Genomic DNA, 72089 nt, shown 5'->3' with positions numbered 1-72089 from the left:
TATTTTTTGATAAAATGTATTGCGACTGACCGTCATAGCCTTTCTTTTTTGTAAAGGTCTTTCTAACATTAAGTATGTGATGTACACTAACACAAAACAATGATGAATCAGAACATAAAGAGGCCTAGACTCTACATTGACCAGTCTACATACATTCCTAGGCTTACATATACACAGACCTACTAACTTTACCTGATATGGCCTTGCTAGCCATTAAATCAATTTTTTGCACCACTCGATGACTAAACATATTGATATCAGTGAGAAATTGTTTGCTACCGAAGAGTTTGGCCAGGTATTCCATCCACTATAGGGATTTCCCATATTACTTAAATAGGTTTCACGCGCGTAAAACATTCCCCATAGACTTGTGTGTTACAATGGCGCTTTTGAAAAATTCCTAAAAAAAATGTGAAATTAGAGGATGGAATGTTTACTACCATTGGATAGGATATATATCTGGCATTCCATATCTGACCAGGAAAGGGTACCGTAGCCATAACTATGAATGGATCAAATTCATCAGCTGAAACAGTAAAATAGCCCTAATTGGTCCGCCAGTCAAAAAATAGTTTCAAGTCACTTATTTATCTTCCCAATTCGGGCAAAGGAAGTTCAATAATTACCATTTCTAGAATCAGTGTTAGATTTTGAATCATATTCATACATTTTTGTCAATCAGCAACATCAAATTGAAAAAAACTCAAATGGGTTGGGTCGAACGAATATCTTTAGCCCTCCTGATGTAATTAGGCTCATGGCACCCATTGTGAATTTAAAGGGGAAAATAATACCTTAGATAGACAGAGGGCGCCCTGATATAAATAAATGTAAATAACATGTTCTTCATCTGTGGGTACTGCATTTTTTCCATGGGAAACTGATTCTTTGCTTAAAATCTACATTTACACCAATACCTCAACACATAAAGAAAAATTTGTATCTTTGGCCTGAAATAGGCATTTTCAATTTGATGTGAATAATTGAGAAATAAAATAATATGGATCGACTTATAAAAAAAATGTTAATGCTTAATATCTTGTGCATAATTTAGGTTTTTGCCTAAATTTGCTTTTCAGAAAGCAATTAAGAAACTTGGATGTGTCATGTAAAAAAAGTGGCTTACTGACTACTTTTCAGAAAAAAAAATGTCAGATGCTGCGTTTTTCCATAGGAATGCAGTGTAAATATGGATGAATGTACCTGCTGGATAGTTAGAAACAATATTTTCTCTCCAATCGATCATCCATCTCTAATATCATCATCATAAAAAATGTATGATGCTTCAAAGATCTGAAGGATGTATCCACTTTGGGGAAGTACAGCTTACTAGAAAGCAGGATATTGCCGTTTCCATCAGTTTTCTAATAATGAATTATCTGCCCAACATCAAAATGCATAAAACAGATACCTATTCATGAGCATAAATGTTTAATGTTTCATTTGTCAACTGATGAGATTAATTTCTTTTCACGTGTTTGCATACTGTAACTTAAGATTGGAAGAAATCATTATTATTTGTGTTAGGTCCATGATTGTATGAACAGTTAACCATGTTGAACATGTTATTTTTTAAATTCTTTTTATTTTTTGATAAAATGTATTGCGACTGACCGTCATAGCCTTTCTTTTTTGTAAAGGTCTTTCTAACATTAAGTATGTGATGTACACTAACACAAAACAATGATGAATCAGAACATAAAGAGGCCTAGACTCTACATTGACCAGTCTACATACATTCCTAGGCTTACATATACACAGACCTACTAACTTTACCTGATATGGCCTTGCTAGCCATTAAATCAATTTTTTGCACCACTCGATGACTAAACATATTGATATCAGTGAGAAATTGTTTGCTACCGAAGAGTTTGGCCAGGTATTCCATCCACTATAGGGATTTCCCATATTACTTAAATAGGTTTCACGCGCGTAAAACATTCCCCATAGACTTGTGTGTTACAATGGCGCTTTTGAAAAATTCCTAAAAAAAATGTGAAATTAGAGGATGGAATGTTTACTACCATTGGATAGGATATATATCTGGCATTCCATATCTGACCAGGAAAGGGTACCGTAGCCATAACTATGAATGGATCAAATTCATCAGCTGAAACAGTAAAATAGCCCTAATTGGTCCGCCAGTCAAAAAATAGTTTCAAGTCACTTATTTATCTTCCCAATTCGGGCAAAGGAAGTTCAATAATTACCATTTCTAGAATCAGTGTTAGATTTTGAATCATATTCATACATTTTTGTCAATCAGCAACATCAAATTGAAAAAAACTCAAATGGGTTGGGTCGAACGAATATCTTTAGCCCTCCTGATGTAATTAGGCTCATGGCACCCATTGTGAATTTAAAGGGGAAAATAATACCTTAGATAGACAGAGGGCGCCCTGATATAAATAAATGTAAATAACATGTTCTTCATCTGTGGGTACTGCATTTTTTCCATGGGAAACTGATTCTTTGCTTAAAATCTACATTTACACCAATACCTCAACACATAAAGAAAAATTTGTATCTTTGGCCTGAAATAGGCATTTTCAATTTGATGTGAATAATTGAGAAATAAAATAATATGGATCGACTTATAAAAAAAATGTTAATGCTTAATATCTTGTGCATAATTTAGGTTTTTGCCTAAATTTGCTTTTCAGAAAGCAATTAAGAAACTTGGATGTGTCATGTAAAAAAAGTGGCTTACTGACTACTTTTCAGAAAAAAAAATGTCAGATGCTGCGTTTTTCCATAGGAATGCAGTGTAAATATGGATGAATGTACCTGCTGGATAGTTAGAAACAATATTTTCTCTCCAATCGATCATCCATCTCTAATATCATCATCATAAAAAATGTATGATGCTTCAAAGATCTGAAGGATGTATCCACTTTGGGGAAGTACAGCTTACTAGAAAGCAGGATATTGCCGTTTCCATCAGTTTTCTAATAATGAATTATCTGCCCAACATCAAAATGCATAAAACAGATACCTATTCATGAGCATAAATGTTTAATGTTTCATTTGTCAACTGATGAGATTAATTTCTTTTCACGTGTTTGCATACTGTAACTTAAGATTGGAAGAAATCATTATTATTTGTGTTAGGTCCATGATTGTATGAACAGTTAACCATGTTGAACATGTTATTTTTTAAATTCTTTTTATTTTTTGATAAAATGTATTGCGACTGACCGTCATAGCCTTTCTTTTTTGTAAAGGTCTTTCTAACATTAAGTATGTGATGTACACTAACACAAAACAATGATGAATCAGAACATAAAGAGGCCTAGACTCTACATTGACCAGTCTACATACATTCCTAGGCTTACATATACACAGACCTACTAACTTTACCTGATATGGCCTTGCTAGCCATTAAATCAATTTTTTGCACCACTCGATGACTAAACATATTGATATCAGTGAGAAATTGTTTGCTACCGAAGAGTTTGGCCAGGTATTCCATCCACTATAGGGATTTCCCATATTACTTAAATAGGTTTCACGCGCGTAAAACATTCCCCATAGACTTGTGTGTTACAATGGCGCTTTTGAAAAATTCCTAAAAAAAATGTGAAATTAGAGGATGGAATGTTTACTACCATTGGATAGGATATATATCTGGCATTCCATATCTGACCAGGAAAGGGTACCGTAGCCATAACTATGAATGGATCAAATTCATCAGCTGAAACAGTAAAATAGCCCTAATTGGTCCGCCAGTCAAAAAATAGTTTCAAGTCACTTATTTATCTTCCCAATTCGGGCAAAGGAAGTTCAATAATTACCATTTCTAGAATCAGTGTTAGATTTTGAATCATATTCATACATTTTTGTCAATCAGCAACATCAAATTGAAAAAAACTCAAATGGGTTGGGTCGAACGAATATCTTTAGCCCTCCTGATGTAATTAGGCTCATGGCACCCATTGTGAATTTAAAGGGGAAAATAATACCTTAGATAGACAGAGGGCGCCCTGATATAAATAAATGTAAATAACATGTTCTTCATCTGTGGGTACTGCATTTTTTCCATGGGAAACTGATTCTTTGCTTAAAATCTACATTTACACCAATACCTCAACACATAAAGAAAAATTTGTATCTTTGGCCTGAAATAGGCATTTTCAATTTGATGTGAATAATTGAGAAATAAAATAATATGGATCGACTTATAAAAAAAATGTTAATGCTTAATATCTTGTGCATAATTTAGGTTTTTGCCTAAATTTGCTTTTCAGAAAGCAATTAAGAAACTTGGATGTGTCATGTAAAAAAAGTGGCTTACTGACTACTTTTCAGAAAAAAAAATGTCAGATGCTGCGTTTTTCCATAGGAATGCAGTGTAAATATGGATGAATGTACCTGCTGGATAGTTAGAAACAATATTTTCTCTCCAATCGATCATCCATCTCTAATATCATCATCATAAAAAATGTATGATGCTTCAAAGATCTGAAGGATGTATCCACTTTGGGGAAGTACAGCTTACTAGAAAGCAGGATATTGCCGTTTCCATCAGTTTTCTAATAATGAATTATCTGCCCAACATCAAAATGCATAAAACAGATACCTATTCATGAGCATAAATGTTTAATGTTTCATTTGTCAACTGATGAGATTAATTTCTTTTCACGTGTTTGCATACTGTAACTTAAGATTGGAAGAAATCATTATTATTTGTGTTAGGTCCATGATTGTATGAACAGTTAACCATGTTGAACATGTTATTTTTTAAATTCTTTTTATTTTTTGATAAAATGTATTGCGACTGACCGTCATAGCCTTTCTTTTTTGTAAAGGTCTTTCTAACATTAAGTATGTGATGTACACTAACACAAAACAATGATGAATCAGAACATAAAGAGGCCTAGACTCTACATTGACCAGTCTACATACATTCCTAGGCTTACATATACACAGACCTACTAACTTTACCTGATATGGCCTTGCTAGCCATTAAATCAATTTTTTGCACCACTCGATGACTAAACATATTGATATCAGTGAGAAATTGTTTGCTACCGAAGAGTTTGGCCAGGTATTCCATCCACTATAGGGATTTCCCATATTACTTAAATAGGTTTCACGCGCGTAAAACATTCCCCATAGACTTGTGTGTTACAATGGCGCTTTTGAAAAATTCCTAAAAAAAATGTGAAATTAGAGGATGGAATGTTTACTACCATTGGATAGGATATATATCTGGCATTCCATATCTGACCAGGAAAGGGTACCGTAGCCATAACTATGAATGGATCAAATTCATCAGCTGAAACAGTAAAATAGCCCTAATTGGTCCGCCAGTCAAAAAATAGTTTCAAGTCACTTATTTATCTTCCCAATTCGGGCAAAGGAAGTTCAATAATTACCATTTCTAGAATCAGTGTTAGATTTTGAATCATATTCATACATTTTTGTCAATCAGCAACATCAAATTGAAAAAAACTCAAATGGGTTGGGTCGAACGAATATCTTTAGCCCTCCTGATGTAATTAGGCTCATGGCACCCATTGTGAATTTAAAGGGGAAAATAATACCTTAGATAGACAGAGGGCGCCCTGATATAAATAAATGTAAATAACATGTTCTTCATCTGTGGGTACTGCATTTTTTCCATGGGAAACTGATTCTTTGCTTAAAATCTACATTTACACCAATACCTCAACACATAAAGAAAAATTTGTATCTTTGGCCTGAAATAGGCATTTTCAATTTGATGTGAATAATTGAGAAATAAAATAATATGGATCGACTTATAAAAAAAATGTTAATGCTTAATATCTTGTGCATAATTTAGGTTTTTGCCTAAATTTGCTTTTCAGAAAGCAATTAAGAAACTTGGATGTGTCATGTAAAAAAAGTGGCTTACTGACTACTTTTCAGAAAAAAAAATGTCAGATGCTGCGTTTTTCCATAGGAATGCAGTGTAAATATGGATGAATGTACCTGCTGGATAGTTAGAAACAATATTTTCTCTCCAATCGATCATCCATCTCTAATATCATCATCATAAAAAATGTATGATGCTTCAAAGATCTGAAGGATGTATCCACTTTGGGGAAGTACAGCTTACTAGAAAGCAGGATATTGCCGTTTCCATCAGTTTTCTAATAATGAATTATCTGCCCAACATCAAAATGCATAAAACAGATACCTATTCATGAGCATAAATGTTTAATGTTTCATTTGTCAACTGATGAGATTAATTTCTTTTCACGTGTTTGCATACTGTAACTTAAGATTGGAAGAAATCATTATTATTTGTGTTAGGTCCATGATTGTATGAACAGTTAACCATGTTGAACATGTTATTTTTTAAATTCTTTTTATTTTTTGATAAAATGTATTGCGACTGACCGTCATAGCCTTTCTTTTTTGTAAAGGTCTTTCTAACATTAAGTATGTGATGTACACTAACACAAAACAATGATGAATCAGAACATAAAGAGGCCTAGACTCTACATTGACCAGTCTACATACATTCCTAGGCTTACATATACACAGACCTACTAACTTTACCTGATATGGCCTTGCTAGCCATTAAATCAATTTTTTGCACCACTCGATGACTAAACATATTGATATCAGTGAGAAATTGTTTGCTACCGAAGAGTTTGGCCAGGTATTCCATCCACTATAGGGATTTCCCATATTACTTAAATAGGTTTCACGCGCGTAAAACATTCCCCATAGACTTGTGTGTTACAATGGCGCTTTTGAAAAATTCCTAAAAAAAATGTGAAATTAGAGGATGGAATGTTTACTACCATTGGATAGGATATATATCTGGCATTCCATATCTGACCAGGAAAGGGTACCGTAGCCATAACTATGAATGGATCAAATTCATCAGCTGAAACAGTAAAATAGCCCTAATTGGTCCGCCAGTCAAAAAATAGTTTCAAGTCACTTATTTATCTTCCCAATTCGGGCAAAGGAAGTTCAATAATTACCATTTCTAGAATCAGTGTTAGATTTTGAATCATATTCATACATTTTTGTCAATCAGCAACATCAAATTGAAAAAAACTCAAATGGGTTGGGTCGAACGAATATCTTTAGCCCTCCTGATGTAATTAGGCTCATGGCACCCATTGTGAATTTAAAGGGGAAAATAATACCTTAGATAGACAGAGGGCGCCCTGATATAAATAAATGTAAATAACATGTTCTTCATCTGTGGGTACTGCATTTTTTCCATGGGAAACTGATTCTTTGCTTAAAATCTACATTTACACCAATACCTCAACACATAAAGAAAAATTTGTATCTTTGGCCTGAAATAGGCATTTTCAATTTGATGTGAATAATTGAGAAATAAAATAATATGGATCGACTTATAAAAAAAATGTTAATGCTTAATATCTTGTGCATAATTTAGGTTTTTGCCTAAATTTGCTTTTCAGAAAGCAATTAAGAAACTTGGATGTGTCATGTAAAAAAAGTGGCTTACTGACTACTTTTCAGAAAAAAAAATGTCAGATGCTGCGTTTTTCCATAGGAATGCAGTGTAAATATGGATGAATGTACCTGCTGGATAGTTAGAAACAATATTTTCTCTCCAATCGATCATCCATCTCTAATATCATCATCATAAAAAATGTATGATGCTTCAAAGATCTGAAGGATGTATCCACTTTGGGGAAGTACAGCTTACTAGAAAGCAGGATATTGCCGTTTCCATCAGTTTTCTAATAATGAATTATCTGCCCAACATCAAAATGCATAAAACAGATACCTATTCATGAGCATAAATGTTTAATGTTTCATTTGTCAACTGATGAGATTAATTTCTTTTCACGTGTTTGCATACTGTAACTTAAGATTGGAAGAAATCATTATTATTTGTGTTAGGTCCATGATTGTATGAACAGTTAACCATGTTGAACATGTTATTTTTTAAATTCTTTTTATTTTTTGATAAAATGTATTGCGACTGACCGTCATAGCCTTTCTTTTTTGTAAAGGTCTTTCTAACATTAAGTATGTGATGTACACTAACACAAAACAATGATGAATCAGAACATAAAGAGGCCTAGACTCTACATTGACCAGTCTACATACATTCCTAGGCTTACATATACACAGACCTACTAACTTTACCTGATATGGCCTTGCTAGCCATTAAATCAATTTTTTGCACCACTCGATGACTAAACATATTGATATCAGTGAGAAATTGTTTGCTACCGAAGAGTTTGGCCAGGTATTCCATCCACTATAGGGATTTCCCATATTACTTAAATAGGTTTCACGCGCGTAAAACATTCCCCATAGACTTGTGTGTTACAATGGCGCTTTTGAAAAATTCCTAAAAAAAATGTGAAATTAGAGGATGGAATGTTTACTACCATTGGATAGGATATATATCTGGCATTCCATATCTGACCAGGAAAGGGTACCGTAGCCATAACTATGAATGGATCAAATTCATCAGCTGAAACAGTAAAATAGCCCTAATTGGTCCGCCAGTCAAAAAATAGTTTCAAGTCACTTATTTATCTTCCCAATTCGGGCAAAGGAAGTTCAATAATTACCATTTCTAGAATCAGTGTTAGATTTTGAATCATATTCATACATTTTTGTCAATCAGCAACATCAAATTGAAAAAAACTCAAATGGGTTGGGTCGAACGAATATCTTTAGCCCTCCTGATGTAATTAGGCTCATGGCACCCATTGTGAATTTAAAGGGGAAAATAATACCTTAGATAGACAGAGGGCGCCCTGATATAAATAAATGTAAATAACATGTTCTTCATCTGTGGGTACTGCATTTTTTCCATGGGAAACTGATTCTTTGCTTAAAATCTACATTTACACCAATACCTCAACACATAAAGAAAAATTTGTATCTTTGGCCTGAAATAGGCATTTTCAATTTGATGTGAATAATTGAGAAATAAAATAATATGGATCGACTTATAAAAAAAATGTTAATGCTTAATATCTTGTGCATAATTTAGGTTTTTGCCTAAATTTGCTTTTCAGAAAGCAATTAAGAAACTTGGATGTGTCATGTAAAAAAAGTGGCTTACTGACTACTTTTCAGAAAAAAAAATGTCAGATGCTGCGTTTTTCCATAGGAATGCAGTGTAAATATGGATGAATGTACCTGCTGGATAGTTAGAAACAATATTTTCTCTCCAATCGATCATCCATCTCTAATATCATCATCATAAAAAATGTATGATGCTTCAAAGATCTGAAGGATGTATCCACTTTGGGGAAGTACAGCTTACTAGAAAGCAGGATATTGCCGTTTCCATCAGTTTTCTAATAATGAATTATCTGCCCAACATCAAAATGCATAAAACAGATACCTATTCATGAGCATAAATGTTTAATGTTTCATTTGTCAACTGATGAGATTAATTTCTTTTCACGTGTTTGCATACTGTAACTTAAGATTGGAAGAAATCATTATTATTTGTGTTAGGTCCATGATTGTATGAACAGTTAACCATGTTGAACATGTTATTTTTTAAATTCTTTTTATTTTTTGATAAAATGTATTGCGACTGACCGTCATAGCCTTTCTTTTTTGTAAAGGTCTTTCTAACATTAAGTATGTGATGTACACTAACACAAAACAATGATGAATCAGAACATAAAGAGGCCTAGACTCTACATTGACCAGTCTACATACATTCCTAGGCTTACATATACACAGACCTACTAACTTTACCTGATATGGCCTTGCTAGCCATTAAATCAATTTTTTGCACCACTCGATGACTAAACATATTGATATCAGTGAGAAATTGTTTGCTACCGAAGAGTTTGGCCAGGTATTCCATCCACTATAGGGATTTCCCATATTACTTAAATAGGTTTCACGCGCGTAAAACATTCCCCATAGACTTGTGTGTTACAATGGCGCTTTTGAAAAATTCCTAAAAAAAATGTGAAATTAGAGGATGGAATGTTTACTACCATTGGATAGGATATATATCTGGCATTCCATATCTGACCAGGAAAGGGTACCGTAGCCATAACTATGAATGGATCAAATTCATCAGCTGAAACAGTAAAATAGCCCTAATTGGTCCGCCAGTCAAAAAATAGTTTCAAGTCACTTATTTATCTTCCCAATTCGGGCAAAGGAAGTTCAATAATTACCATTTCTAGAATCAGTGTTAGATTTTGAATCATATTCATACATTTTTGTCAATCAGCAACATCAAATTGAAAAAAACTCAAATGGGTTGGGTCGAACGAATATCTTTAGCCCTCCTGATGTAATTAGGCTCATGGCACCCATTGTGAATTTAAAGGGGAAAATAATACCTTAGATAGACAGAGGGCGCCCTGATATAAATAAATGTAAATAACATGTTCTTCATCTGTGGGTACTGCATTTTTTCCATGGGAAACTGATTCTTTGCTTAAAATCTACATTTACACCAATACCTCAACACATAAAGAAAAATTTGTATCTTTGGCCTGAAATAGGCATTTTCAATTTGATGTGAATAATTGAGAAATAAAATAATATGGATCGACTTATAAAAAAAATGTTAATGCTTAATATCTTGTGCATAATTTAGGTTTTTGCCTAAATTTGCTTTTCAGAAAGCAATTAAGAAACTTGGATGTGTCATGTAAAAAAAGTGGCTTACTGACTACTTTTCAGAAAAAAAAATGTCAGATGCTGCGTTTTTCCATAGGAATGCAGTGTAAATATGGATGAATGTACCTGCTGGATAGTTAGAAACAATATTTTCTCTCCAATCGATCATCCATCTCTAATATCATCATCATAAAAAATGTATGATGCTTCAAAGATCTGAAGGATGTATCCACTTTGGGGAAGTACAGCTTACTAGAAAGCAGGATATTGCCGTTTCCATCAGTTTTCTAATAATGAATTATCTGCCCAACATCAAAATGCATAAAACAGATACCTATTCATGAGCATAAATGTTTAATGTTTCATTTGTCAACTGATGAGATTAATTTCTTTTCACGTGTTTGCATACTGTAACTTAAGATTGGAAGAAATCATTATTATTTGTGTTAGGTCCATGATTGTATGAACAGTTAACCATGTTGAACATGTTATTTTTTAAATTCTTTTTATTTTTTGATAAAATGTATTGCGACTGACCGTCATAGCCTTTCTTTTTTGTAAAGGTCTTTCTAACATTAAGTATGTGATGTACACTAACACAAAACAATGATGAATCAGAACATAAAGAGGCCTAGACTCTACATTGACCAGTCTACATACATTCCTAGGCTTACATATACACAGACCTACTAACTTTACCTGATATGGCCTTGCTAGCCATTAAATCAATTTTTTGCACCACTCGATGACTAAACATATTGATATCAGTGAGAAATTGTTTGCTACCGAAGAGTTTGGCCAGGTATTCCATCCACTATAGGGATTTCCCATATTACTTAAATAGGTTTCACGCGCGTAAAACATTCCCCATAGACTTGTGTGTTACAATGGCGCTTTTGAAAAATTCCTAAAAAAAATGTGAAATTAGAGGATGGAATGTTTACTACCATTGGATAGGATATATATCTGGCATTCCATATCTGACCAGGAAAGGGTACCGTAGCCATAACTATGAATGGATCAAATTCATCAGCTGAAACAGTAAAATAGCCCTAATTGGTCCGCCAGTCAAAAAATAGTTTCAAGTCACTTATTTATCTTCCCAATTCGGGCAAAGGAAGTTCAATAATTACCATTTCTAGAATCAGTGTTAGATTTTGAATCATATTCATACATTTTTGTCAATCAGCAACATCAAATTGAAAAAAACTCAAATGGGTTGGGTCGAACGAATATCTTTAGCCCTCCTGATGTAATTAGGCTCATGGCACCCATTGTGAATTTAAAGGGGAAAATAATACCTTAGATAGACAGAGGGCGCCCTGATATAAATAAATGTAAATAACATGTTCTTCATCTGTGGGTACTGCATTTTTTCCATGGGAAACTGATTCTTTGCTTAAAATCTACATTTACACCAATACCTCAACACATAAAGAAAAATTTGTATCTTTGGCCTGAAATAGGCATTTTCAATTTGATGTGAATAATTGAGAAATAAAATAATATGGATCGACTTATAAAAAAAATGTTAATGCTTAATATCTTGTGCATAATTTAGGTTTTTGCCTAAATTTGCTTTTCAGAAAGCAATTAAGAAACTTGGATGTGTCATGTAAAAAAAGTGGCTTACTGACTACTTTTCAGAAAAAAAAATGTCAGATGCTGCGTTTTTCTATAGGAATGCAGTGTAAATATGGATGAATGTACCTGCTGGATAGTTAGAAACAATATTTTCTCTCCAATCGATCATCCATCTCTAATATCATCATCATAAAAAATGTATGATGCTTCAAAGATCTGAAGGATGTATCCACTTTGGGGAAGTACAGCTTACTAGAAAGCAGGATATTGCCGTTTCCATCAGTTTTCTAATAATGAATTATCTGCCCAACATCAAAATGCATAAAACAGATACCTATTCATGAGCATAAATGTTTAATGTTTCATTTGTCAACTGATGAGATTAATTTCTTTTCACGTGTTTGCATACTGTAACTTAAGATTGGAAGAAATCATTATTATTTGTGTTAGGTCCATGATTGTATGAACAGTTAACCATGTTGAACATGTTATTTTTTAAATTCTTTTTATTTTTTGATAAAATGTATTGCGACTGACCGTCATAGCCTTTCTTTTTATCAAAGATAATTGAAGTGGTTCACTGAATGTAATAAAAGTTTTGCAGATAATAATTTTTTTTTAATAATTCGAATTGAAGGATTTAAAGAGTAATAGTTTTTTTCATGTTCTTTATTTTGTGTAATGTATGTGTGGGATGTCATGGTGTTTACAGTATAGGCCTACAGAACAGTGTACATCCTTTTCCAACTAAATTGTGTTAAAGCTTTGTCAAATTAAATTCACAGTATAAACCTATGAGAAAACTGACTCATGTAAACTTTACATCAAAATAGTTGACACGTGAAAGTGTAATACGAGTGATTGTGGACTCGCCCAAAATTAATATCAATTGATGAATTCGCTCGCTTTTCAAAACATCCTGCATCTTAATATTCAAATGAGCGCATCAACTAAAAGCATTAGTTCCATCATAAGAAAAGTACGTTACAATCATAACAAATTTGATTCAAATTAATATCATTACACTGTTAGAAAATTTATCCTTAAACTAAAAGAAGTTCCTGCAGCAGAGTCTCGAGAAAACCAGAATACCAGATTGCGTAATCTTACAGGAAATTGGTATTTGGTGTGTGTAATCTTACAAATTTCCTTAAATAAAACACTCTTTTCCCCTTTTTCTAACAGACCTGTTCTGTTAAATTGCAGAAAAATTCCCGTTTCATGAATTTAAAGAATGATTCTGGTATTGCTTTCTGCAAAATCTTCTTTTATTTTTCTGTAAAATCAGGGTTTTTTTAACAGTGTATGTTCTCATAATGTATTATAATGTAATGACGAATACATGGAATATGAATTCATATTCTGGCGTTTTGCTTGCTGTCCAAAACATTTCTTTCTATTAGGTGGTGGAGAATTAGAACTTTTCAATTCGAGAACTATCCAAACCATTTTTAAATGATTCTTCATCAAAAATCTTTATTAATTATATCATTTTTAACTCTGTTCTTCGAAAAGTATCTCAAATTTAAAATTTTGACAGAAACATTCTATCAAGAAATAATTTGGATAGTCTTCAATGAGAAAAGTTTTATTTTTCCTGAAAAATGTTTCTATACATTTCAAATTGCGAATGGGTTTGTGTTTGTAGAACTGCGTCTCAAAGAAATGATAAATACATATACATACCAATTTCTCAGTTTCTTGCGATAGGTTATATAACCAGCAAGCACAATGCAGATTGCTAGAACAACAATGGGTATGCCTATCCATAGTTTCCACATCCTTCCATTACTTTCAGATGATTGTGTGATATCTGTATAGTAATAACAGAATACGCATCATTATTTGGATAGTCGTAAACATGGTAAATAAAATAAAGTGTGTACCCCATAGATTGATATTTACTTGGTCCACTCGAAGTTAGCCCCTTTCTCTGATTGTGTATAATTCACTATCGACCCTAATTCTACGATCAATGTATAATTACCGTTTGGTCATTACTATTCTTTGTCTCATAGACATAGACATTTATTATCATTTAGTATTATTGCCAATTCGCCGTGTTATTTGCCATCTTTATAGCCTGGAAACAATTTACATGTTTCCTGTGACTTGTTTGTCTAAGGGACGATTTTCTGCCTTATCTGTTTTTACTTTGTATTTTCACTATTAAGCTACGTACTTGCTCTATACAGTGCATCCCCGGAAAAGGGGGATGAAGAAGAGCGGTTTTTACAAAATGTTTTATCATATCCAAACCACAAATATTCATTAATAATTGTAATTTCCGCTGCCTGCATAGATGTAGCTCACGGCGAATTAGTATGATTTTCATTTGGTAATATTACCAACAAGTTTATTCTCACTTCGATTCCATCAATACAAGATGAACAAGTTTTATACGACATTACATTTGGTGGACATAAATATTACATAAGACCAAATTGTTCTTAGACCAACTTTCGTCAATATTATTGTCAATTAAACAAGATGATTATTTGCAAACATAGTTATTAAGCGAACCAATAAATTACCTTCGTTGGTATTAGACAAAAATAAGTCCAATCATTTACAGATGAACTGATTGTAGACAAAATGGGATAGGACTGTGTGGGATTATGGGCAGAATAGAAAAGTAGGTGAAGACAGAATGTCGATGTCAATAACCTATAAATGTCTATATAATCTATTAAAGTCTCCTCAAAATATTCTTCTGTAAATATATTACTTATATTTCACAAGACTTACGATGATTTTTCTCTAGATATTGATTAATAAAATCAATAAAATCATAAAATCTTCTAGCTCCGTGATGGTTCGCATCAAAGCCTCTTCAGCATCTGGATGAGAGTTTATGGTGCGGTGCTTCTTACAGTGGATACAGTTTTGTGATTTAAAAGTACAATTTTACATAAATTTTGCTGATGATGAAACGAAAGAATAAGAAGAAAAATGAAGTAACGAGAGAAAATATTAATGAACGTGCCAACAGCTTCCCTATACAATTTCATTCAATGCAAAATTGGTTTTTGATGACATATATATATATATATTTTATAGAAGCGTGTAAGAAATAGTGAGGGTGATAATTTTTATCGAATCCCAAACAACATTTCAAAGAAATGGCAATTCATGGGGATTGAAAATTGTTATGAAGAGCTGCTTGCATAATGATGTAAACGAGAATGGTTGTTATATGATGCAAGCAAGAATGGTGTACGTCTTTTTTATAGAAAAAACATTCATTTCTCAGCAATATTATTGATGCGTTGTATCCTAAAATCATAAATATTGGCTACACTAATGCATTTTGCATAGGTAACAGATTCAAGGGTGTACTTAAGATGATACAAACGATGAATCATGTTTCTTTTCATGGAGATCCTTCGCTGTAAAAATTCTGGTGTTAAAACTGACACCCCCAGTCGGTGTTAATAAAGGACCACACCCGAGGTGTTAAAATTACATCCAGAGATTGAACATAACACCAAAGAATCTAAATGTAACAACTAAAGGTTAAATTACAACTATAGGTGTTAAACTAACACTGTCAATCTAACACCGGTGTAAAATAATGGTGTGGTCTTCTATGAATGCCGGTTAAAACCACAGTCTTTGCTGTGTTAACATCTTGCAATTGCCGGTAGTCAAAACCTTTATCAATTTTTCAGCCCAGTCTTCTGTTCTGTCAAGGTCTTGAAACATTTAATATGCATTCTGACAATTATTGTAATGTAGAATTTTTGCTTCTAACCATCCTCATCTTCAAATACGCCATCAGTATATGTTATACAATTTTTGCGAGTCATTGTATCGATAATAGAAACAGACAGGGTCCCAGATCAAACCCTTGTAGCACCCCTGATTCTATTATTAGTGACTTGTAACAATCTGGAAGCTATGGATCCACCAAACATTATTCCCTTTAACGTCAGTGCAGTACAATTTGTTCTAGAATTGAAGATGTCCACCCTTGTGGAAAACTTTTGAAGAGTTCCAGATTATGTCTTTCTTTGTCCTAATTCATGTGAAGGTCGCTTGTGAATCCTAATGAAAAGGATGACAGTGACTGCACACAAAGCTAAAAAAAATCCTCCCCTGGCACCACCAAACGGTCACATTTAGATGGAGGAAATCAATGTTTAACGCTTTTCTGACATAATATGATCCTGATCAAATAGTCCTCTTAGTTTTCACTTAGTCACTACCATAATTTTGGAGTGACATTAAAAAGAAGTTCCAAGTCTCATGTCTAGTGAATAATTTTTTTCCCAAAATGTCGGGTTATTTTGGCAGGGTTGGGCGGTAAATACCGGTAGCGGTAATTACCGGTGGTAAATACCGTCCGGTAAATATGTAAAAAACGGGATATATGATTTATAATTTGTTTTTTTCAATAATTTTAGTTGTTTCTAACCTCAACAAATGAAAATAGTGTTCTGAAATAATTAGAATCACAAAATTCAAAGTAGAAACACACAAACAGATGAAATCCATACTCCATACGTGTATATACCCAACACACATAGCATCTAAGTCCACACATACGTACACAAACTCAAACTATGTTCCTGGAAATTGAATAATCATATTAAAACATAAACAAATATTTCTCCCGGAGTTTAACTTTTTACGTGCCATTGTATCTCATTACAATATGATTTTTTTAAGTGTGAATAAGCTCAGTATTCTACTGTATGTAAGGAGTTTTAGTGTGTACATGTATCAGTGTGTAGTAGTGGTTGCTGGTTTTGAATTTTGATATTACAGAAAAAGATCTTTTTGTAGCCTAAAAAATTAGACAACTCAGATTATGCCAGTTTTAATGTTGCAATTCTTTTAATATAATTTTTAAAAGAAGTTTAACCAACAAAGCAAACACAAAAATTAAAAAGCATAACTTATGTACCAGTGTTGTAGTGCCTTGATGCTCGGCCTTGGCCTTAAGGCGCCTTAAGGCCTATTTTTTCAAAGCCTTGGCCTTGAACATTCAAGCCTTGGCCTTGAGAGGGCCTTGGCCTTGAGGATTTTGAGCCTTGAAATTTCAAGGCATTTTCAAGGCTTTTTCAAGGCATTTTGTATTTTGTACTTTTATTTGTTTTATATAAGTAATTATAAATGTTTCAATTGTTCTGTATATCTAATGACACTAAATACTACCAGTCAGCAGTAGCAGCAGCAGAAGCAGTAAGTGTACTTAGCAGTGCCATCAATTGCAATTATCATCACATAATTATGTAACAAAGAGAAGTGATGAAAATTAATATCATTTATTGGTAATATGATGTAATCATGACTAATAAGGATAATGACAATATCAATAATGATAATAATTATGATTAGGATTATAGTCAGTGGCGTAACTACAGGGGGGGCATGGGGGCACGTGCCCCCCCCCCCATCGGCTGACTAAAAAAAAGGAGGAAAAGAGGGAGAAAGGAAGAGAAACGTAGTGGGAAAGAAGACATTAATGTTCATTATAATGTTATAATTATGTTATGTTACATTACATTAGAAACATTTTTTTCATATAAATGAAACATAATTTGCTCAGGGCATATGTCTTCATTGTTCCTGGTGCTCCCATTGTCTGTTTACCGAGATATATAATCCTGTTATACTAAAACCTCCCAATTTCAAGTCAATATACACCAAACTACCAAATATATTTCCTCGCACTTCGAGTTATTCTTTTACATGTACAATAGTATGCTTCTTTTTCATGAATACTTTAAGTGATTGTCCCATTTTAAGGTCTTAATATAAAACATTTCCTGTCCGTGCTTACGTTCGCAGTAGTGGATTGGTGAAAGATGTCTGCTCTCCATCAATTCCTAGAATGAGTCCTTAAAATGTCCCTTTTTCTGTTTTCTGATCTGAATATCAAAAATTTTCAGCTCGCGCTTTGCGCTCGCATCATTTGGTTAGTGAACTACGTAAGGTCTTCTTGAATTCCTACATACAAGCCTTAAAATGCCCCTCTTCAGGTCTGAATTTCCTAAATTTTCAGCTCGCGCTCGAAAGATTTGATTAGTGAGATGGGTATGTTAATCATGATTACAAGTGCTTTATGTGCATGTTTAGATGTGATTCTAACAAAATTAGCAAGCGCTTATTGGCACTCCCATTAGATGACTATGGTGAGATGTGTATAATCTTAATAGATAAAAGATTCCTAAAATATAGTCCTTAAAATCTTTCTGTTTGGGGTCAATATTTACAAAAATTTCAGTTCGCGCTTCGCGCTCGCATTATTTAGCGAGACAGGTACGTATCATGATTACAAAAGATTGATTGTAATGTCCCTTTTTAGGTTTGAATATCAAAAATTTTAAGCTCGCGCTTCGCGCTCGCATTATTTGACTAGTGAGATGTCCGTTTATTGGCACTGTCCTTATGAAAATATCTCTATTAGGTCAGTATACCTGGCAACTGGGCGCGCTTCGCGCGCTCACTAGGCAATTCCAAGTTTTTGCTGGTGCCCCCCCCATGCCATGACCCATGGTACGCCATAGTGATTTTATGACAGGAATAATTCTGACAGATCTGACTGCAATTTTGACAATTTTCATACTTTAAAAATAGCTTACTCTAAAGAATGATAACAAGGTTGATTTCTATTCCATTAGGTTTTCCTTGTATTATTTTCTTTGACCAACAAGAATGTTTTAAGTCTTAATGATATTCTGAAAAGATTCGGTAAACTTGAACACAAACTTCAATTTTGTCATTTCCAAATGGGCTATGGCATCAATGGCATGATGAGCCAAAAATTTGAGGGGCCAAGCATGGCATACAGAGCAAAATTTTAGGTTTCAAAATCAACAAATTTTGGATTGTGCTTGCATAAATTATTGTTAAGTAAGGTTCGCATTCAATTTACACAAAAAAAATGCTTAGAATGTCTAGTTTTTAGGTCGGAATATTACAAATTTTTGAGCTCGCGCTTTGCGCTCACATTATTTGATTGGTGAGTTATGTATCCTATTTATGAGTCACTAAATGCAGTCCAGAACAGCTTCCTTTTCTGGTCAGTAAAAATTTCAGCTTGTGTTTTGTGCTCGCGTTAATTTGTTTAGTAAGATGCACACCTTTTTCATGATTACAAAAACAGCTCGAAATATTTAAATTTCATTTCTTATTACATCTTATTACAACATCTCGCAAGGATGCCCTTTTAACAGTGATTAGCACCATAATTGACCCAAAATCGAGTTTTACAACTTCAAAATTGTTTTTTTTTTCAAAACCACTTGCTCGCTATGCTTTCTATAGCGGGAAATTAAAGCCTAAATCAAAATATCTGTCTTATCAATTAGAAATCACTTAAAAAAGCTTTGCTGAACTTAATTTCCACAAAACACACAACTTCTTCACAGTTGATAATCTCATTTTGAAAATATCTGTTTGCACCAAAATTCTCATTTTGACTTATACTGTAAGTGCATTTTTGGCTTTGACCTTCCCCCCCCCCCCAAAAAAAAAAAAATTCTGCCTCCCCTGTCCCAGGTAGAGGAGAAAGACGTATGTTAAGAATGGGCATGCCAGGATCAGATCACCTTGGTAATAATAATTATTGCAATGTGAATCGCCTTGAACAATAATCAAATGTACGAAGGTAACTATATACTTATTTTAATTTCATGTCTAAATCTACATGATCTATCATGAAATTATTTTCGTTTTAAATGTACAAGGGTAAAAAATTTTGCTCGCTCACACCTTTTATACATTTGGTCCTGTGTGTCATATATGCCGCCTAAGCATTGTTGTCTAATTTTTTCCATATATTGTACAATTGAAATGCCTTGGCCTTGGCCTTGAGGTTTTCAGGCCTTGGCCTTGGCCTTGGGTTTCCATGCCTTGGCCTCAGCCTTAATTATTGAAGCCTTGGCCTTGGGTATTAAAGCCTTGGCCTTGGCCTTGGCCTTGGAGGTTTGAGCCTTGACTACAACACTGTTATGTACACAACAGTGGAAAGAGGTGTCAAAAGTTGTTTCCTTTAAGAAATATAAAATGAATACAATAACAACATAACTGACATACTTTAGCTACTGAATGTTTCATGGGAAATGTAAAATGAATAACTTATACAGTTTTTCATATTCACATTGATTGAAAGCTATTGTAAACAAATCAATCTTTGAGCACGATCCATTGTTTTCCTTTACAATAGCTTCTCTAATCAGTGATAGTGAGATCAACAAAATTTCAAAAGAACGCCTGGTGCACATTGAGACAAGGATATCCTCGATATACATGTTTATTTATGACGAAGAGATAGTGACATTAATGATGATGACCGAGAAATTGAAGAATCTAAATTAGATGTATATTTGGGATCTTTTTAGTATTTTATTGTGTTTTTCCAGCATTTCATGATAACAGACATAGATAACACCCAAACACAAATATAAACACACACAAACAAACACACCCACACTCACACAAATGGTACACACCAGAGCGACCATACTCACCACCTTTGTTTTTATGTTCAAAATTTGACAATCCCTATAGAAAAGTGAGTGGAAAATTATATTTCCCGGTATTCCCCCGGTGAAAAGTGGTAAATTCCAGAAAAAAGCGGAAAATACCGGTAATTACCGCTTATTTCCCGGCGTCCGTTAAAGAAGCCTCCGAATCGGGAAATATGCCAACCCTGTATTTTGGTATTGATCATGGCAAAGCCAATGACAATGTATTCATTATTTTACCTGTCATATAGGATCAAGTTTGATTTCTAAATTCCTTCCCTCACTGCTCCACAAAGCCCAATGCATAATTGCACACAATGTGCACTCTATGGTCGTGTATTTCAGCTGTGTGTATTGTGCGAAAATTATACTACAGAGCTTATTTGGGGATTTTCTTTTGAAATTCATTTGATTGTTATTAAAAAAAAAACGATTCATTAATTTCTTTGACATTTGGTACCGTAGAATTCTATTTTGAACTATTTGTATCAAGATCTGTGAAAATCATAGATGAAGTGTTTTCTTAAGTTTTAGATATCTTGAGGTCTCCTTTTTTGTTGTTGACTTTTTTGCCATTAATTGGTTAACTATTTGTATATGTGTACGCGAGTGTGTTGGTTTGTGAAAGAAAGTGTGTGAGTGACGGTGTGCGTTGCGGATAATGCATAGTTAACTGCAGTATACATGTATGTGCGTATGTTATTTGCGATGCAATATCGAGTAAGTCAACAATTATGAGATTCTCCACTTTAAGAGGTTATTAGTAATATTGTGCAAGCAAAAGTGTTAACCCTTGGGATAGTATGTTGTTAGTGGTAATAAAACTTGCGAATTTCAATTAAGAGCTTAGCAATTAATTGAAGAGCATCCTGAAGTGACTATGAATAAAAGGTTTATCATTCTCACTGGTTGTAGCAGATACAGTACTTATTGTAGTTTGAACAGATTGTTTTAGCTCTGTAGTTCTCCACATAGATTTTCCTGTTGTAGCTATTTGATAATGAAGTGATAAATGCAATTACAGGTCGTTGTTGTCGCAGTACATTTACATCTCTATATCAAAAAATATCACGCACTTATATGATTTTATACGTTGTCCTATTTTGTTTCCCACTGATTACAGGACGAATTTTGATCCGAAAATGTTATTGCTTCTCACCTATCCAATTTCCACCGGACGCTAGGCTGTGGTGGGATTCGAACACATGATCCTCTCATTACATGTTTACGCAGCTATGATATAAATGTGCATTTCCAATTGATTCAAATAATACTAGCTTTGATTATTGGATGTGATGTATACTTCCACATCTGTTGATTTAATAGACATTTATTAAAGCCTTAAAATGCTGAATGAAATACCAACATTACAAAAGTTATATTTTCCTAGAAACGGATGGTAAGCGTCAAGTTGAACTATGTACGTTTTATTAAAAACTGAACGAAATTCCCATCTTGCTAATGGTGTAATGCGAAAATATAGAAATTAATAGACGGATTACATATATCAAGAGTATATATTGTAAAGATTGTAAAGAGTATTTCATATACCTTCAGCCATTGTTGAAGGAATTTCTGTGAGAAAAAAAATTGTTACTAAGTCAATTTAGGATATTTAATATCATATAGAGGATACAAGCAATAATCATCAGCAATAAATTAGTATACAAGCTTTTTACCAAAGTTGGGAGTCACAACATTTGATTCCACCTTATTTTTTCATGGGTACTCAAGTGAGGATGTCGCAAGTTTGCATTTTAATGTTTTGGATTACATCTTTCGGTGAGAATCAGTTCACGTTGGCCCATGATCTGGCGATATGAATGCCAAATTCATGTTGCTACTTTGTCTCCCTTAAAGGTCAAGTCCACCCCAGAAAACTGTTGATTTGAATTAATAGAAGAAAATCAAACTAGCATGAAGGTGAAAATTTCATCAAAATCGGATGTAAAATACGAAAGTTATGCCATTTGAAGTTTCGCTTTTTTTTTCACAAAATAGTTATATGCACATTTCAGTGATATTCAAATGAGTCAGTCGATGTTGTCCATCGGTCACTATTTCTTTTGTTTTTTTATTGTTTGAATTATACAATATTTCATTTTTTACATATTTGACAAGAGGGTCCAACTTGACTGAAACATACAGCATTAAACAATGCTAACTCCACATGTACTTAATCATTGTTTCACTTGACAATGAGGGGAAAATTAGAACATTTCGTATTTCATATACGCTTTTTAGCAGCCTCCTCCATTTCCAACCTGATTTGTAATACTCTTGAATATAATTTTCTGTACAGGAATATTTGAAATATGTTTTGTTATTTATATATGTCAACATGTACAGAAGAAACTGTGATTGTTGAAAATGGAAATAAACGAATGAAATGAAATATAATAAAATACAAAAGTGAATTGATGACGTCATCAGTCTCATTTGTATACAGACCAGGATGTGTTTTGTGAAATTAAGCGAAGTTTTTCAATGTCATAACTTTCTTATTTTATATCCGATATTGATGAAATTTTCAGTGTTGTGCTTGTTGGATTTTTCTCTTTTTATTAAAATAAACCTTTTGTTGACTTGTCATTCAAAGATCCAGTGACTTGCTTGAGATTTGCCCCAATCCCACTTATGGAGAGCTGCATTCGATAAGCAAACAGGAGGGGGGGGGTCATGAATTGGTCACATTTCCCCTCTTCCGGCGATACCCAATGTATGAAGAAAGTGACGTCATGGCCGGGGTCATGGCAGGCGACTTACATATTATATACATTACTTTCTTCTTTCCAACGTATTTCTGATTTGTCCGATTTATTTTTTTCTTCATACACATGCATGAATTTTTTTGTACGAAAAACTGACGTCATATCATTGGCGATAATAATAAAAAAACCCATCATCTATAGGCAGTGGATGTTTCACATCCGCAATTCGTAGTCTTTGTCACATCATAAGTATCGTTTGCGTTCAGCATAACATCACAAAGACAATAACTGCAACCTCCGCCTAGATTATAGGCTTGGATACAAGTTGTTCCTTTACCACCTGATCCTGAGAAAGAAAAGGTCCATCGTTACAATATTACAGGGTTGATGGGTGTGTTTTTTTCTTCTAGTAATCGAGTGGTATTGTAATAGCCATGGTTTAGTTAAACCTGGGTTAACTTTGACCATACTCTTATGGAGTGGCATTTGGCAACTGATTCACCAATTGAAAATTATTATTGTTTTGCTGTTAAAAATGGACAAAGTTGTCAAAAAAAATCATCGAGTCGTAAAATGAGAAGAATTGGAAAATACAAAACTGTTGCGAATTTTTAATGAATTATTGCCTTATTATTGCCACGAACATGGAATAAAATTATGAAACTCAGTATTACATAGAAGTGTGGTTCTATTTTAGACCAGAGTTAAACCTAGGTTTAATTATCAGAATACTGCCCATTGTGTTCAACAAAGGTAACACATGAACTGGTAAATATGTAATATTTCATAGTCTGACATGATTTACCTACCGTTGAGTTTGCAATCTGGAATCGATTCGTTCCATATTGGATAGTATGGCATTACTCCTGGTACACACTGGATGGTTCCATTGCCTTTCAGGGTGTATCCATCCATACAGGTAAGATGAACGATAGAACCAAACCATGTGATGTTAGAATCCCAAGATCCACCAATCGTGTCGTTCAGCTCTTCACAGAATCCTACAGAGGCTATAAAAAGTGCAACATAGAGAGTGATGATTATACTTAATTTCTCGAATATTTCAGTGAAAATCTTTTCATGGATATTGCTTTCCGAGCATGCATACGATTTTCATTTCGTTGGGGACATCTAAGGGATGAATTCAACTCTATGTCGGCGCTTTATCAAGCTGAACATATATGTTAAATGAAATTATTTAGTTCTACGATATGAAGATGATTCATTAAAAATAATTTATGTATTATGCAGGGACCGCGGAACGGTTTTCAAAGTGGGGGGGGGGGGGGCTGACCATGCAAAAATCATATGGTCATTTTTACGTTTTTGTACACGGTTTTAGAAAAATGGGGCTACAGCCCCCTCCCAGCTTCCGCGGCCCGTTCAGTCTCATTAAATCTGGACTAAAGTAAGTTACGTTAACCTACACTTTGTGTTCTTGTAACATTTTCCAAGAAAACCGCTTAATGGTTAAAAAAATTATTCTCATAATCCCATAACCTATACTTCCACTTAGATATTTTCACGCTTGACATAAAACAGTATGCCTTATGACCACAGGGACATTGCCAAACAGGGGGTGGCGGCAGGATAGAGGGTGGTCGGGGGGGGGGGGGGTGTGGCGAGACGACCCAAAGGTGACGTCATCTTTTCTAATGACTTCTAAAGTGGTATGTTAATATGCACATCCCAGACCTCTCTTCTTGATACGTTTCCTTTCTTTTTTCATTTAAAAATGCATGAGGACTGTTTCCTTCTTGATTCCTGTAACCCCCACCACGTAGTCAAGCAATACCAAAATAATTACGTATTCTCATTTGTATCAAGAGTAGGAGGATTGAATGAAAATTACATTTATGTAAGTTCTGAAAAAAGATGTGCAGCATGATATTGTGTAATGTATGGAAACACATACCATCATAAATTGAAAATTTTGCTGAGGGTATTGAATGGTCATCGCACGTGGACAAGTCGTCAAAATTGACCTCAGCAGATGAGGAACAGAAACATTCATTTTCATTCATAAGAGCGAGAGTTTGAATTTCATGTGATTTACACAAGTATATACATTGTGACGCCGTTGAAAACGCAAATTTTGAACTGTTCTGTAACTGTTGAGTTTGAAGCTCATAGCATCCTCTGTACCCGGGCTCTACAGTAACACAAGAAAAATAATGCATTAAAACACTTATCACTTGATAACTTACGAATCCAAATGAGGGGATAGATTAACATAACGATGGTCATCAGTAGGGGGAAGGCGGGGTAAGTTGTGACACTTTTTGCATTTTGCATGTTAGAATTGATATGACTAATAATATTGTATTAAGTACCTTGCCTTTAAATTTGTTTCTTGAGAAATACTTTTCACCTATATATTACTTTCAACCCCACACTGAAAGTCATTGTGACCTTTGAAAAAGACGGTGTCAAATGCTCAACTTGCCCATCTTTGCGGTAAGTTGTGCCACCTTCTGTGGTAGGTACGTTGAGCCCCAAAACATATATGTACGAAATGTATGCGGGAAGAACCAGCATGTCAATCTTTTATTTTAAGTCTTTTCACTTGCTAATTCTCTATAAATACTAGCATCCTCTAAACGTAAAAGAACTGTTATGTGAATTTTATCCTTTCTGCCTGCATATCAATTTACCAACCTTTATAAGGTTTTTTTTGTCATACAACCATGGCTCAACGTGCCCATGTTGGCTGGCACAAATTACCCCACTCCGACCTTAATGCGGTATTTTCACATCCACACATTTCTTATGTGTGGATCCACACATTTCTCATCATGTAAGACTATGACAAGAATTAAAATCCATACATGGACTAACAATATCTTTATTATTTCTTCATTATATTGAAAGACGTGTGTGGGTAAAAAGCACTGATCTATTTCACACCTTTTTTAATACTTTTTTGGCTGAAATTTGTAATTTTCCCTCTTTAAAGTACTTTTTGTTACAAAGTTAAAAACAATGTAGAAGGATTAAGGGTTAAGTAATGGGTCATCCATGACACCACCACAATGTCTGACTCGATCCCTTTTGGCCTGGGGATGGTGGCTCAACTTGCCCCTATGCTCAACTTACCCCGACTTCCCCTAAATACATGTTTATTGATCGATCGAGTAATTAAATCTTATCTGCAAAAGCATGGTCTCCAAACCGAACCGAACCGAACCCTTGGTTTACCATGTGTCCTCATCATGCTCATTAAATTAAGTTTGTGTGCCAGAGCGGTAAATGCATCCATACACACCCACCCACGTACACATACATATATATAATCTTCACACATACAGATATAATATCTCATTCTTTTTCTGTCATGGAACTATTTAACTGTTTCTTGACAGCCCAGGCCCAAAACAACATTACGTTTACAATGAACAATATTTTACCCTTGTGAAATATATGACACTAATTATATTCAGTATTTTAAAACAGATGAATATGACATGTATGAGGTAACTGTAAACCCGCCCCTTACAAAAAAAGTAGTAAATATTAAAAAAGACACACACACACATGCAACTCCCAAACTGCTATCTTAAATTAAGATGATAACAAGATAAATCGTCTCACCATGACATATAATTTTCACAACCTGGTTAGATTGGCAACTTGAATTCCCGGCCGTGCAATCCACCAAACGATACGTATCTGTGCAATAAAGTTATCAAAGAAAACCCTTTATATTTTACTACCAACAGCATTGAGTGTTATTATATTGCTAAAACAGAGGAGAAAGGGGTACGGTACGGGTACTTACCATCTCCGCAACTTGGCGCTCTCGTACAGTTTTGTGTATTCACATTCACAATGGTGATATTTTTGACACCTGGATAGCCAAGCTCTCCACAGATGACTTCTGCCACCCTATCCGTAAAGCTCTCTTTACAGACTCTCATCCATTCACCTGATGATGCCGAAAGTTCGATGAATCCTTCTGACGGTTTAATACCTCCCATTAAACGACCTGAAATATTGTCTCCTGCTGTGAAATAACAAGATCAAAACAGAGCAGGTTAACTGTCATGAAGGGGGAAAAAGTACGAAGATAATATTAACATAGGAGAAAAATAAGCTAAACATTGTATTTACTTGTAGTTCCCATTAACCCGACGATGATATAAAGTACGAATTAGAATATTTTATAATAACGTATATAACCTCACTTCTCGTTTACAGTATGTCGTATGATATTTTCTCCCCGCCATACTTACTTGGTGGCTCATGACAGGACACTGAAATATTGAAACCTTTCCTTCTACCTCGTGGAGATGAAGCAAACTCTATCTGGAGAGTGAGCCCCGTCGCCAGATATGGAGGATATTGCATATTCTCCCCTGTGTAAATTTTATTTTCCACGTCTATGTAATCCTTGTATTGTTCCAGACTAAAGTAATGGAAAGTGACCAGGATCCTCCTCTGACGAGGTGCTTTGATGTACCATTCCTTGAAGATATTATTTTGGTATTGGGAAGGATATCCGGGAGATGTAATCGAGATTCTATTTGTGCAATTCAATGTAAGATCTGTGTACAGAAATTGAAATAAACATTTAAGTTACACCGAGCGACAAAGTTTTCATAATGACACAGGAAATCATAACAGATAAAATAAGTTATGTTTATATATTTTTTAACTTTACAAGCTCTATAACAGTTGATATGAGAGATTAACTTTCCCTTTAATCAGGGGTTCGTTTAGCATATATTTATCTCGAACAAAATAGGTAAATGGAAGTCCCCAAAGGCGAATGAAGGCCGTTCAAAATAAACCTATAAAAGTATAAAACTAACGGAAAAAAGCTATTCACTGGAAATGTGAATCTTTATGAGTGTAAATAAATCATCCGAAAATAAATTTCATGAATTTTGCCCCCGAGTCCACATACAACATCGTCCCTAGAAAATCACGGAATTGCTATAATCTTTGAGATAGATGTACAGTATATGCCCTAGTACTTTCGGAAGGTTATAGTTTGATGTATTTTGATAGCATCATGTCAAAACTATTCTAACAAGATACATAAAACTTACTAGTGACCGTTTCCATGGTCGCAGTAGTCGACGTCACAATATAAGTGATCCAGGTGTAAAATAGATACAGGAAATATGATTTCAACCTTGGTATGAGAGATAGAGGATACGAGAGAGAGAGTATCATTATACTCATCACTTCATAATTATAGACACATCAAGTGAAATGTATTTTCGTTAATATATATACACAACGAAAAAAGTAAGTCCCCCCTTAAACAAACATCAATAATTTCCAAACAAATGCGAGTTTTTAATATATTTTTACATGAGCCTGTAGGTAATTTTATAAGCTACCCTATGAGTAAATGTTATGGAAGTATTTTATGTCATGCTTCAGTGAGCACCATCGGAAGGCAAAAATGTCACTTTTCAAAAGTCACAAGCTAAATATCATGACTTTGATTCCATTTTATTGGAACTTATTGCACATTCTCATCATGAAAAATAGTCAGAAGGCTTATAAAAGGTACTTTCTAAAGGACGACGCAATTTTTTTTGGCTAAATTTCACGGTTGAATAAACACAAGTCAAAATTCGCTATAATTGGATATTTTACACGTTTCTATCAATAAAAATGATAGAATATGATGAAAGTTATTTTTGGAAAGAGTTTCTTCAACAGTATTCATCGTTTCACGGTTCAATGAACATTTATTGAAAACAAAAAATACGATTTTCAAATATCATAGGCAAGTATTGCTTCATTTTGGTAACTGAAAATGATCTTTTCTCAATTTTTTTAATTGTGTTTATGACCAATTTACATGCTTCAATGATTCAAAGGCGTTTAATTATACATTCACGCTTGAATGAACTTGTGGAATGTGATTAGATCTTTTTTACGTTATTGGAAAAAATAAATGCCATTTGTAACTATGGATATTTGTCACAAACCTCCTTGCATAGTTCATTTGATTTTAATTTTGTGAAAATCCCGATATTTAATGCATCAGTGAACACACAATACTCGAAAATTATGCAAACGAGAAGAAAGTTCAAGGCATTGGCCCCACTCTGTGTCGTATCGAATTGTTATTTTGGTGTGCGCACCTTTCGGATAGTGTTACTCTGAAGCCATGTGCCAAGTTTCATGAAATAACTGTTGGCAGAAGCAACAAAAACCGTCCATGAAATAAACCCTCATTTCAAAATTTTGACTTCTTCTCTCATAGACTTGTGTACATTATGGGTGCATATGTTTATGAATAAGTAACCCCTTATTCAATATGGTGAAACTTTTTCTCAAGGCTGGCTTTAGCAATGTCGTTTGGCAGAAATGTTTATCAACCTATGGGCAAAATTCTGTGCAAAAAAATGAAATCGATTTGTTTATTTATGGATGAGTGAGCACGCATCAAAGTGTGAAAATTGGTATTTTCAATGTCACAGACACATTTTAAAAGATAATAAAGTGATTATTGGGGGCAAATTCGGTTTCAAATGTGACATTAATTGCTGTTGTTTTTATCATCCATCATTTCTATTACCTCACACTTTCCGAATTTTAAACATATTCATGGTTGAGCGAGCACAATCGAAAACTTAGGAATGAATACTCTTTATACTGCATAAATGTATTCTTTTCCTAACAATTTCTTTGGATCAGTTTAATGTATGGACAAATCAGTGGTGGATCCAGAATTTTAAAATGGGGGAGGGGCCTATAATCGGTGGAGCCACTAACATTTTCAAATTTTAACATGATCTAATAAGTTGTAGAAGATACTACCATAAACCCCTATGATGATACGTCACAATTCAGGGGCCGCGGAACGGTTTTCATAGTGGGGGGGGGGGGGGGCTGATCATGCAAAAATCAAAACCGTATGGTCATTTTTTACATTTTTATACATGCTTTTGGAAAAAAAGTTGGGGCTGAAGCCCACCCCCCCGCTTCCGCAGCCCCTGCAATACATTGTGCTCATTCAACCATGAACATACGATATCAAAATCTGGTCTGAAGTGGTTGAATGATGGACAGTAAAACAGCATAACACCAAAAAATTTCACCTGAAAACAACTTTTTCCCAGCTTTGTATTTGAACAAACTGAAAAACGACTCTCGTGACTTTTAAAAATGGTCATTTTTTTATTCAATCTTTAATCACTCATGCATGACTTTACCGATTGATCTCATTTTTCCCCAGGAGTTGCTTAATGAGTGCAGAAAACCACCTATGAAATATCATATCTTAAACAAATTCGGTTCAAATGTTACAGCAATTTGATTTAGGGGGGAATTACTTTTTTTGTTTTGTATATATAAGAAAATTGTGTGAAACGTCTTTTTAGAACATTGTTATTTACCATGGCTAAAACACTATTTTTGTCAATTTTCACTATGATTACGAAACTACATGGAGGGTTTTAGGTTATATTTCACAAGTTATTTTCCCCCTTGAATGTTCAGAATATAAACCTGAGAGCCTTATTTTTTTAAATAGTTTTTAATACACTCTACTGACTCTAGTCAATGTCAATTACATGTCGACGATATTTTCTGTTTGTCAGTGTACATTGAATATCCATAAATAGCGAGCAAATAATCTGATATTCAAATCACGGGATGTATTGTTTAACACCGTTTTCAAACGTGTTTACATGAATTTCCATAAATGCAGAAGCGGGGTGGGGGGGGGGGGGCTGGGGCCCCCACTTTGTTGACCATACGATTGTGTGTTTTGCATGGTCAGCCTCCCTCCCACTTTTGGCTCAGCCACTCCCCCACGCTTTGAAAACCGTTCCGCGGCCCCTGTATTGTGACGTATCATCATAAGGGTTTTTGGTATCCTCCACAACTTGTTAAGCCCCTTTTACACCTTCACGGAAGCAACACGGATCATCCCGGATTGTCAATCCGGGGTCATCCGTGTACAGTCCGGGACTACCGTGTACACTCCGGTTACTCATCCGGCGCCATCCTTGATATAACGGCATGTCCGGGAGAAAAAATTGAACATGTTCAATTTTTCATCCCGGAGTACAAGGACTTATAATCATCCGTGTTCATCCCTGTTGCCTCCTTGTACATCCGTGTAGCTACCGAATGCATCCGGGAGGCTCCTTGTAAGAACCGGGTGATCCTTGTTGATACCGGCATTATCCGGGGTCAAATGTTTGTATTGTTTGCGTACATGAACAATAGTCCGTATTCATAACCAAGCACGAGCATGCTCCAGATGCTGCAAAAAGGGACGAAACTTCATTCTAGCAAGATGCCGGCGACAAGAAGTGGTAAGGTCCGTGTAAAGACCCAGTAACATCCGTGATCATCCGGGTATTCCGTGTTGGCTCCGGGAGCATATCAAACAGGATCCCTATTGCTACCTTGCCTATCCTTGTAGACTCCGTACTTTTCCGTACATATCCGTGTTAATAACCAGTTAACTCCGTACTCACTCCGGGAATGCTAGGAAAATACAAATTTGGCACCCCGGATCATCACGGACTGAGATCCGTGTTGCATCCGTGAAGGTGTAAAAGGGGCTTAAGGTCTTATTAAAATTGAAAAGGTTGGTGGCTACCCCGATTATAGGCCCCTCCCCCGTGTTTTAAATTCTGGATCCGCCCCTGATTTGTCCATAAATTAAACTGATCATGAGAAATTGTTAGGAAAGGAATAAATTTATGCAGTATAAAGAGTATTCATTCTTAAGTTTTCGAATGTGCTCGCTCAACCATGAAAATGTTAAAAGTTCGGAAAGTGTGTAGTGATAGAAATGATGGATGATAAAAACAACAGCAATTAAAGTCACATTTGAAACCGAATTTGCCCCCAATATGCAACTTATTACACGTTAAAATGAGTCTGTGACATTGAAAATACAAATTTTACCACTTTGATGCTCACTCATCCATCAATAAACAAATCGATTTCATGTTTGCACAGAATTCTGTCCATAGGTTGATAAACATTACTGCCAAATGACATTGCTAAAGACAGCCTTGAAAAAAAGTTCCACCATATTTAATAAGGGGTTACTTATTCTTAAACATATGCACTCATAATGTACACAAGTCTATGAGAGAGAAAGTCAAAATTTTAACAAATATGAAATAAGGGTTTGTTTCATAGACGGTTTTTGTTACTTCTGCCAACAGTTATTTCATGAAACTTCGCACATGGCTTCAGAGTAACACTATCCAAAAGGCGCGCACACCAGAATAACAATTCGATACGGCACAGAGTGGGGCCAAGGCCTTGAACTTTCTTCCCATTTGCATAATTTTCGAATATTGTGTGCTCACTAATGCATTAAACATCGGGATTTTCATAAAAATCAAATCAAATGAACCATGCAAGGAGGTTTGTGACAGATATCCATAGTTACAAATGGCATTTTTTCCAATAACGTAAAAAAGAGCTAATCACATTCCACATGTTCATTCAAGCGTGAATGTTTAATTAAACGCCTTTGAATCATTGAAGCATGTTAATTGCTCATGAACATAACGAAAAAAATGATAAAAGATCAGTTTCAGTTACCAAAATGACACAATACTTGCCTATGATATTTGAAAATCGTATTTTTTGTTTTCAATAAATGTTCATTGAACCGTGAAACGATGAATATTGTTGAAGATACTCTTCCAAAAATAATTGTCATCATATTCAATAATTTTTATTGATAAAAATGTGAAAAAATCCAATTATAGCAAATTTGGACTTGTGTTTATTCAACCGTGAAATTTAGCCAAAAAAAGTTGTATCGTCTTTTAGAATGTACCTTTTACAACCCTTCTGACTATTTTTCATGATGAGAATGTGGAATCAGTTCCTATGAAATGGAATCAAAGTCATGATATTTGGCTTGTGACTTATGAAAAGTGACATTTTTGCCTTCCGACGGTGCTCACTGAAACATGACGAAAAATACGTCCATAAAATTTACTCAGAGGGTAGCTTATAAAATTACCTCCACGCTCATGTAAAAATATTTCAAACTCGCATTGGTTCGGAAATTATTGTTGTTTATTCAAGGGGGGATTTACTTTTTTGTTGTGTATGTATTATCAACACCAACAGCAATTGCCGTTGTACAGATATGTATTTTACCTGACCCTTCGCACTCGGTTAATCATTGTGAGAAGATCGTTTGTAGAAGGCTGCTCCCAGATTATTAATCATTTCAGTTCCTCTGCCATATCAAAACAATGTCGCATTAGTTTCTAGATACAGAAAAGAGAGGAAATACAGTCAATTATGATACTAACTAGATCAAAAAAGTGTACTTCCTTCTTTGTCTCCCTCTCTTTCCCCCCTTCCTTCTTTTCCTTCCTTTTCTTTTCCCTCTCCCTTTCATTCCCCTTTTCTCTCCCCTTTCCCTTTTCTCTTCCCTTTATCCCTTCTGTTTCTTTTTTTTCCTTCCCCTTCTTCCTCTCTTATTATTGCATTGACGCCCAAAGGCGACAATGCATTGTTCTTGTTCCATATTCCTATTCCGCAATCTTCTTCGTCTTCTGCCAAAAACCCCATTCACTTAACACATAGAGTTTGTTAACTCTGCCCAGGCCACGTCCCTCATCCAAATTCATCCAAATTTGGCAGGCATTGTCTCCAACAACCCTAGTTATGCACCTTCTATTTCATTTTCCAAAATCACTCATGCATGACCGTGCAGGCGCCATTTTGTAAATTTCAAGTCCATTTGCATACCATTCCTAATCCCGTCCAAACTCCCGTATCCTGCATGCTACAGACTTCTAACAAATTTCAATAGATAGTCAAAGAGTTGCTCCATCATCTGCAACGCATAACCTGACCTTCAAAATGCCATCTTCATGCCCTAAATTCAAATCCGAAATAGCCTTTGTTAAAAAACGTCATATTTATTGAAATGTAAAGTCTAAAAATCGTAAAATGGCCATAACTTTCTTGTTTTTTATTCATTTTGAGTTCATATTTTCAGGAATTAATTACAGTACCATATCATACAGTTCCATATCATACGCCTAGCTTAGCCTGGTAATATAGGAGCGCCTTTGACACCTAACAAGGTGGAAATGTGCGCAATATAAATATCCTATATTATTATTATTATACAAACTACCGGTTTTCAAGCATCACTGACCTTCCGTCATTGAAATAGCGCCCTCTAAAGTTTCAAAAACACTGACCTTTGAATGCCCCTCATTGCGTCATGCATGGCCAAACCCGTACCCTTTTTTGAATTTAGGGTTTTCAAGATATGCCCTTTCATGCCATTAAAAAAATATACACCTTACAACCGACGAAACATCTGAAAAATGCTCCTGAAAATCAGCAAAATACTCCAAAATGCACTTTAATGCCAGAACAACTTCAACTTGCTCTTATTTCCTTATTATTGAAGCTTATTCTTTCTAATTTGGCAGATATGAATATTGTTATATACTTCAACCGTTCGTCAACCTTTTGTAACAGAAACTGACAAAAATCAGACGTCAGCTTAAAATTATTGTGCAAAACCTTCATTTATAATGTCTTTCTTTATATGGCATTTACTTCCGGTCTATATCCTGCGCACAAATAAAAGTGGTATCAATTTCACCGCATTGGAATACTCTTTCCAGTGATACCAAATACGACATAGGTTACAACAGAAAATTTAAAGATAAGTCAATCTAAACACATTGTATACTGCTCACAATGCACACATTATCAACAACAGCATTGTACACAGTATCTATTGCATCGGTTTCGCGCAAAAACGGACTTAACGTACTATTATGGCACGCCAGTTGTCCCATAAGGCGATAAACTCAGTTTATGCATGTACATCGTTCTGGTTACGTTAATGAATTGTCAGCGAATTTGTATGCTTATTTCTATCACTTTCTCTGCGTCTTTCTCTCTCTCTCTCTCTTTGTTCAGCGGCCACATGGTCTAAAAATGGACGAAATCTGTTTGACTCGAGAATGTAACTTCCTATGGAAGGCAAAATCTGCCAAAATCCAATTTGATTAACATGTAATTTTTGTTAGTCCTCTCCTGCCTCCGTTTCTCATCCAAATTCATTCTGATTTCACGGTTTCACGGTAGGTATGTTGAAAAGCTCCAGCTGGAACATCACTCAACTTGGAGGAAATAGAGGTCGGCTAGAGAAGACCATCCTAGTCAAGCTGGAGACTTATCAATTTGTTATTAAATGTTTGTGAGCTGGTTATAGAAATTAAGTCATATGGGAGGGTATTCCAATCCCTTGCCGTATTGGGGAAGAAGGATTTCTTATAATAATTAGTTCTTGAGAATGGGATTTCAAGGGTCAAGGGGTTGAAATAATAACAGCGCAATGTACATGCTGCGTTCGGATCCCTTCTGTTGAAGCTCAGGTGCTCTTGAAGCGGTAGGCTGACATTATTATGGATTATCTTATGCATCATGGTCAGTCTGCTCACCTGCCTTCTATGTTGAAGGGTGGGTAATTCCATAGCTTTGAGCATGGCTGTAACAGAACTCTCCTGGCTGTAGTTGTTGGTAACAAATCGTGCAGCACGTCTCTGGACTGCCTCCACCTTGAGAATGTTACTTTTAGTGTGGGGATCCCACACGGAGCTGCAGTACTCAACATGGGGGCGAACGAGGCGTTTGTATGCTTGTAGCTTTACTTTCTGAGAAGCGTTTCCAAGATTACGACGGAGGAAGCCTACCATGCTATTAGCTTTGGAAACTGCTTTATCATTTGGTAGACATATTGCCCATAATTAGTGACCATAACCTTTAGAAATATTGCCCTCTCTTGCAAAGTCTTAAAATAGTTAAAGGGGAATCCAACTCAAATAAAAACTTGTTTTTATAAGGAAAAGAAAAATCAGACAAGTTAATAGGTGAAAGTTTGAACAATATTGGACAAACAAAAAGAAAGATATGAATTTTTGAAAGTTGTAAATATTGGTAATCACTATACCCATGGAGATTTCAAATTGACCGCATATGGGATGTCATAGTGATGTAAGGCAAGGACTACTCTTCCATGTACTCCAATATACAGTGCGTCCCAGAAAAAACGAAACCGAGATTTAGCGATCATTATCATTACTTAATCATAAACAAAATAGACATGACCTACCAATTCAAAGCTTAGAATCTCCTCTTTCATCTGATATCACTTACATTATTTCTCATTCACGCATGAGTGAGCAAATACAATTTGAAGAAAGGATATCAAAAACTCATTTGGCGGGGGTATCTGGGTTTCAAAAAGAAAACCACTTTTTTTAAAAGTTCAATATCTCCTCTTTAATTTGATACCTAAATTACAGAAAATGGTCAAGAAATAACAAAGTTCTGGTCATTTGAAATGAGGCTTGAATTTCAATAATTTCATAAAATGAAGAGGTTCTCCAGGCTGGCTTTCAAACTCACTCATCACTCCGTTTTGTTGACGATCAGCCATGCATTAAATCTTTTGTTCACCATGCGAAAGCTTCTGTGGGAAACCGGTGAAAACACGTTTATCTCATGAAATTATGGAAATACAAGCCTTATTTCAAATGACCAGAACTTTTTTATTTCTTGACCATTTTCTGTAATTTAGGTACCAAATTAAAGAGGAGATATTGAACTTTTAAAAAATGTGGTTTTCTTTTTGAAACCCAGATACCCCCCGCCAAATGAGTTTTTGGTATCCTTTCTTCAAATTGTTTTTGCTCACTCATGCGTGAATAAGAAATAATGTAAGTAATATCAGATGAAAGAGGAGATTCTAAGCTTTAAATTGGTAGGTAATTTGTGTATTTCATTTATGATTAAGTAATGACAAATGATCGCTAAATCTCGGTTTCGTTTATTCTGGGACGCACTGTATATTATGGCTAAAATGTCATTTTTCCCAAAAGTCTTATTTCAAATTATATTTTTCTTTCATGAGGACACAAAACAATATACTACATGGGTTATATTTAGATTACTGCCCCAGGGGAATGGTACTTAGGAGAAAACCACAAATCCCTGATAATAAAGTACATGGCCTATGGGAAAGTTGTCCTTGCCCCTTGTCATAATTTACTTACCCAGTTGCCAATTTGAAATCTACATAGTATTGGTGATCTCAATTTTAAAGCAGCTATAACTTTCTTATTGCTTGTCCAATTTCTTTCAAACTTTCACCATTCTGTTTAATTCATTTTTCTCCTTCCCAACAACATTTTATGGCCAAGTCTGGATTTCCCTTTAAATTGCCATAACTTCCTTGTTTGAATTTATTTTGGTCTCATGTTTTCAGGGTTGGCCAATTGTATCATTTCACAAACTGTGATTTACGGATCAGTGACCATTCCTTTAAGAAAAAGCGCCCTCTAATATTTTGATAATGTATATTATCTAGAGTTTTGTCTGTATCTCCTTCTGTTTCTTGCCCTCTATTAAATCAGAGGCGTCAATGCATGCACATCGTTCTGAAACGATTGCAGTTCTAGTTCGTCTTCTTCATGTTCTTCTGCATGTTCTTCATCAACTTTTTTTAATGTAGGCTTCTTCATTCAATCTTTGTCATTCTCATTTCCTCTTAATTTATTCTTCGCTTTATTCCTTCCCATCCGCTCGCATTTCTCATTTAAATTTAAGAAATAGATATATGGCCTACCCTTCTGAAGATTAGACCAAGTGATATTAGACCAACCGTCAGTAAAATCGAGCCAACGCATCAGTTGAAATGGCGATTCGATACATGACTTCCAAGATATAACCTGATTTTCACATTTGTTTTACATGTACAGTAGTGAACCGTAAGTTACTTTTCAATCTGCATGTATGTTTCAACCTGCATGTTTTGCTGCAGTCAGGAGTCACGTGATAAGGTCAAAGTTCATTTTCAGGTCAACGTTAAAGTTTAAATGCAAGACTCTCTTATGAGACCTATATCCGCAACCGTAGAGTCACTTTTCAACCAAATTTGGATGGTAGATGGACTGGGGTGGGATCTGCATCTTCTGCTGCAGTCGGAGGTCATACGGTAAGATCAAAGGTCATTTTCAGGAGGTCAATGTTAAAGTTTACATGCAAGACTCTCTTATGACATCTAACTCCGCAACCATTTCTCACTTTTCACCCAAATTTAGATTGTAGATGTACGTAGGGAACGTGCATGTTATGCTACAGTCGAAGGTCACACAGTAAGGTTAAAGGTCATTTTCAGTTCAACATTAAAGTTTACGTGTAAGACTCTCTTATGACTTCTAACTCCACAACCACAAGTCACTTTTCATCCAAACTTGGATTGTAGATGTAGTTAGGAAACCTGCATGTTATACTGCAGTCAGAGGTAACATGGTAAGGTCAAAGGTCATTTTCAGTCCAACCTTTTAAGTTTACATGCAAAACTCTATTATGACACCTAACTCTGCAACAATAAGTCAATTTTCGACCAAAGTTGGATGATAGATGGGAGGTCACAGGGTAAGGTCAAAGGTCATTTTCAGATTAACGTTATAGTTTACTTGCAAGACTCTCTTATGACACATACCTCTGCAACCATATCTCACTTTTCACCCAAATTTAGATTGTAGATGTACGTAGGGAACGTGCATGTTATGCTACAGTCGAAGGTCACATAATAAGGTCAAAGGTCATTTTCAGTTCAACATTAAAGTTTACGTGTAAGACTTTCTTATGACTTCTAACTCCACAACCACAAGTCACTTTTCATCCAAACTTGGATTGTAGATGTAGTTAGGAAACCTGCATGTTATACTGCAGTCGGAGGTAACATGGTAAGGTCAAAGGTCATTTTCAGTCCAACGTTTTAAGTTTACATGCAAAACTCTATTATGACACCTAACTCTGCAACAATGAGTCACTTTTCGACCAAAGTTGGATGATGGATGTACGAGGGGACCTTCATGTTATGCTGCAATGGGAGGTCACAGGGTAAGGTCAAAGGTGATTTTCAGATCAACGTTATAGTTTACTTGCAAGACTCTTATGACACATACCTCTGCAACCATATCTCACTTTTCACCCAAATTTAGATTGTAGATGTACGTAGGGAACGTGCATGTTATGCTACAGTCGAAGGTCACACAATAAGGTCAAAGGTCATTTTCAGTTCAACATTAAAGTTTACGTGTAAGACTCTCTTATGACTTCTAACTCCACAACCACAAGTCACTTTTCATCCAAACTTGGATTGTAGATGTAGTTAGAAAACCTGCATGTTATACTGCAGTCGGAGGTAACATGGTAAGGTCAAAGGTCATTTTCAGTCCAACGTTTTAAGTTTACATGCAAAACTCTATTATGACACCTAACTCTGCAACAATGAGTCACTTTTCGACCAAAGTTGGATGATAGATGTACGAGGGGACCTTCATGTTATGCTGCAATGGGAGGTCACAGGGTAAGGTCAAAGGTGATTTTCAGATCAACGTTATAGTTTACTTGCAAGACTCTTATGACACATACCTCTGCAACCATATCTCACTTTTCACCCAAATTTAGATTGTAGATGTACGTAGGGAACGTGCATGTTATGCTACAGTCGAAGGTCACACAGTAAGGTCAAAGGTCATTTTCAGTTCAACATTAAAGTTTACGTGCAAGACTCTCTTATGACTTCTAACTCCACAACCACAAGTCACTTTTCATCCAAACTTGGATTGTAGATGTATTTAGGAAACCTGCATGTTATACTGCAGTCGGAGGTAACATGGTAAGGTTAAAGGTCATTTTCAGTTCAACGTTATATTTTACATGCAAAACTCTATTATGACACCTAACTCTGCAACAATAAGTCACTTTTCGACCAAAGTTTAATGGTAGATGTACGAGGGGACCTTCATGTTATGCTGCAGTGGGAGGTCACAGGGTAAAGTCAAAGGTCATTTTCAGATCAACGTTATACTTTACGTGCAAGACTCTTATAACACATACCTCTGCAACCATATCTCACTTTTCACCCAAACTGCATGTTATGCTGCAGTCAAATCGAAACCAAATTAAAGATTAAAACGATATTCTTTCTACGCAAAACACACACATAATAATTTGTATAGGATTCCCGTGTTCAGTGACGTGCTTTTTACCCAAATAAAAAAGTTCTCTAAATACTCCCCTTTTTAACTTACGAGAATCATCCGTGATACGAAGTATCTGATATTTTTGGGGAATTCCAAGTCTATTTTCTTTAATCCCATGATTCATATCTGTATATGAGTGCATCATTAATGCAGGGCCCCGTAACATTGAAGCCATGCAATTAATCGTTTGGCTGATTTCTACCATTGATCGCGTTGGTTATTATATATGATCAGTCGTAAACAACAGTCCCATGATCAATCACTAAGCTATATGTTACATGACTCGTGTGTTTTTCGTTGAGTAAATACATCCAGGTGTTCAGCCATGAACAGTGAACAATACAATATTCATTCAGAAATGATGAATATGAGTATGATAATGGTTTGTACACAGTTATGCACGAGTACTACAGCGATAACACACAACATGCATTCGGGCATGATAATGTAGATGCTGGGTCTTAAAAGCTGGGGTGGGGGTTGTCGGATTTGAGAAGGCAAATGTTACCAATGGTTTCTTTATGGCTCAACCCTCTCAATCTACGTTATTGATTACCATTTTTGAAAATTTCTTCACGTACACAGACAAAAAAATAAACGCTGATGATTTCAACACTATTTATTTTCCAAGTTTATTTTCCAAGCTACATGTATGATTTTCACACGTTAATCATGATGATTACACGTGTACACCAATAAAGATGATTCTTATAAATTCGGAATAGATATGAATTTCCAAACATGACAAACTTTTCGTTTTTAGCTTTTTTTAATAATCAACATACAGTAGGCCGAGGCAAGACCAAATATTTCACACGCAATGTGTGACTTCGTGAATGTAATAGATTTTCGCAGTTATTGATTCTTAAAAATTTATGATACGATTTTACGATTTATTTTATATACATTAACATAAGAATTACCATGGTTCAACTTGCCCCATGTTGGTTTGCTCAACTTACCCCAGTCCTAACTTAATGCGATAATTTCGCATCCACACATTTCTTATGCATCCATCATGTAAACAACTACGACAAGAATGAAGATCCATACTTGGACTTACAATGTTGTTCTTATGTCTTTATTATATTAAAAGACATGTTCCTATAAAAAGCACTCGTCTATTTATTTATTTTATTTATTTATTTATTTATTTCATTTCCAGGCTTCAAGAAAACATGACAGCAATGGAAACATTACAACAGAAATGTAAAATTGAGCACCAGCCAATATATGCCTGGGGATCACCTAAAAGAATTGAAAATTCTGTCGAGAGGTTCTCCACATTGGCTGGTGTCTACATGGAATAACACAAAATAGCAATAAATTCAACATGTAATTACAATACTTCTATATAAATTAACCTTCATTGTAATATGAATGGAAAAAAACAAGGTTATCAAATTAATACTTAAGAAAAAATAGATAAAATGCACTAGGTCAAATCAGAAATTAGTCATTTATCAAATTAGAGACAGAGATGGTAGGTCAATTTATTGAATTTTGAGAGTCTGAAATGAATTGTTGTGTATGACATTTGTCACGGTTATGTGCGGGTTTAACAAAAAAACCCAGCATAGTAAGTATATAACAAATAATGATTAAAAAACAATCAAGATTCATACCGAAAGTATACATGTATATTCAGGGAAACGACTTCTTAGATATCAACTGAATTTAAGCTACCATATAAAGGAAGGTAAATAAATTGATGTGTAACAGAAAAAAATAAACAATATGACGAATGGGAAAGTATGGCAAAGCATTAGAAAATCAAATACTCATAAATTTCACACCCTTTTTTACTTTTTTGGCTGAAATTTTTATTTTTCCCTCTAAAGAAAATACTTTTTGTTTCAAAGATGAAAAATGTGGTGGGGTTACGGCAGTAGCGGACCGTGACCCGGAGGAGACAAAGCATTGGGGGGGGGGCACTGCATTGTCTGTGAACAATGCTGTGCCCCCCAATGCTTTGTCTCCTCCGGGTCACGGTCCGCCACTGGGTTAGGGGTTATGCAATGGGTCATCAATACATGACACCAACACAATGTCTGACTCATTCATTATTGGACTCCCTGAGGGTGGTGGCTCAACTGGCCCCTATGCTCAACTTACCCTGCCTTACACTACAGGTGAAACTCTGTAAACGAAGAAACCAACGAGGCATACGTTTCAAGGTATTGTTCAAAATGGTGTGGCACTGCCTTAACACCGATTGTCGACAACGCAATATATGATTGTTATTATTGTTAGCACAGTTCATTCCTATCCTACTTTCAAACCAGATCAACATGTATTACTGAAGTTTGGCGGTTTGTGTGTTGTATTTCACTATATGTATTTAGATTGAATCTAAAATACTATTAAAATGTATAACCATAGTGTGATACGTACCGATGAGTACTTGTGCTAACCAGTGTACACGAAGGACTTGATCGTCCATATTGACTTGCAGCCTTGATTCAACATGGCGGGGCTTTTACAACTGGAACTATTTCTGTACAAATTTAAGGCTAATAAAAGTGGATTTAATTCCAATTCCTGATTTCTAAATCCAAAAAAGTGGTTAGGTTCATCATTTTTCAACAGCTTATGTAGATTTATTTCATTTCTGTAAATGAGTGTAAGTATGTTTCTACACATTTATTCATGGACGTGAATATTTTAGCAGAAATGAATATATAGTAATTAGCCTGCAATTCATTACTTCTCAGCATCTTTAAACTCAAATGTTTAAGCACTAAGAATAATTACAGGAGGTATGATTGACATTTTTTTAATGCAGCCTTCATGGTAAATTAAAAATAAGACAAATTCAGTATTCAATTCATTTCGGTTTATTATGAGAAGACATTGTAAAACAGTCCGAAGACTGACACATACAAAGTTAACAGAAAAAAGGAAAAATACATTTAATTATTCTTCATGGACATGAATATTTTATCTTACCGAAAATGAATGAATAGTGATTAGCCTGCAATTCTTTACTTCTTAGCATCTTTAAACTCAAATGTTTAGTTACCAAGAATAACTACAGAAGGTAAGATTAACATTTTTGAAATGTGGTCTTCGAGGTAAATTCAAGGTAAGAAAACTTCAATATTAAGGATATTTACATTATCAAGCGTTGAAATAATGGCGAGTTGACATTTTTTATGAGTGGTCACTCGCAGTCCTTTAAATACATGATACATAACCTTGTAGGGTCCATGATACACACTTCGGAGGTGACCCCTTATACAACTCAGCCTATCTTTACAGCTAAGTTCATCTTAGATCTGACCCTTGTATGTTTTTTGTTGTTGATAGAAATAACATCACAGAGTTTATGATCAGGGAAGTGGGAAATAATTTCTCTGCCATGACTATACATGGATCTTAATGTACTGAATGGTTTAGCGACTATAGTGTGGGATATGGCGGCTTCCAATGAACAACGAGATTTAGCACATTTTGTGTTATGCAAAAAAGCCATGTACGTTGTTATGTCATTGCACAACCCCTTTTTGGAGGTGGGAGGAGACCTATTTAAACCCCTACCTTTAAAGTTGAAAATGTTACCATAAATGGTACCCTAATTGGTTTATAGCCTTCCTGTTGTATGAAGATGATAATGATTTTTATCCATCCCCATTCGCGTTTTAGCCTCATCACATGAGTAACCTTCCGCCATGTGAATTAAGGTCCCTTAAAATAATAAGCGAGTTGAAAAGGGTTTCCAATGTTCACGTAATTCAAAATACTAATTTAAATCATACTGAAAACAATATGCTGCTCTAAAAACCAGGACTTTGTCAACATTCAGTATTAAAACAATAAATTGAACATAAGCAACGTACACACTCTCTGTCGGCCTGAGATCACTGCCACTTTGACGTCATTACTCCACCCATCTGGATATTCTCAGGCAATCGCATAGCCAGGGCTTAATATACAGTACGTAGGCTACGTTATTATGTATCTTACTGTTCTCCCCAAATTGAGTGGCAATCTTCCTTTCGCAGAATACTCGATGTTATTTATTTCAATCGGACATTGGCCAAATTATATCATAATTATGATCTATAATGAGGGAGAAATGTTGATGGTGTTGGCATGCCTTTCAGCAGAAAAGTCCGAGCATGCAGACTAGACGGTGACGTCATGATCCACGTACCAGCATCGTTTAGGATTTCAATGGATGGTTTGTGATCACACCACGTACCCTAAGAATGACCTCACTTCAGGTTCATGGCCTACATTGTGAATGCGTTATATCGCCCTTGGTCTTGAAGCTCATGCCACTGGACGGTATCTAATAGAAATGGGAAACAACAAAACGGTTATACCTGGCAAAGTAATGAACTCAGATTTCGTTGTTGATGTTTGGAAGCCAATTCTGTATCCGCAGAGCAAATTTAAAAAATCCAGATGAAGTAATGCATGCCCATGTTCTTTAGTAAAATGTATTTAATCTGTAGTTTGAGGTAAAAAAGGACCAATACCATTCGTTTTTTTATTGAATGTTTGTCTTCAAACAACAATTAGTCGAAATCGACATGAATTGTGTATTGACCAACTGTAATGTCTTGATGAAACACAAATACACACTAATGTCATCTACAAATACTACCTATTTGATTAACTTTTTAGAAATTTTACAGACATCCTTTTCATATAAAAACAAAAATGGCCCTACTGAACCTTTGGGCACTCAGCATCTTACAATGTCCTATTGAAAATGAATTTATCTAATGATACATATTGCTTACGATTATCTTACTGACTTTTGAATTTAATAGTATGCAGCGCTTACGTTTGTATCAAGCGCTATATAAATGTTGCATATTATTATTATCATTATTAAGTCATTCCATTCCAATACTAGTAAATATAGATAAACATTTTCCATTCCAATAAAACTGTATGACGAAGAGAATACACTGCTAAAACTCATTGTTGATTTAACACCAGCCCGGAATCTATATGTTCACACCAGAGAAGTATTGAAACAACACGAATGTGGAATCAAACAGATGTTGTTTTCAAACTAATTGATGTAGTATAAATACTTATCTGGTGTTAGACCAAAACAAAATTATTGTTGTTTAACAACACCAGGGTTTTGCTGTATAAAGCAAAGAATAATCCAATCATTTTTTTAATCTCAGGTATATCATGATTTATGTTTAAATTCAGAAATAACAGAAGATGTGAAGCGTCACGCATCCAAACCAAAAAGTATGGGAGAAACAATATTGCATTTATTCAATAATATATATGCACGCAGATATGATTCCACCCCCCTTAAATATGCCTAGGCTTGAAACGAAGTTTGTTTCATCGGGGTATTTTGAAGGATGGTGTTGGTGTTGAGGTAAAAATAAACTCAGTCACAACACTCAATTTGACGCGAAACCGGTGTTAGCCAAATTATAAAGTTTGCAGCTACCTCAATGGTACATTATGTTCAATGGTCATTTCATTTCTTCTGAGGATAGGCACATAGTTCAGCAGGTCTGGCATAGCAGGATATAGATATTGCATAAACCAGGTTACTAGAATAGCGCATCATATGCGCAGAATGGGACAACGAATCGACCCATTTGGTCAGATGCATAAAAGAAGCAATTGCTTTTGCTTGGCTTTTGCTTGATTCTGTATGTATAAAAATGAGCGAGCAAATGCTTTTGCTCCTAAGTTCAAGTAATCGTCAGTAGAATCCAATTGTCAATGGAAGTTCCCCTCCCCCGGCGGCCCCTTGAGCTCTTGGAGGAACCAAACTGTGGCTCTGGAGTCTCGTCGTAAATAGGATATATCGCTGTATAGTCGACAGACATTTTCTGAACCTAGAAATGTTCTTTCCGATGAAGTTTTTTTTCTTGATCCATGTTTTTATGGGGTCCTAGAACAAATTCAGCTTGGTTGCCCAAACGTCAACTTTGGGCAATTTTGCTAATTTGCATAAATCGAAAATGGCCGCCACATGTTATCTTGAAACTTAAGTTTTGAACCCTTTGCCCCAGAATGATGAGTAATACCTTTGTTTCGGGGTTTTGGGATGTGTAGAATCCATTTCTGCTATTTATTTTGCAATATAATGTTATCTTCAAGTCAAATCCAAGATGGCCTTCATATTGACGCCATCTTGAAATATTAACTTTTGAACCCTTTGCCCCAGAATCATGAACATTAACTCTATTGGTGAGTCATGGGGTATCTTGCTTCAAATTATGTTGTAATTTTGCATAAAGGATAATCTTGAGATCAAATCCAAGATGGCTGCCAAACGCCATCTTGAAAAAAACTACTTTCCGAGAGAGCTCATGTAAAGGGATTTTAGTAAGAATACTCATTTCTTTTATTAATTCTAAAGTTTTAGGTCAAGGTGAAGTCACATCTGAGATATAAGATTTCGACATTAACTGCTCACATTAGAATGAATCCTCTTTAGGTTTTGGCTATGATCCATTTCGTGCATTTTGTATTTGTTTTAATGTCCATCCATACTTTTGTACTGAATAGGCTTTTGGAGTCTTATTTAAATTCAAAGTGTTTTCTCCATATTTTTCCTATATCAATGGTCCAATGATTGGTAGGCATCAGTTCGTTTTAAAAAACCATGGTGTGGCGCTATGTCTTACATTTTCGAGAGTGGCTGTAAAACTCAGCTCTAGAGTGGCAGTCTCTAGAGCAAATTTGTTCTGATGAAGGAGGATGGCGCTGAAACAGGCATAGAAATGCTGCCCTAGCCTTCCTCCTAGGTCTTTGGTCTGCCAATTTACCATTCCGATTATTTTCTGACGTCTTGACCCCTGTACTTATTAGCTCTCCCTAGAATGGCGACTATCATATATTTCTTCATAAGTGTTGGTGTCTATGCCGGCAAGTCTTATGTCACGTTTTCAGGTGTCTTTATAACGAAGGTGTGATCTACAAATGGGGTGAGACCAAGCACACAGCTCGCCTTATCTTGACGAATCCTGCTGACCAAGTCAATGGCTCTTGTCAGGACAAAAGGTCCAATGATAGTTATAAAGGAAGGTACTAACTTAACTAGTTTTCTGTTAAATAGGCCTGCGGAGAATTCTCTTTTTAATTCAATAATAGAAGTCCTTTCAATAAAAAAGTACGGTTGGACATAAACAAGAATTATTTCTCCCGAAATAGATCGTAGCCAAAACCTTGAATGGCTTTATTGTAAAGTGAGTGGTTAATGACGAAATCTATCGACCATCTGACCATCTTAGACATGATTTGACCTCGAACTAAAAATGGAGTGATTAAAAGAAATGAATCATTCTTACTGAAATTCCCTTACATGATCTCCTACACATAATACTAACCTCTTCAGGACAGCGTGTACGCTTTTAGGGAGAGTACTTCTTCAAGGTTCAATAGTCACGGGAAGTAGTTCTTTTTATAATATTGCGTTTAGCGGCCATCTTGGACACGTTAGATTTGTTCTGAAGATGATCCAATATTGTAAAATTATTAACAGAAACTCACGGAAATGGGTATTAATCATGATTCTGGGACAAAGGGTTCAGAAGTTTATTTTTCAAAATGGCCGCATAAGGCATCTTCTTGCGGCCATCTTGGATTTGACCTGAAGATGACATTATATTGCAAAATAGATAGCAGAAAGATATTCTACACACCCCTAAACCCCAAATCAGAGGTACAACTCATTTTTCTGGGGCAAAGGGATCAAGAGTCATTTTTTTCAGAATGGCTTCTGGCGGCCATCTTGGATTTGACCTGAAGATGATCTTATAACACACCCCAAACCCATAAAGAAGGGTCATTACTCATCATTTTGGGTCAAAGGGTTCAAAAGTTAGGTTTTCAAGATGTTATCAGGCGGCCATTTTGGATTTATGCAAATTAGAAAAATTGCCCAAACGGCACCTTTGGGCAACCAAGCTGAATTTGTTCTAGGACCCCATAGGAACACGAATCAAGAAAAAAACTTCATCGGAAAGAACATTTCTAGGTTGGTGTATTGAGCCTATGGAACTGTAAAATCGACTAGTAATACCATAGTTGCAACCAGAATTTTGCACACGAAACACTGATTGAATGTTTCCGTTGCGGATGTCACACAACTTGCCTTGCAGGGCAGTGTTTTGCGACGGGCCCAAAAGTCTCTTCCAAAATCAATATGCCGTCCTAAAGTCAAATTTGAACTAGACAAATCAGCACTCCGAAGTGCAGTTACTATACACGCTCTTTAAGAGCTAATTTAGCACTTCATTTTTTAGAGTGTAAATGCATGATAGATACATCTATCACTTTTGTTAACCCAGATTCATTCCCACCGCTATGATCTTGTACTTGAAATCATCCGTCGTATTCTACACCACCTCGAATTGGAAATATACCATGGGAAAGAAAATTACGCGATATTCTATACTTAATAAAAATTAAACTGTACTCACCTTCATCGCATCCATCATCCGCAATAGCGAATATTCCTGTTAGTCATGTTTATTGCATCCGCCAATACCAATGTTACCTAGGATACCATTTTGATTACTGGTTACTAAGACACGTCATAAGCACATCCAGGGGACCGAAGCAGCATTAAGATTCGCACCAATGCTCGCGCACAATCATGCAAAATCATGTTCACATCATAATATGACCGGAAATTTGTTGGTGCTCACTCCTGTGAATATTGGTTTCCCACTTTGCATTGTACATAATACTGTTAATGTCTATGGCGGCCAATTTGAAAATCAAAATACAGAATTTAACACAAACTTGAAACCTGAATGATACATTTCGTTAGAAAATATGTTTTTAGACGGTATCCCATTAATTTATCACATATATATGCATTTTATTGCTCGCTCTTGTGATTTCTGTGCTCCTCTTTCAAATTGTGCATAATACTTTTAGGGCATTTGGCAGCCATTTTGAATATCAAAATGAAACATACATGGCATAATAATATATTTCGTTAACAATTATGTTTTTAGTCAGTATTCCACTCGTTTAATCTTAATAATATGCATTTTAGTGATCATTCTTGTGATTTTTTTGGCCCCATTGCCATTGTTCGCAATACTGTTTGGTCCAGTGGCGGCTATTTTAGATATCAAAATACAGAAATGTTCCCATAAATTACATAATCAAAGATATATCTACTTAGCAATGATGATTTGCAAATATAACTTCATTCATACATCGCGATTTTTTGCAGTTTAGTGCTCATTTTTGCGAAAATTGGTTTTCTCTATTCATATTGTACATAATAGAGTATACAAGGGCCTATGGCGGCCATATTGAACATCAGGAAAATTAATATTTTGTCGAAAATTATTTTTTTTCAGATATTATTTCACTCCTGCCACAAAATTTCATGCATTTCGTAGCCAATGTGTGGCCAATTTGAGGATATTCATGGGTAATTTGCATATTTTGGCGGCCATATTGAATTTTGCCAATTTGCGGAAAATGCTCAAGGTTACACGAGTGGCATCATTCAGATTCGTAATCAGCATCCTCGAATTGACAAGAAACCATAAAAAATATTGTATAAATATAAAAACAAGGTTATGCCTCTTCTATCCTGGACTAGTACGCCTGTTTTTTTCTCGACAACATTTAAAACCTATTCAAGATTAATGTCCAGGATCACTGATCGTCTTGCATGAGTTTTAAACTCATTTGTATGAGGTCGAACGTCATTTAGGACCAATGAGCTTTGACCAAATAATTTATTGGGGGAACAACATTGAAACGTTAAACGAAGATATTTTTTTCAGTTTCAGGTCAGATAAGCAAGGTCAAAGGCAATGTAGGCTCAATGAATTTAGTATCTTATTGTGGATTTGGCCTCATCGCGCCGCCGCCGCAGAGATTTCCCTGTCAGCGATCTACCAGCTGCATTTCTTCTCCGGTCATCTTCAAATTTTGCACGAAGGTCTATTATAGTAAAACAAAGCCGCCTACCATTTTGGCGTGGGCGGAGACATCGTTGCTACGGTAACATTTTTTTTGTGGAAAAAGCAGAGATGTCCTTGTGAGTGCTCTACCAGCTGCAGTTCTTTTCCGATCATCTTCAAATGTGGCATGAAGGACTATTATGGTAAAGCAAAGCCGCCTATTGATTTTTATTGATTTTTTTTGTGTGGGTGGAGGCATCGTTGCCATGGTAACAATAGTTTTTGTGGAAATAGAGATGTTCTTATGGGCGCTCTCTCAGCTGTATTTCCTCTCCGATCATCTTCAAATGTTATATGAAGGCCATTATGATAAAGCAAAGCTGCCTATTGATTTTTGTGTGGGCGAAGACATTGTTGCTATGGTAACAAGAGTTTATGTGGAAATAGCAGAGATTTCCTTGTGAGTGCTCTACTGGCTGCGTTTCTTCTCCAATCATCTTCAAATGTCCATTAAGGTAAAGCAAAACCGCCTAATCATTTTGGGTGGAGACATGGTTGCCATGGTAACCAAATTTTATGTGCAAAATTTGATAAAACCTGGAACTTCTGCTTTTTTTTCAATTTGTCATAAGGGTTGGCACATAGAAGCACTATCAGAAGGTACATGTCAAACGAAGATGCCTATCATTTTAGTGTGGGGGAGGGTCTTTACTACCATTGTAACAATCCAAGTTAGTCTAAACAATAACTATGACAATCCAATGTATCATGCTTATTTCATTCCAAGGTACATGTATACTGTTCCCATATAGAAAGTTTGTCATAGCGTTTGGCACACAGAGGCAATATTAGAAGGTAAAGCGAATATGACTATCATTTTTGGTTGGGGGAGGGGGTCTTAGAGTTATAGGTTTACAAAATATATCCAGATTATTCCCCCAACAGGTGCTACTAGAGAATACTTTAGGATTTGCAGAGTCACGCATGCTGCGTCATCAGGCGCACCGGAACACTTTCAGTTTTTTTTTTTTTTTTTTTTTTTTGGGGGGGGGCAAAATCCCGAAGGGGGCACATTATTTTTGACAGTGTGAGATACCGAAGCGATCGAGTGGGAGAGGGTGTGGGGACCCCTCCCCACCTCCCCACGGTAAGGACTTTGTGTAAAAATGGAGTATAAAAGTTGCGTTTCTAAGAGCATTCAAAAATAAATTTCTTGAGAATTAAACGTAGAATTCACTATACGAAAGACTATATTCATAGTTTATGAGAACCTATGAAATCTACTCGCAAAAACAATCGCTTCTGAATGTGAATTTCGTGTCTGATCAATTAAATTACGTATTACGCTTATATTGACTCGAAATACCAGAAATTACATTTTTCATGCAGTATCCTATCAGATGTATTTATTTATGTACATTTACATACACGGACGACGCGAGAGAGTACAATCATCATAAGTTTCAAGTAATTCCTGTCAGAGCAAGGAGTGTATTAAGCAGAAGCGTAACAACAGCAACAAAATAAATTCTAATGAATGTCTTTTCAAATTCTATGCAAATCATTTCTGACATCAGCATTGGAGATGATTATCCATGCATGGGCAATAAGTTTCATATTTTGTAACTGGAGGAAAAAAGTCTAACTATTTAAAATTTTTATTTATGTGTTTCCTTTTGCATGCATGGCTGGGAAGCACTTTTGGATGACCCCTTCAAAATCTTCTTTTTTTCTTTACATATTTTCTGGGGAAAATGTGACCATAACTAGGAAATGATGAATATCAAATTCCAGGAAATATTCATTTGTAAATAATCATGAACTGATTAACAAACTACCGCAGTTCATAATGTACATTATGTGACATTATTTAGAAGAAAACAATTACATTCCAATAGCGGATGTGGTTGACGGTACACCGTGTGGAGTTTTCGAAAAAGTGGATAGAGGAAGAAGTGAAATTGATAGGGGAGGAAGTGGACAGTTGATAGTCGAGTAATTTTTGTTTAAATGAGCGTAGTCCTGAAAAAGACAGTAAACCAGAAAAGGTTGAAGAGGCTTGAGTAGTTGATAGATGAGTATTCGTGCTCTGCACTCCATTCGCCGACTCAAGCTAGCATCTTCTCAATTATCCAATAATCCAACTACTCAAACCTCTTTAACTCTTTAACCCTTCAACAGATTCCATATGTTGCTCGAGTAACTAGCGTTCACGCGCGTTAGTGATATCGGGTCCGGTCTGAGCGTTTCTGGGCGACCGCGCGTTTGTTAGCCGACGTAGCCAGCTTGCATTAGTGAACCACTTTAACTTAGCCCATCTAGTTTTATCCTGAAATGTATTCATTAAGAGCTTAAACGTTATCACACTGTAATAAGATGGAAAAGGGACTTATCAAAGGTATGTTTCACAGAGGGACATGTTTGTAAAAAGACGCGAGGCTTACTATGATATGTAATGGCCGATTTTTTTTTTTCATTTTTGAGGCAGAAAAGTGCCTTCATCGTTTACTTTTGTCCTTAAATTATTTATCATTTTTCTACTTTTATGGGGGCACATGGGGGGGGGGGGCAAAATCTCGTTTTGCCCCCCCCCCGCTTCCGGCTCCCTTGTGCGTCATGTTATTATCATCAAATTTGGTACTCAGAGGCAAAATGCGGGCAGGTCATTGTTGCCATGATAATTGTATAAATAATGTGAGCTCTATACGTGTATATCGCAATGATTGATGATGCGGTGAGTTCGGGGGATACCCCCGGGGGGCCACTTACATTGACGAGTGGATACCATGCGCGACCAAAAAAAAAACACGTAAAAAGGATGTCGTTTTCACGATAGGGCACGTTACGTACGTAACGTGATAAGGGTGTCAAAAACACAAAAATAATGAAAAAAGGGTATCTATTTCGCTAGGAAAATTACGTGTTTAGGGTTGAATTTGCGGGATGATAAAACAAAATTAAAATGTTTTATAAAGGATGTCCTTTTTTTGCCCCAACACTTCGTGTTTAGAGTCCGATTTGCGCGAGGTGTAGAAGGTGGGGTCGTACTAAACCAAATAAGGTAAAGCCGACGACCGAAGGACCCGTAACAATAAAACATTCCTGTACTTGTTTAGGGGTTCATTTCAGGGAATATTTGCCAAGAGTATCGTTTTGTTTCCAATACTTGTTAAGGGTAGGGTTTCACACGCCAATACTTGTTAAGGGGTGCATTTTCAGAATATGGAAATTACGTGTTTAGGGTGCTTTTCGAGACCCCATGGTCGCGCATGGTATCCACTTGTGAATGGAAGTGCCCCCCCCCCCCCGGGGGATACATCTGCTCGGCCGCGCCACCCGCCGAGCATTTCTAGTTATCACATGAATTTTGTTTTTGTGAATGTTATTGATCTTATTTCTTTTTCAAAGCCAACACTGCTGCTAGATGTACATGTATATCCGGAAGCGTCCTCGTATTTGAGAAATTTCTTATGTCAATAATGCCTAACATGAAATGCCATTCCCTAGTTTTAAATTGCTCAATTCCTACTATGTTACCGGCCATGAAAAATTAGAAAGGTGTAAATTCAAATGACGTGAATGGTAACTTTTGCCCTTGTTAGACATATTGCCCTTTAAGATTACCATGTTACCATTCTCACAATATTGTTGCAACGGCTCGGTTTAATTTGTCTTTTGTCGAGGATGGCCAAATCTTGATTAATACAGTAGAAGCGAAATAATAGTCGATCATTACGCACAAAAAACAAATTCAATAGTTAATTACTGTTCTAAACTTGTTATGGGTGCAAAAAGAGTATGTGATGATGACAAATCAATAAATCCAGCGATAAATGGAAAATGCCTGAGATAACTTAGAACGATGCTGAAACAATCATAAGATCTTAACTTGTGATAATTCTGAATTAAACTTTGACTCAGACTAAACTTGATGAAGACTATAGACTTGAATGAAAACAACTAACACTTCAGACTAATCTGGAAGACTCTACTCGGAAAAGACTCAACTTGACTGAGATGCTGCTCTCGTATATTCAACTTTCTAGACATCGCATGAAGGTCATCCCCAGCACACAGCGAAAACTCAGATTCAGTAAGGAGAGAAAGGATGAATAACAAGGATAGGATTAAAAGTCAGGTAATAGAATAAGCACGTAACTACCAATACACTGATCACAAGGTTAAACTAGGTTTTCGAAAATTTTGAGTTGAGGGGGAGAAGTCTGAGAAAGGCAAGGCAAAGTCGAAGTTATAGGAGAGAGAGAAAGAGGAGGAAGTTACTGAACATAAATGTGTAGCCAAGGTAATAAGTAAGAACAAGTTTCTGAAAGGTGTCGCAAGGTTTAAAGTGAACTACGCAGGTTTTTTACGTAGCTTTAAAGGGCAATTAAGAAGGGATGAAAGTTACTGGAAGAAGAAAGTGAGGAGGGATGAAAATCATTGGAATGAGAAAATGAGGAGAGTAAAAGTTCTGAAAGTAGATGCTATTAGGTCGCAAAGAAGGGAGCACTGTTTGCGATTTCTGAAAAGCGAATGAAAGTAAGAATGAGGAGAATATAGAGTGGACAGACCAGGAGAGTTTGACCCTGAGCAAGTCAAATTTCAGTACAAGAGGGGGCTTGGCTGTGTGCAGGTTACTGGGCAAGTTGAAATTGACATTCACAAGTGATCTAAGCAAGATAATTATCTTCACATAAATGAGTAGGATACAATTTGACATAATAAACACACTAAATAAACCATGAGAATGGAAAAAAAATACATTAACATGATTAGAGAATATCGTATTACATCTTAACCAAAATGCGTGACAATATGCTGTCCCCTTTTCAGCTCTCATAATTTCTTATTATCTACGTATAAAGTCTAACGGTGGTTTACTGACTGAAATTATCTAGTATTTTACCTTTGTGTCGGCCCTTTCCTTCGAAGTTTCAGACTCTCCTGGTGTTCTCATGGCGATGTTAATGTATCAAGACTTTAACGAATAATTCAAATAAAAGTTAGTATTTATATACGCGCAGCAAATAATATCGTTTAAACTCCCCGAACCACTTAACAGCAAAATGAATAGAATCGAAAGAACAAAAATTAGATGCAGAGTACTTAGTTTCGGAAACGTATGAGTAGTAGTGGGGGGGGGTGAGCGGTGTTATATGCCTTAAATGAAGCATTTTTCTCAATGTTAAGGACAAGGGTTTTAACCCTAAAAAGACTGGGGGGGGGCTGATTCAGCCCCCCCCCTCGACATTTTTCGCGATAAATCCGCTGCGCGAAATTTTTTGACCGCGTCGCTCGCTGACTTTTTAATTTCAAGTCTCGCGCAACTTTTGAGACCAAAATTGTGACCCCGGGTACGCGGTTCCAAAATTATGCAACATTCCGTAAGTGCATGCAGACCCAAAATTACTCAAAAACGTGAATTTGTGTACAAATCCAATGCAAATAGTGTTCTTAGCCAAAATTCATAAATGTATCATTATTTTTCCTTTTACTGCTTAAAATCAATTAATTTTATCTTGTTTATTGTCAAAATAAAGTCCCCGACAATTTCCATTGAAAAAACAATAAAAAACAAAAAGTCAAAAAACAAAGAAATACAAAAGAAATTTAGAAAACAATAGAATACATAAGAAAATAAATGTGATTTTGAAATTTTTTTAAAATCAATTTGATCAGATGCCTATCTAGAGTATGTGAAACAAAAAATAGCATTTCAGGGGCATTATTTATTTAATTAGAGCAAACTTATGATTTTACGCATAAATTAGCATAATTAATGAGACATGAGATTTTTTGCAGAATTTGATGTTATAGTTTTTGTAGATAATGCCATGGGTAACGCGTGTGCCAATTTTCGTCGCGATCGCGCGATCGACGGCCGAGATCATAAGGGGGGGCTGAATCAGCCCCCCCCCCCCAGTCTTCTTAGGCGTCAAAATAGCCCAGTCTATTTAGGGTTAAGTTCATTGCCCAATTCTTATATTCAATACCATTCTTTCTGATATTCCACTGACTTTGGGGGTTATTTTTATTTCTTTTATTTACACCGTGCTTCCCCTACCACACTCTAAAAAATATAGTAATAATGATAGTAACGGAATATTTACACAAGGTAGCCACTTCAGTTCCGAAAACTGTTCTCCCAGCAGGCCCTGTTATGATTATTACCCGGTTAAGCTATGCTACCGATTTAGGTGCACACAGCTTTTTGAGGAATTATTTCCTGCCGGTACCCATTAGCCTCACCTTGGTGGTTAAGTGCAGCACCACGGCTAGGATTCGAACCCACGACCCTCTGTTTGAAAGGCGAGAGTTAGAACCACTAGACCACGACGGCCCACAAGGTCTAGGGTGGGTAAATATTGAGTAAATTCTAAAGTAATTGCTGCTTCTGTTTACCTTACTGCCCAAAATTAGTTGGAAACCTAATAACATCGTACTGGTGAGAATATCACCAAGTTTTCTACATCATTTATTTTTTTTTTACTAGAACATAAATGAATAATTAAACTTTTTAAAATATCATAAAATTTTCAAGGATGCTTTGTTTTCCTGGGGAGGGGCTACATCCTTCCCCACATTTTACAGACATGGTAGGTTTTGATTAGTTATGTACGACAAACAACACTTGAAATCATCATCATCGCCATTTTATTACTTAACGCCCTCTCTGAATTATGCAGATAATCAATTACGTACTTGTGAACTATATACACATCATAAACTGAAACTAAACCAAACTGTTGATGTTAACAGTTCTTACTAAAAAAGAAAAACCAATTTAACCCTTTGCATTTCATGATGGTGAGTGGACATTGCAAGAGGAGGTTGGCGTTATAATTCTTTTTTTTTGCTTGAATGTCGCAGCTCAGGAAAGAGTTGATAAAACTTTGGTGTCTTTATTTGAATTTTTGTCTAACCTGCATTGTAGTGTGAGACTATAGGCGCCGCTTTTCCGACGGCGGCGTGAACATCAAATAACAGAAGATTAAGTTATTTAAATTACAGCATAACTCATAATGTGTATCGACCTAGTTCATGGAACTTGGACATAAGGTTAATTTTGGGCATATTGGGGGGAATTATCAAATTGCTGTCATAACTTGCAAAGTTTCTGGATAAAGTTTATGAATTATGGACATAGGGGTAATCAAGTCACATGATCAAGGTCAAATGCCATTCAGGTTCGAACGTCGTATCATTACATGAATGGTGTTTTTTGTGAATAATTATTTTATAGAGGTTTTCAAAGTCAGCACTGCTGTTATATTATATCTCGTAATGCAGGTGAGACTGCCAGAGGCGCTCCACTTTTTTTACAGTTCTTTTTTTTCTTACGGCTGAGCTTTCGTCTACGAGCGCATTATTTTCGTAATAAATAGGATCATTGAAAAAAGCTCAGCGACCGTGGTCAATGTCAGCTAAAATCATAATTTATTCTATTAAACAGTTTTTCCTTTAAAAATGTTGGTAAACTGGCGTCTATAATAGAAGATAAAAATCAATCATAGATTCAGAAAAGTTCAATCAACCGTCCTGAAATTTGTAATATCCATTCATTTTATCTAAACAAAATCTCAGATACATACCTCTATTATAATATGTTTTCACATAATTTGACAAGCTAATTAGTTTATGTATGATTATGACCCCGTTCATAGATCGGCAAAAAATAATATGCTACTTTCGATGACATATGCTCTTATAAAAAAAATTAACGATGCTTTGCTTCCTCGTTTAAAAGCAGTTTTTGAGTATAATTGGGATATAGAAAGCTAGGCTTATCAGCTCGTACACAATTTATGCGTATTTATCTCTCCCATTCTTCCTTTGAAGGTCATCTGATTTTGTACTTTGTCGAAGCACCAGATCGATTGGTCCAGTTTGACCTATTAACATATCCCAAAGCCCAACAAGAGTGGGCGAGTCGCAAGACTCCCCCACCTAGCGCCAATGTGGTTTGAATGGTCAGTTTTTTTTTTCAATTTTGAAAGTGAGTGAACGAACGCGCCCCCCTTTTTTTGAGGGTCTGTCTACTGCCTCGATGTCAAGATTGATACAGTTCGTTAGACCTCCATCAATAGAACTGAGGTGGATGCATGCGCGATTTCTTTTTTTTTCTCTTTAATTTTTAGTGTTATTGGTACCGTATAAGTTCGAAGGTACCCATGTTGTTAACTGTGGCAGCCTATGGCTACCTTTTGGGCTCCGGGCCGCTTCTTCGGCCGGAGCTACCTGGGTTAACGCCATCGTAGATTCCGCATACATTCGTAGTTCCGAAGCTTTGTTATTCCGAATGTTCGTTAATCCGAAAACAAGATAAGGTGCGTAATTCCGAAGGTTCGTTAATCCGAAAACGAAATGAGGTTTGTAATTCCGAAGGTTCGTTAGTCCGAAAACGAAATGATTAACGAACCTTATTTCGTTTTCGCACTAGCGAACCTTCGGAACAACGAACCTAATTTCGTTTTCGGATTAACAAACCTTCGGAACGACAAACCTTATTTCGTTTTTGGATTATCGAACCTTCGAAATAACGAACCGTCGGAATAACGCCACAAATGTTCGGATTAACGAACCCTTTTACGGTTTCGAAATAACGAACATCGAGGTATGAGCAATTTACGTCTTTCGGAATTACCAATCTTCGGAATAAAGAATCTTCGGAATTACGAAGTGTATTAGTAGATTCTATAGCATATGGAAAACTAGCGGACAGAAGGTCCTCGCTGCACGCGCGCACCCTTATAACACGCAGAATTCCCTTGCATCATACCCTTTTTCACATACAAATGTGTATCAAGGACAAGCGTTGATTCAGATAGAATTTCCGCCCCCCTGAAATGAATGTTAATAACTTCTTCTATCAGATGACCATATTTTTTTTTACATTCAATTGGTGGGAATATGGCACTTTATTACATTAAAATCACTAAAAACCATCCATAGTCAGGAATATGTATTGGGATAATGGGTTAGTGGGACATTTTTATAGTACCCGGGTGGATTACATCCGTCGTCACATCGTTGGGTGATGGTATCAAGAATTTCCGCCCAGATTATAATAAAGGGCACATTATAAGGCAAATACTCATGAAAGAACCATGGAGATTGGTTAATAAGGAAATAGTGCACTTTTATCATCAAATCAGAGGAGATTTTCTTTGTGATACTGATGTCCGAAGAGCAAACCTACACTCGACGTGCATTCAACACATGGCTGGACAGAGCTTTTGTGTACGTCGGTGTGTTGTTCGAGTCACAGCGGTTTTCTAGCTGTTTCCATTGCAGTGCTGAACGTTTTATTAGGAATATATAAATATATATACCTTGTCAGTCCGAACTATGGATATAAATATATCAGATACCATTATTTTTGCCAACAAAAATCAATTTTATTCTCTGAATTGGATATGTCTCTGAATGTTGTGACGGGTCCATTATGTATACGGGGGGTGCATCCTAGCTGATCACTGCATTGGTAAGTCTGAAATTTAAGTTTGCTTATTCATTTCACTTTAAATGATGTTAAATGTAAGGATAATTTATGAAATCGACATAAAATATTGCGAATCAACGGTGAAACATTATTTGTGAAGACGTTTTATCCCTCTGTAATGCTATTTCCCCCATAAAGCCGCAATGGAACATTCTGCACCACTAGTCATACGATGATCGCGAGGTCTGCAAACGTCGTCTGCTATGTTTTTATATGTCCGGTATACTGTATGCAAGTTTTCGATATGACCGTAGCACATAATATGTATACAGCGAACAAAAAAATAAACACGAACGAGGCTACATACATCTGTACACACTTGCGGGTGATGGCGGAATTTCAGTCGAATCAATGGTACGATTCATTTTGAGTTTAGGAGCAGAATTTAGCGATGGCAACATGTTGCATGTATGCACACATACTATTTTAAATACTATATCATGTCCAAGAACCGGGGTTGCATTTGCTGCCCCAAGGACAGTTTATTAAACTATTGAAGGGGGGGATGGATCGGGTGGATCCCTGCGCGGCCCACTTCCATTGACGAGTGGGTACCATGCTTGTACATGGGATTTAGAAAAGCGCCCTAAACAATTATTTTCCATGTTCTGAAAATGCATGTTCTGAAAAATAACAAGTATTGGTGTGTAAAACCCTACCTTTAACAGGTATTGGAAACAAAAACCGGTACCCTTGACAAGCATTCCTTTAATTTGACCCCCTTAACATGCTTAAGTACGTCGATAGTTTAACAAGCCAGCAATGCTTTTTTTAAAGTGTGTTTTCACATTTGAGTTACAGTTACATTAGAGAAGCAAATTAACAAATAACTAATGGAGTGTTGAGTAAGTTTGCAAGTAACATTTTATTTGATTTCATTCCATGAAGATGGGATGAAATATCAAGTTGATCACTTGCATACCGCTCACAACCCAAACCTCGCTCAAATCGGACCGCAAACACGTAGTTTTGGAGCACATCCTTAAAAGCCCCCTCACACCTAACCGAAATGGCTGAAATATGCCTTGCGATGGCTGGCGAAAGGCATTTGAAAAAAATATCGTTTTCAATGGTAACTACTGGTAAATCATATTTACCCTTCGTGTTTGGGTTCGTACATCTTCTGAAGTAACAGCTTCGATTATTCAAATTCGCGCGGAAATTTTGAACATGTTTACAATTTCGTTGGCCATCTGTTTGAATTCGCATCTCTTATTTAGTCTGCGGTAATCGTGTGTTTTTGTCGCGCATAGTCCCTCTTCGTGCTTTTGCCAAAGTGGACCGATCTCGAAAAAAAAAACATAACGAAGCAACACGATGACACAACGAACAAGATTTCCTGATCTATTCGCTCGTCTTCGTTTCTAATCGCACGACATATAAAACCATTACTCACTGTTCCTTCGTCTTATTGGGTTATATCAACCCTTCGCTCGCCTTCGGCAGCAATTTTCTCAAAGAGGTGAACCGAAAAATCGATATCCTTTGCTTGTCATATTTGTCCTCCACTTACCAATCGTTTTTAAAATTTGGCAATAGTTACTGATCGCATGATTTGACGGAAATTTCATTTTAATTCATTGAATTCGTGTGCATTTCGTTCGTTTTCCCATTCGTCACCCTTCGTCCGCCTACATTCGGTCAGGTGTGAGGGGGCTTTGACCGAATTGCCTGAAATATGCCTTTCGATGGCTGGCGAAAGGCATTAAAAAATCTTTTTCAATGGTAACTGATAGTAAATCATATTTACCCATCTTGTTTGGGTTCGTACACCTTCTGAACTAACAGCTACGATTATTCAAATTCGCGCGGAAATTTTGAAAATGTTTAAAATTTCCGCGGAATTTGAATAATCGCGCTTTTTTTACACCGCGAGGAGTGCACACAAACGTACAAGAACGCCCGATCTATTCCCTCGTCCTCGTTTCTAATCGCACGCCCCATATCAAACCATTGCTCACTGTTCGTTCGTTTTATTGTCTCACCTGCGAAGCAGAGTGAGACTATAGGCGCCGCTTTTCCGACGGCGACGGCGGCGCACAGTGGGCCAGAATGAACCCAAAGTGCGACAAAACCCTTTTTTCACATATTTATACGATTAAATTTGGTAGATAGGGGTAATTTCACCCGTAGAATTCAATAAAAGTATTTTCAAATATTGATGACGTCATTAAAATACTGTTTTCTGATTGGCTGTTAACATTTGAGAAGAAATTACATGTTTCTAATTCTACAATAATTTTCAAATTTTCAGAAACTAGTTTTAGAGAAATTTCAGCAATAAGGAAGCATATTAGCAAACAGCAAACACATAAACAGGCAAACAAACAAAAAAAAGTCTGTGCTCGGGGTACAAACAATTCAATTTGTGACTTGAGTATCGCTTAACCCTAAAAAGACTGGGGGCTGATTCAGCCCCCCCTCGACATTTTTCGCGATAAATCCGCCGCGCAAAATTTTTTGACCGCGTCGCTCACTGACTTTTTACTTTCAAGTCTCGGGCAACTTTTGAGACCAAAATTGTGACCCCCAGGTACTCGGTTCCGAAATTACGCAACATTTTGTAAGTGCATGCAGACCCCAAATTACTCAAAAACGTGAATTTGTGTACAAATCCAATGCAAATAGTGTTTTCAGCCAAAATTCATAAATGTATCATTATTTTTCCTTTTACTGCTTAAAATCAATTAATTAAGCCCCTGACAATTTACATTGAAAAAACAATAAAAAAACAAAAATTCGAAAAACAAAGAAATACATAAGAAATTTAGAAAACAATAGAAAACATAAGAAAATAAATGTGATGTTGAAATTTTTTAAAAATAAATTTGATCAGATGCCTATCTAGAGTATGTGAAACAAAAATAAGCAATTCAGGGGCATTATTTTATTAATTAGAGCAAACTTATGGTTTTACGCATAAATTAGCATCATTAATGAGACATGAGATTTTTTGAAGAATTTGATGTTATAGTTTTGTAGGTAATGCCAAGGGTAATGCGTGTGCCAATTTTCGTCGCGATCGCGCGATCGACGGCCGAGATCATAAGGGAGGGCTGAATCAGCTCCCCCCCCCCCCCCCGTCTTCTTCGGCGTCGAAATAGCCCAGTCTATTTAGGGTTAAAGAGGGCGCCCTACCATGAATCCGGAATTGTAAAATTCAAAGTGAAATTGTAAAAAAAAATGCAAAGGGGTATTTTTATTCAATGGGTACAATGATTAACCACACCTACATGAATTAAAATGGATTGATGCCAGTATTGGACAGTGAAATCTTTAAAATAATTATCCCAGTGATAAATAATAGAGGCCGGGTCCTCTGCAAATTAATCGGTACAAGGCCTACCTATATATTTCACCAAGAACAACGTATACAAAGTTATTCCGAAACAGAGTCTCTCTCTGTTATCTCAACAACCATTATGTCTTTGGTGAGAGGATCTTTTAGCATACATGTACTTTGAACATCAGGAGGAAGAGGCTGTGCTTGTTGTACTCTTAAAAATTTGCTACTAATCACAATGTCACTTGTTACCATTAGTCTGTGGAATATAATATAAAGTCAGCTTGTCTTAACGTATGTTTAACGAAAATATTTTAGGAAGATACCAGTCTAAAGAACCAGACACCTGAGCCAGACACCCCCCCCCCCCCTCTCTCTCTCTCTCCCACCACGCGACGGTGAGTTTCACAGAGATACGGTCTTATACGGTCCCGAAGGGAGCGTGGAGTTTGTTTAATGTCACCCGCATCGTTCGGCACGCGCATAATGTGACACTAACTTGGAACGACTCTTTGTGATAAATACGGCGAACATGTGGTTGGAAAATTGGTTATATCTCCAGAAAATGCACGTATCTGCAGCTAAATTTGGTATCATTGTAAAGCATACACTATAACAAAGACCGTCATGGTATTTATAGCGCAGCAATCGGCAGCAATTTGTAAAAGAAATGCTCATGAAAAAAAAATTGCTAAAACCCCCCATTGTCAAATGGTTTCGTCCAAAATTACCTCTGAAGGGATTATCATTTTATCTTGAAAATTTTTGATCACTTAAAACAATCATTCATCAAAAAGTACCGTGAATTAGAAATAAATTAAGCTATCCGTTTTGTTGAAACAGTGAAATATCTAAAACGTGTCATTTTCACATGCGGTAGCCGTAAAGGGTCATTTTTCCGGTAATATTGAATAAAATGGGCAACTAATAATCAATTTCATGGAGAAATATTGTATGGAGACATCCTACAGGTTCTTATCTTTGCTTAGAACATGAAAAAAACAAAATTTGTTTCATGACCAAAAACCAGTTTTGGCGCACTTTTGCTCTCTCCTGGCCCACTGTGCGGCGGCGTCAACATCAAATCTTAACCTGAGGTTAAGTTTTTGAAATGACGTCATAACTTAGAAAGTATATGGACCTAGTTCATGAAACTTGGACATAAGGTTAATCAAGTATCACTAAACATCCTGCATGAGTTTCACGTCACATGACCAAGGTCAAAGGTCATTTAGGGTCAATGAACTTTGGCCGAATTGGGGATATCTGTTGAATTCCCATCATAACTTTGAAAGTTTATGGATCTGATTCATGAAACTTGGACATAATAGTAATCAAGCATCACTGAACATTTTGTGCAAGTTTCAGGTCTAATGATTAAGGTCAAAGGTCATTTAGGGTCAATGAACTTTGGCCGAATCGGGGGTGTCTGTTGAATTACCATCATAACTTTGAAAGTTTATTGGTCTAGTTCATTAAACTTGGACATTAGAGTAATCAAGTATCACTGAACATCCTGTGCGCGTTTCAGGTCACATGACCAAGGTCAATGAACTTTCTCCGAATTGGATGTATCTGTTGAATTACCATCATAACTTTGAAAGTTTATGGATCTGATTCATGAAACTTGTACATAAGAGTAATCAAGTATCACTGAACATCCTGTGCGAGTTTCAGGTCACATGATCAAGATCAAAGGTCATGTAAGGTCAGTGAACTTTGGCCATGTTGGGTTTTTTTTGTTGAATAACCATCATATCTTTGTAAGTTTATTGGTCTAGTTCATAAAAAGTGGACATAAGAGTAACCATGTATCACTGAACATCTTGTGCGAGTTAGAGTAGTATTCAAAGTCAGCACTGCTGCTATATTGAACCGTGTGATGCAGGTGAGACGGCCAGAGGCATTCCACTTGTTTTTTTTTTTTTTTTGGGGGGGGGGTATATTAACCCTTTGCTCGCTTTCGGCAGCAATTTACTGAAAGAGGGGAACTCGAAAATCGATATCCTTCGCATGTCATTTTATCTTTCGCTTACCCTTCGTTGAAAAAATTTGACAATAGTTACTGATCGCATGATTCGAAGGAAATTTTATTTGATTTCGTTGAATTCGCGTATATTTCATGCAATTTTCCCATTCGTCACTCTTCGTCCGCGTACATTCGGCATGTTCGGTCAGGTGTGAGGGGCTTTTTTTTATAACATTTCAGTGTTTTTCTACCCTCGCGAATTGGACCGTGAACACGTAGCTTTCCTCGCGAAATATGTACCATGTATTCAGTGTTCTTGACACCCTTATTACGTTACGTATGTAACGTGCCCAATCTTGAAAAAGATACACTTTTAACGTGTTTCTTTGGTCGCGCATGGTATCCACTCGTCAATGGAAGTGGCCCCCGGGAGGTAGATCTTGTCAGTCCTCCTATGTTTAGCATCTACAGGTCTAGGCATTTCTTCATACCCTCTTTTCAATCTCTCTCTAATATCTCTTCTTTCATTATGCCTTGAGCATACAGCAGCCTGGATTTGGCGCATTATTAATCCCGCCTATTTTTTTAGTGGTAGAAATAATAGTTGAAGTAGTAGTAGTCATTGTAGTAGTACAAGTAGTAGTAGTAGTGGTATCAAAACATCTTTTGAGAGTATTTTTATTCATAGGATTCTAGAAAGGATGAAAGCATTTAGACTCATATAAAGTTTATTTCCATATTCTCTGTCTGGATGTCTGCCTCCAATCCATCTCCCACTCTGTTTCTCTTTGGATCAATCGCAAAATATCCCTTGCTTGTTTAGCTTAGTCTCTTGATACATATTTTGCCCTCAAAGCAACATGTAAGGAAAGTTAAAAGTTCGTGTGATTTTCTTTAGTACTCTAGCTTGGAAAAGTATAAAAAGCAGAAGTAGAAAAAGAGATGTTAAAAAATTGTGTTTAACCCACCGGTTTAATTTCACTTAGTATGAAATTAATCCAATATTCCTCTGAGGATGTCTTAAAGTTTCTTTATTACTTTGGCTTGAACTTCTTTAAAAAATTGTGGACGATGAATCCCAGAAGAACTTTTATTTTAGGTTTGATTAGTTTCAATTGAATTCCAGGCAGTGTAAATACAATTTTTTCCAATACAGTAATGTTGTTACTTGCATGTTTTCATTCGTGATTCTATCGAGGACGCCAGACCCGTAACACAAAGGCTAGCGATTAATCGTACGCTTGATGTTTGCGACTGATATTTCATTTTAGTCAATGCAATCAACATAGAAAAATGTTTTACGATCATTGCTAAGCTTTGTGTCACGGACCCCTGGATCCCAGCACCTGCTGTTGGCGTAAAGAGACGCGCTGGACATGCCGTTCAAGCAGGTGCTCATATCAAGTACAATGAAACGTATTATTGCATGGGTAAACAAAATATGAAAATAGATTTTGAAACGTATTTCAAGAGGTTTTTTTCAAAATAAAGAGCGGGAAAACTCTTTGTTCGATTAATATCATTTTCATAATTCTGAGTAAAATCTTATCTGCAAAAATCTATGAGACTAATGCACTTCATTCAAAATGTAGACCATTCAGCTGATTTTCTTTGCCATTTCGACAATAGTGCCCTGGATTATAAAAAAAATATTAGCTCCTCCAAACTGTTTTTTTTACGCCACTGGCGAAACAAATCCGAAAAGTAGCAGACGTTGATTCTGTAGCACCTTATTTTCATATAGTACGAAATGACATGAGTGAAGTAGAAATTTCTAGGAAGCATTCTATCAAAATTCGTCATCTGACAAGTCAGATCTAACAGAAACTTTATTCAATATTTTGTTATTTGCTTAGAGGGACGACTGCCTGGTAACTGTTGAATGAAACAGACTTTGGCGGATAAAACAGAATTGTCGGTTAAAATCCGACACGGTCTTTTAGAATGTCCAACAAAAGTGATTCATTATAATGATCCTATTACAACTTTGTATGCAGGTAAAAGATAACTTCACCATCAAGATTATTTCGTTTTACCCAAACTATAAAGATGTATAAATCAAGAGGGATAACGTAATTGATTCTAAATGAAAATTTCCAAATTGATGTCTTTGTGTCTTTGCTTATATCTGAAAACGTTTTTGGGAGGTTAACGTAATCATTATCGTGTTATTGTTAAGAATTCTCTCTTTAAATATATTAGTATTTTCACCACCAAACCTAATATTCAAATGTTATGTTGATTATTATGATGATGATGATGATGATGACTGTCATTATCAGGGATATCATCATTGTTGCGCTTATCTATCATTATCAACATCACCACCTTCATCATCAGTATCATCACAATCACCATCGTCATCTTCATCATTATCCTCATCATTATTCTTTCTGTTATTATTCTATCATCATTTCGATACGATTACCTTTACTAATTATCGTTATAATGATAATTGTCATCTTCTATAAAAAGGCATCCAGTCACGAACGTATCAATGTTGACTGTTATTCCTGGTTATTACAGTCGTGCCATGAGCAATCGCCCTTTGCACTATGGACGACAAAGGACTAAAATGTGCCAATTTACCGAGCTGAAAAACCCACGCTCATTGGAACTTGTATTTCAATAGCCAAAAGTTATACCTCATATTAATTCTGAATGTCATGGACTAGACGAATGACACTAGTACTCCACAATGTCGATCGATGCCATTATCTACTCCAAGTTCAATGGCAGTGTCAGTTCAATGAACATATTCCCAGGTTTCTAGGTAGAAAAAAATAATGATAGGAAAGACCGTAATTGTTTTCTTTTACATGAACTTATAGTAGTTATCACACGCTTCTTCACCCATTATTATTATTGTTATAAACATCATTATATTTGTGCATTATACAATGAAATCAAGTCAGGAAATGTGGGTTTTTATTTCTTCCTCGTCTTGCATGCTCTCTATAATTCGTTAATACTTTTTGATTGTTTTATTTTCTCGCCCACCAGTGGTGAAGGCGAGACTTAGTGATCCAAATGTCGTCCGTCGTCCGTCCGTCACAAACCTGTAATGATCGACACATAACTCCAAAACTGTAAGTCGCTTTTCAACCAAACTTGGATGGTAGATTGACTTGGGGACCTGATTCATATGCTGCAGATGGAGGTCACATGGTAAGGTCAAAGATCATTTTCAGGTCAACGTTAAAGATTACATGCAAGACTCTCTTATGACACCTAACTCCGCAACCGTAAGTCGCTTTTCAACTTAACTTGGATGGTAGATGGACGTAGGGGACCTGCATGTTATGCTGCAGTCTGAGGCTTTATGGTAAGGTCAAAGGTCATTTTCAGGTCAACGTTTAGGTTTACATGCAAGACTCTCTTATGACACCTAACTCCGCAACCGTAAGTCGCATTTACACCAAACTTAAATGGTAGATGGACTTGGGGGACCTGCATGTTATGCTGCAGTCGGAAATCACATGGTAAGGTCAAAGGTCGTTTTCAGGTCAACGTTAAAGTTTACATGCAAGACTCTCTTATGACACCTAACTCCACAATCGTAAGTCACTTTTCAACCAAATTTGGATGGTAGATGGACTTGGGGGACCTGAATGTTATGCTGCAGTCCGAGGTCACATGGTAAGGTCAAAGTTCATTTCAGGTCAACATTAAAGTTTACATGCAAGACTCTCTTATGACTCTTAACTCCACAACCGTAAGTCACTTTTCAACCTAACTTGGATGGTAGATTTACTTACGCGACCTGCATGTTATGCTGCAGTCGGAGGACACATGGTAAGGTCAAAGGTCATTTTCAGGTCAACGTTTAGGTTTACATGCAAGACTCCCTTATGACACCTAACTCCGCAACCGTAAGTCGCATTTACACCAAACTTGGATGGTAGATGGACTTGGGGGATCTGCATGTTATGCTGCAGTCAGAGGTCACACGGTAAGGTCAAAGGTCGTTTTCAGGTCAACGTTAAACTTTACATGCAAGACTCTCTTCTTCTAATACCTAACTCCGCAATCGTAAGTTACTTTTCAACAAAATTTGGATGGTAGATGGACTTGGGGGACCTGAATGTTATGCTGCAGTCCGAGGTCACATGGTAAGGTCAAAGTTCATTTCAGGTCAACATTAAAGTTTACATGCAAGACTCTCTTATGACACCTAACTCCGCAACCGTAAGTCGCATTTACACCAAACTTGGATGGTAGATGGACTTGGGGGATCTGCATGTTATGCTGCAGTCGGAGGTCACACGGTAAGGTCAAAGGTCGTTTTCAGGTCAACATTAAAGTTTACATGCAAGACTCTCTTCTCACACCTAACTCCGCAATCGTAAGTTCCTTTTCAACAAAATTTGGATGGTAGATGGACTTGGGGGACCTGAATGTTATGCTGCAGTCCGAGGTCACATGGTAAGGTCAAAGTTCATTTCAGGTCAACATTAAAGTTTACATGAAAGACTCTCTTATGACTCTTAACTCCACAACCGTAAGTCACTTTTCAACCTAACTTGGATGGTAGATGGACTTGGGGGACCTGCATGTTATTCCGCAGTTGGAGGTCACACGGTAAGGTCAAAGGTCGTTTTCAGGTCAACGTTAAAGTTTACATGCAAGACTCTCTTCTAACACCTAACTCCGCAATCGTAAGTTATTTTTCAACAAAGTTTGGATGGTAGATGGACTTGGGGGACCTGAATGTTATGCTGCAGTCCGAGGTCACATGGTAAGGTCAAAGTTCATTTCAGGTCAACATTAAAGTTTACATGCAAGACTCTCTTATGACTCTTAACTCCACAACCGTAAGTCACTTTTCAACCTAACTTGGATGGTAGATGGACTTGGGGGACCTGCATGTTATTCCGAAGTTGGAGGTCACACGGTAAGGTCAAAGGTCGTTTTCAGGTCAACGTTAAAGTTTACATGCAAGACTCTCTTCTAACACCTAACTCCGCAATCGTAAGTTACTTTTCAACAAAGTTTGGATGGTAGATGGACTTGGGGGACGTGCATGTTATGCTGCAGTCCGAGGTCACATGGTAAGGTCAAAGTTCATTTCAGGTCAACGTTAAAGTTTACATGCAAGACTCTCTTATGACACCTAACTCCACAACCGTAAGTCACTTTTCAACCAAACTTGGATGGTAGATGGACTTGGGGGACCTGCATGTTATGCTGCAGTTGGAGGTCACATGGTTAGGTCAAAGGTCATTTTGAGGTCAACGTTAAAGTTTACATGCAAGACTCTCTTATGACACCTAACTCCGCAACCGTAAGTTACTTTTCAACAAAACTTGGATGGTAGATTTACTTACGCGACCTGCATGTTATGCTGCAGTCGGAGGACACATGGTAAGGTCAAAGGTCATTTTCAGGTCAACATTAAAGTGTATGTGCAAGGCTCTTATGACAAGTGTTATTCCATCCCAGTCATTTCACAATGGAGTTTCGATATAATTCTCTTGCGTGCCCTCGCAAATCACGATATTTCTGGTTATTTTCATACCTGGGCGAGACACAAAATTGCTTTTGCCTTGTTTATTAAAAAAAAAAAGAAATCGATTTTTTTTCTCTCATCCTCTGTAATTGTTGCAGTGAAACAAATATTTTCCATCACATGGGATTTACCAGACTCCCGATGATATCATATTCATTCCTTGATTGAAAATGTGGGAAATGCTTCAGGTTATGACAAATGTTTCCTTTTTTTCCTAAGAGAATTCCTTTTGGATAGCGATAGCAGTGTATATAGATAAAAATATCACCTCCGGCAAGAGCGCCAAGAAAACTTCATATATAGGCGTCATGCCTTTCGACCTAACGAGTCTGACATACTTTTAATTTGTACCTCTTTCTAGTTCGGTCATCTGTGGCGGTTTCACCATCTTTCCTACAAATCTCCTTCAAAGTCTTGTTTCGTTTTGATGATATATTGAAGAAGTGGACAACCTGGGGATGGATATTTTTAAACCAAGTTTAAACCCGGGGGGGGGGGCACTCAGTATATAATGCATAGTGGGTAAGTGCCGCGGAGGGGACCCCCATTTTCACACTCAAATTTCCGTTCAAGGCATATAGCATTTTTGTCTTATTGAGAAAAAGAACAAAGAAAGCCGCTCCAAAGCATAACAGTTTCTTGTTATCGAGGAAAAAGAAGAAAGAAATCCGCTCCAAAGCTTCGCATATTTTCCGTTACGCCGTTCCGGCCGTATTGATCTGCTACAATGAGCTGCAATTTTGGTGAAAAGCGGCCGCAAAGCGCTGTCCGAGCACCGCCTCTGCGCTAGCGTACCCGGCGCCCGTGCCGCCGGGCTATATAACTGCATGCACGTATGCCCGTTCCATAGGGATGAATACGCACTCACAAGCAGGCGACCAGTTACAAGGACCACCGTTTTCACACAATTTGTAGTTCCGAACCCCGTTCCGAGGACCCTCCATTTTACATTAAGCCCACTCCAAGGCCCCCGTTTTTTGTCTCGCCCGCGGCACAGACCTACTACTCTTTTAGTCGAGTGCCCCCCCCCCTCCCGGGGTTTAAACTTCGTATACAAAACCGTTTTCTATACATTCACGCATATTTATTCATCAAACTTAACGTTAATCGTATTATTAGTTTGCTTGACTGTAGAAACATGTAATATTTTTAATATTTTATGAATGATCATAATTCTATATAATCAGCAGGCAATCGAGATCATTTTTATTCCATCAGAAAGGAAATACAGTAGAAAAAATTGTCGGTTTAATGAAAAGACAAGTGACATGGTTTTGAGGTGTTGACTATTATTTAGTTCTTTGAATTGAACACTTGTACTTAACTTTGACATGCAATCACATTTTTCATACAAATAATTAATAAAATAGATTTGTTTGCTTGTAGAAACATTTGGGGCATTGATTATTTCAGAAGATGAAATCGACAGTTGAAATCGTAATGTGCTTACTTTGTCTTTTGTTGGCATCATGTTTATTACAACAGGGATTTGGCATAGTTGTACGAGCGTCCTGTTCACTGCGCACCAAAAGAAAGGAGCCTTAGGGCGATCG

General features: G+C 36.2%; 2 protein-coding genes and 1 long non-coding RNA gene across 3 annotated transcripts; all 3 read right to left on the bottom strand.

Moving 5' to 3' along the window:
• Positions 1–21170: 21170 nt before the first annotated feature.
• On the bottom strand, positions 21171–25803 carry LOC121431570. Its single transcript, XM_041629113.1, has 4 exons — positions 25800–25803; positions 24163–24363; positions 22194–22217; positions 21171–21632 (listed from the first exon to the last, which is right to left on the bottom strand). Exons 1-4 carry the CDS (start codon positions 25801–25803, stop codon positions 21496–21498), a joined length of 366 nt encoding a protein of 121 aa, XP_041485047.1. The 3' UTR covers positions 21171–21495.
• A 1281-nt stretch (positions 25804–27084) lies between these two features.
• Positions 27085–27703, bottom strand: LOC121431564. The gene is made up of 2 exons (XM_041629101.1): positions 27586–27703; positions 27085–27356 (listed from the first exon to the last, which is right to left on the bottom strand). Exons 1-2 carry the CDS (start codon positions 27698–27700, stop codon positions 27085–27087), a joined length of 387 nt encoding a protein of 128 aa, XP_041485035.1. The 5' UTR covers positions 27701–27703.
• Positions 27704–27788: 85 nt separating this feature from the next.
• Positions 27789–43130, bottom strand: LOC121419831. Its single transcript, XR_005970633.1, has 4 exons — positions 42796–43130; positions 33464–33576; positions 28405–28490; positions 27789–27897 (listed from the first exon to the last, which is right to left on the bottom strand). It is a non-coding gene; the product is annotated as an uncharacterized LOC121419831 (long non-coding RNA).
• Positions 43131–72089: the final 28959 nt, after the last annotated feature.

Source organism: Lytechinus variegatus, chromosome 1 (assembly GCF_018143015.1).
Source record: "Lytechinus variegatus isolate NC3 chromosome 1, Lvar_3.0, whole genome shotgun sequence".
Taxonomy (NCBI): domain Eukaryota; kingdom Metazoa; phylum Echinodermata; class Echinoidea; order Temnopleuroida; family Toxopneustidae; genus Lytechinus; species Lytechinus variegatus.
Note: the sequence above shows the minus strand (reverse complement) of the source record. Positions and strands in the feature narration are given on the sequence as shown.

Bases quoted from the DNA above. Each gene is read 5' to 3' on its own strand.
- LOC121431570 (XM_041629113.1), bottom strand. The intron at 22,218-24,162 runs GTAGGTAAATCA...TTTTTCTCACAG, and splicing joins TCCAGATTGCAAACTCAACG to AAATTCCTTCAACAATGGCT. The intron at 21,633-22,193 runs GTATATGAAATA...ATTATCAAATAG, and splicing joins TCCTTCAACAATGGCTGAAG to CTACAACAGGAAAATCTATG.
- LOC121431564 (XM_041629101.1), bottom strand. From the start codon at position 27,700: ATGCAATATCCTCCATATCTGGCGACGGGGCTCACTCTCCAGATAGAG. The intron at 27,357-27,585 runs GTAAGTATGGCG...GTTATTTCACAG, and splicing joins GTCCTGTCATGAGCCACCAA to CAGGAGACAATATTTCAGGT.